At 46.1% G+C, this 72,089-nt stretch overlaps 2 protein-coding genes across 2 annotated transcripts; both read right to left on the bottom strand.

Moving 5' to 3' along the window:
• Positions 1–19,002: 19,002 nt before the first annotated feature.
• On the bottom strand, positions 19,003–23,820 carry SF3B4 (splicing factor 3b subunit 4). The gene is made up of 6 exons (XM_040412692.1): positions 23,728–23,820; positions 21,967–22,095; positions 20,768–21,304; positions 20,281–20,448; positions 20,043–20,177; positions 19,003–19,492 (listed from the first exon to the last, which is right to left on the bottom strand). The coding sequence occupies exons 1-6, from the start codon at positions 23,759–23,761 to the stop codon at positions 19,329–19,331; spliced, it is 1,167 nt and encodes a 388-aa protein (XP_040268626.1). The 5' UTR covers positions 23,762–23,820; the 3' UTR covers positions 19,003–19,328.
• A 3,755-nt stretch (positions 23,821–27,575) lies between these two features.
• On the bottom strand, positions 27,576–58,885 carry MTMR11 (myotubularin related protein 11). Its single transcript, XM_040412693.1, has 17 exons — positions 58,488–58,885; positions 53,222–53,282; positions 52,609–52,745; positions 52,305–52,377; positions 51,786–51,928; positions 50,762–50,837; positions 48,114–48,255; positions 46,712–46,799; positions 46,536–46,624; positions 43,894–44,018; positions 39,942–40,014; positions 39,434–39,504; positions 38,439–38,611; positions 38,187–38,357; positions 33,159–33,398; positions 31,903–32,172; positions 27,576–29,062 (listed from the first exon to the last, which is right to left on the bottom strand). Exons 1-17 carry the CDS (start codon positions 58,542–58,544, stop codon positions 28,922–28,924), a joined length of 2,130 nt encoding a protein of 709 aa, XP_040268627.1. The 5' UTR covers positions 58,545–58,885; the 3' UTR covers positions 27,576–28,921.
• Between the last annotated feature and the right edge of the window lie 13,204 nt (positions 58,886–72,089).

Raw genomic sequence — 72,089 nt, forward strand, 5'->3', positions numbered from 1 at the left:
AAGGTCATATCTGGTGAAAGGTATAATCTGAGAATGGATTGGCAGAGGTGATGGGTGGTTTTCAGGATGCAGTGATGACATCATCAATGGGAGGTGGAAACATTGGGCTTTTTCATAATGCAGAACCTTCTCCACATCTAGCTCCTTCTACCATCTCCAGTGGTCTTTTTTTGGACGTCAGCTTTCCAATGAATGGTCATTGGTGGTGATTTTCAGGCCTTAGTGTAGGAAGCGTCATTGACCATTGACTCTTGATTATCAAAGTTGCTTTCCCTGTAAAGACAGAATAAAGGATGTGAGATGAGGGTGGAAGTGAGAAGAAGCCGATCACCTACTATAGAGCCACAAGAATGTGGATATGGACACCAAGAAAACCCCAGAACTGTCAAATCCACATCGAAAAAGCCCATAGAAACCATGCGTTGTAATGACATGAATTACTCAGAATCATCACCAACGTCCTCATTTCTAGGAATCGTCCAGGAGGTAGAGTAAGAATTCAGGGCAGATGGAGGAAGAACTAAGATGGAGAAATCCATAGAGGTGTTCAGGATCACAGGAGCCCTGCAGCTTTAACTTCATTGGGGCGGCATATACTCCGCATTGGAGGTATGCTGCGTGGTGGCAACTGCATTGAATGAATTTAGATTCAAGATCCAGAGATTGGGACACATCATATTTGAGGAGACAGAAGAAAAACGTATGTTCTCGAGATGTATCAGGCAACGTTCTATCTGGTGTAGATAGGAACAGGGCCTGAATTAGGGTGGTTGACATGGGGAAGTAGTTTAGTGCATGGGTGCTGTGTGGTAGTTGACGGCCCACGCTGAGCAAACAAAAGGGAGATCTCTTGCAGGTCATCATCGGTTCTTTTCCTTTCTCACTGCAGGGCACAGGAATCTGCTTTGTTGTCTGTGAACTGGTGGGATCTTTGCTCACTTGAATCGGAGATGGTACTTTTCCAGCTTCCAGGTCACCCCAATGATTTGAGGAGAAAAGGGGGTGTTTCCGTATGTCCCTGTGTATTCCTAATCTGCGAGACTGATCTTTACATAGGAGTCTTGTTAACAAGTCCGCAGTGTCAGTGTCTATAAAGCCGTCATATGTTGCCTTATGGTCCAAAACCTGTTTTTCCACTTCTTCAAATGTATGGCCATGGAAAAGGCTTACTCCTACAACCATGATGTACATTATGACCCTAAAGCTAAACGAGTCTACTGAGGCACTGTATGGCTTTTCCAGGATCATTTATGATGCACCATAACCAGGAGTACTATTATAGTCTGTGGCTGTTGTATCCTCATAGACATCATCAAGGCAGAGGCCAAAATCTGTGATCTTAATGTGCCCTTTTCTGGTCAACAGCACGTTGTTGTGTTTGAAATTGTTGTTGGGTTTGAGACGTGCACCAGGATCCTGCTGCCATGGGTCATTTGGAGGACACGGCCCTCCATTAGTCCTGTTCTATAATCTGTGAGGAGTCTCTTTTGGATGTTCTTGACAGCCACGCGGTGTTTCATGATGGAATCTGTCGCTAGCATCACCTTCCCGTAACCTCTTTTTCCCAGGACATGGTGGAAAGTGAATTTATCCAGGGTTAAGGGAACTGTGGCTGTAGAAGAGTCCTCCACTGACTTACACGTTTCCTGGGCAGCTGTTTTGAGTCTTTTACTGGGTACGGCCTGTTCCTCATCCATGGTAACTCCAGAGCTGCACTCAGTCTCAGGTCTCTTTTTTTTCCTAGTCATGTTCTCTTTTCCTTTTGGATCATTCCTCTCTTTCTTGGATCTTTTCTTCAATGCAGCATGGCCCTCTGTGGTTTTGTTTTTAGGAGAGACGCTGCTTTCTCTTGATCTCTTCCTTGATCCTAGATGTTCGGTTCTTGTTCATTTTCTTGATCGCTCCTGAGCGCACCTTTCTCCAGCCTCTCTGGATGTCTCACTAGGAATTAGTCTCTTCTTGCTTTCCTCCTGTTGGGTATTACTTTGAGAAGCAAGAATTTTTTTCCTTTCTTCACAATGAGATCTTTGATGTTTCTCAGACGTCCAGCAAGTCTGCTCCAACGCCTTTGTAGCCCCATCTCCTGGCTGGCTGTTCCCGAGCTTCCGTTTTGATTTTCTTACCAGAGGAGACACTGCTTTCCCTTGATGTCTTAGTTGATCCTTGAGAGCTCTTAGTTATTTTTCTTGACCACTTCTTTCTCCATTCTCTCTGGATGTCTCATTAGAAACTTGTCCCTTCTTGCTTTCCTCCAGTTGGGTATAACCTTGTGGAGCAATAAGCAAGAATTTTATCTCTTTCTTCACATTCAGAACTTTGGTGTTTTCCAGACGTCCTGCAATTCTGCTCCAGTGACCTTGTAGTAGCCCCATTATGGTACTTAGCTCTTTCTCCAGTGGTGTGGTCTCCTTCACCCGATGGCTACATCTCTCTGCAGGATATTCCTTTCTTAAAAACTCTCCTCTTTGGGGTATCCATATCTCTACACACCCCTATCTTCCTTTGGTGGTGTATTTGATGTTTTTGCTTTCTGCTAGAACCCATGTTGAGCCCAATAGAGGGGTTCTAGAAAGTAGGAATTAGTGCTACTGATGTGAAGTAACCACTGGAGGATGTCCTATTGATCTCTGCAGGTATAGGAAGACAGATAGAAAGTGGAGAAAAGTAGACGAAACCCACAAGTCGGTGCTGCCAGCAGTATAGATGCAGAAACTGTGTTCTTAGGAAGTTCTTCTTTATTGTAATAATAAAATGTCAATGCGTTTCTGGGACGGAGCGTCCCCTTCCTCAGGACAGTTCATCAGTTTTTGTCTTTGTTTTCTTTATATCTATATATATGGGACAGGAAGACAGAGAGGTTAAAAATCAAGCACTCCGTAGTTCTTCCATAGTACTTCCGTGCCTCTGTTCCTTACCGCAACGTCTGGATTCCGCATCCATGTTGCGGCGCACAAACGGCTAGTGCCCATATATTAAGGACCAGCTGTTCGCGGACCACTATACGGGCACCGGCCAACAATGACCATGTGCATGAGGCCTTAGTTGGAGAGTTCCCCGACTCACATAATCCACTGTCTGATTTCCTGAGCTTCTTAGGTGGAGTGCTGAAATAGAAGGCATAAAAGAAAAAGAAAAAGGAAAAAATATATATGTAAAAGAAGAGGTTAAAAAAAGAGGATAGATAATGAGGGTTTACCCCCAAAATATATATGAAGTGACGGGTGCCAAGAGGGTGGATGGTAGACACTAAATGAGGTCATAAAAGACCATATGGACAATGAAATGATCCCAAGCATGAAAGAGTGTGATCTAGAACATTAGAAGGAAGGTGGTCTAGTGGTCAAGGTATAGCAAAGCTAACCCACGAGAACAAAATTAATAAGTGATTCGGCCTGAAGATGGATGCTAGAGGCTCAATAAACAGGGCACACCAGACAACCAAAGAGACCATCAAAAAATTATCCACTTTAAGGCGCCACTCCTATATCAGTATTACAATGTAGTTAAAGGGAACCTGTCATCAACTTTATGCTGACCTCACTGAGGGCAGCATAAAATAGTGACAAAATGCTTATCTCAGCGGTGTGTCACTCATGAGCTAAAAGTCAGTGGTTGCCGAGAACCAGCATCATAATCATTGCAGCCAAGGCCTTGAAAAGAGTCAAATCTACCTGAGAAGAGTCATGGTTATTCATAGTCTCCTGTACTCTCACCCATCTGCTGATGATTGGCAGTGCTCTCCTAGAGAGGAAGGGAGAAAACTAGATAGAAGACGGTCAGACACCAGCAGGTGGGCGGGAGAGCAAGAATTCATGAATAACCAGGACTCTTCTCAGGTGGCCATGACTCTTTTCCAGGCCCAGTCTGCAATGATTGTGATGTTGGTTCTCGGCAACCACTTACTTTTAACTTATAAATGACAGACCGCTGAAATCAACTCACCTGTCTCTACTTTATTCTGCCGTTAGTATGGGTAGCACAAAGTGGATGACAGGTTCCCTTTAAAGCCTCCTAGTATAGGTAGTGGAAATAGACACCATATCCACTGCAAGAGGAGAGGAATAATAGTATAGGAAACTATAGTGTAACCTGGCGGAAGAGTTCGGCAGTACAACAAAGTATATTAGATGTGGAGATAAAATGAAATTACGATAAAATTACAATAAAAGTAAACATGCTAAAATTGATGACGAACGTGATTAAACCACCAGATGTAATATATTAAAAAGCGAACAAGTATAAAAACAACTATAGCCAAAAATAAAATAAAGTATTAGAAAACTCACTTCACTAGGGAGGATGTCTGTCGGATGAAGCTCAAGACACCTTCAGACAGAGTCCCCCCGGCCGGGTTCACTTCTAAGATGGTGAGAAATGATGGCAGCCAGTCATCCAGCGTCTGATCAATGCTCTTTATTAAACCAACGGCACTCAATGCGTTTCGGGGGTGTAGAACAAAGCAGCCCGCTTCTTCAGGAAGTGATAAAAATATAATACATACACATATTCATATGATGACAGCTTATATACCCTAATACCAGGGCTTAATGTGTGTCCAAATTGCAGGAAAAAGAATCCCACCGGAAGTGACGTCATAAAACCACGTCAGGTCCGGTGGTATGCGCTCAAACATGGAACGCACACCAATATTAAAAGAAGGGATTCATTTAAACTACAAACACACCTTTAATTGCATAGTGGCCGCATCAATAAGTACAGGGAGTGCAGAATTATTAGGCAAGTTGTATTTTTGAGGATTCATTTTATTATAGAACAACAACCATGTTCTCAATGAACCCAAAAAACTCATTAATATCAAAGCTGAATATTTTTGGAAGTAGTTTTTAGTTTGTTTTTAGTTTTAGCTATTTTAGGGGGATATCTGTGTGTGCAGGTGACTATTACTGTGCATAATTATTAGGCAACTTAACAAAAAACAAATATATACCCATTTCAATTATTTATTTTTACCAGTGAAACCAATATAACATCTCAACATTCACAAATATACATTTCTGACATTCAAAAACAAAACAAAAACAAATCAGTGACCAATATAGCCACCTTTCTTTGCAAGGACACTCAAAAGCCTGCCATCCATGGATTCTGTCAGTGTTTTGATCTGTTCACCATCAACATTGCGTGCAGCAGCAACCACAGCCTCCCAGACACTGTTCAGAGAGGTGTACTGTTTTCCCTCCTTGTAAATCTCACATTTGATGATGGACCACAGGTTCTCAATGGGGTTCAGATCAGGTGAACAAGGAGGCCATGTCATTAGATTTTCTTCTTTTATACCCTTTCTTGCCAGCCACGCTGTGGAGTACTTGGACACGTGTGATGGAGCATTGTCCTGCATGAAAATCATGTTTATCTTGAAGGATGCAGACTTCTTCCTGTACCACTGCTTGAAGAAGGTGTCTTCCAGAAACTGGCAGTAGGACTGGGAGTTCAGCTTGACTCCATCCTCAACCCGAAAAGGCTCCACAAGCTCATCTTTGATGATACCAGCCCAAACCAGTACTCCACCTCCACCTTGCTGGCGTCTGAGTCGAACTGGAGCTCTCTGCCCTTTACCAATCCAGCCACAGGCCCATCCATCTGGCCCATCAAGACTCACTCTCATTTCATCAGTCCATAAAACCTTAGAAAAATCAGTCTTGAGATATTTCTTGGCCCAGTCTTGACGTTTCAGCTTGTGTGTCTTGTTCAGTGGTGGTCGTCTTTCAGGCTTTCTTACCTTGGCCATGTCTCTGAGTATTGCACACCTTGTGCTTTTGGGCACTCCAGTGATGTTGCAGCTCTGAAATATGGCCAAACTGGTGGCAAGTGGCATCTTGGCAGCTGCACGCTTGACTTTTCTCAGTTCATGGGCAGTTATTTTGCGCCTTGGTTTTTCCACACGCTTCTTGCGACCCTGTTGAGTATTTTGAATGAAACGCTTGATTGTTCGATGATCACGCTTCAGAAGCTTTGCAATTTTAAGAGTGCTGCATCCCTCTGCAAGATATCTCACTATTTTTGACTTTTCTGAGCCTGTCAAGTCCTTCTTTTGACCCATTTTGGCAAAGGAAAGGAAGTTGCCTAATAATTATGCACACCTAATATAGGGTGTTGATGTCATTAGACCACACCCCTTCTCATTACAGAGATGCACATCACCTAATATGCTTAATTGGTAGTAGGCTTTCGAGCCTATACAGCTTGGAGTAAGACAACATGCATAAAGTGGATGATGTGGTCAAAATACTCATTTGCCTAATAATTCTGCACGCAGTGTATTTGCCAGGGCCACAGACATCCGCCGTATGTGCGGGAGATGAAGAACCGGAAGTGACGTTAGCAGAAACGCCACTTCCGGTTAGTATGTGCTCCAAGGTGGAACGCATACAGGCGCAAGACTGGATCGGCCAGGGGTATGTAGGAATGGAACGCACATCACCAAGCGTGCGTTACACCTAGGAGCGCATCCATAAGGGCATATGAATGAATGATGTATATTCCACACAATATGATATTAAGGTGAAGATTGGATCATAAATAAAATAAAAAAAGGTGAAAAAGTTATATTAGTATAATTTATATAGACTAAAAAGGGAAAAAGTCCCTCCCAAGTACTTTTAAAAAACCTAATTGCACGATTTTATGTATCATATAAAACATATATATATATATATATATAAATATATACATAAAAAATATATATTTATATAATCCTAATAAAAGATATATATACATAAATATATAATGAATAAAATCAAGATGTAGGTTAAATGAATCAAGTTTGTATATTCCAATGGTAGGGTCCCATTGTGAAAATGACGTGAAACACTATGGGTCATTATTTTCCTAGCAATGTTTGAACGGTGTTCATTCATTCTGTCCCTTAAAGTCTGAGAATGGGGTCTTCTAATAGAACTGCCCAATTTTATGCTAAAATGTTTTTAATCTGAATATGTTGGGAATTAAACCTAGTAATCAGGCTCAACTGAGGGGTTTCTTTTTGTGTTTTTTTCATCTTCAGATTTCTTATTGGTATTATCACGTGGTTTTGGGAGACTAAGTATTCTTTGTGTAGATTATTCTAGGAGTCTTCTCGGATACCCTTTATCTTTAAATCTATTCTTCAGAATATTCAGTTGACTCTTCACTACCAGATCATTTAAGCAATTTCTCTGAATTCGCTTAATTTGACTGAAAGTAATATTCTGTTTCCATTTTCGATGATGACAACTACTATAATCTAGCATCTACACTTTTAATATGGATCTTGGTAGAAATCTTCTTATTGTGAACAGTGAGGTGTAGGTCTAGAAAGACTATCTCAACATGACTATACTCAAGGCTAAACAATAAATTACAATCGTTGGAGTTCAATGACTGAATAGGTTGATCTTGAGTTTATCTATCTCTCCCTGCCATATAAAAATTATATTGTCGATATATCTACGATAGAATTTAACCTTGGGGTGTACCGGTAGCCCAACTTTTTCTTCGAAGACACCCATACGTAGATTGGCATACGATGTGGCGAACTTGGTCCCCATCGCAGTACCATTAAAGACAAAATAGTTATGATGGAGTATGAAATCGATGGCTTCGAGAATGAACTCTTTCTGGGATTTTGGCACAAGTGGATCCTTACTAAGAGTATGTGATATGGCTGTGATCCCTAGATCATGTCAGATATTACTATATAAGGAGGACACATTAAGGGTCACCCAAACATAATCATATTCCCATATAAAAGGCTCAAGTAACTAAATAAGTTGTGAAGTATCTCTTAGATAGGTAGGAAGCGCTGGAACGTATCTCTGTAAAAAACTGTCCACATACGCTGACAGATTGGAGGTTAAACAACCTATCCCAGAGATGATCGGTCTACTGGGGGGATTAACAAGAGATTTATGAATTTTTGGCAAGAAGTAGAACCGGGTTAAGGATGGATGTAAAATTTTCAAAAAGGCTCTTTCTTTTTTGTCAATAATCCCTTGCCCGTATCCTGAATCACCTAGTTCAAAGAGTTTTTGTTTTGTTTTTTAAAGCCTTCGTTGGATCTTCTTTTATTATCTTATAGTAAACCTGATCAGATAATATTCTGAGGAACTCTGCTAGATAGTAGTCATAATCCATAATGACCACCCCTCCTCCCTTATCTGAACTCTTTACCACTATCTTTTTGTTTTCCATTGGGTTTTCCAGGGCCAAATGTACCACAAAATTGATATTATTTCTTTGGGGCTTATCAATATGGTTGTTTTTATTATTTTGAAAATAATTACAAAAGGTGTCTTTCAAATCATCCATGACCATATTGTAAAAACACTCAATATGTGGACCCCTACTTTCAAGGGGATAAAACGACGATTTCCCCTTGATCTGGGAGAGGATCGGATTGGGTTGAGATGGAGCTAATATATCCGTATAAATTGATTCAAATCTACAAAAAGTTCAAACAAATCAGGTTTGTTCATTGGACAAAAGGAGAGACCCTTACTAAGTAGAGCTAGTTCATTCGAATCCAACTTATAGTGGGATAGATTAAAAATCCCTCTAGCCTTTTTATCCACCATTGGTAGTTTTGAATCAGTTTTGTCTACTTTTTGGGTTTCCATTTTTTCTATACGGGTGTTCCTATATCTCTCCCCCCCCCCCCAGTCCTCTGAATCGGATGTTTGTCTTTTTCATGTGGAGGCTATTGGAGGATAGAAATTGGTTATTTTCATTGATTGTGTGTTTCGAAGCATATTTGGTGGGGGTTAGCTTGGTGGTGTAAGTAGAGGACTTAGAAGTTGGATAATGGACCAGGTCTTTTTTAGTCGGGGAGTGGAATTCTCGTTTCTCGCTGTTGGCGATATTTGTTCTAAAAAAGGACTTTCAGAAAGATTTGTGCGTAATGCTAGAACATGATCAGGACTATTACTAGATACAGAGTGAGTGGATATGTTAGTCACAGATTTCTTTGACTGACAGATCGAAATAGCTATGATGGGAGTTTGAGTAGGGTAACCTTTCTAAGGCTCATAAAGAGTCTCTACTTCTGTTGAAAATCTGTCGCATCCCAATTTATTGTTGGCTATAGGTGTTTTATAGATAGAATTATTGTAATCTTCAGATGAACTCACAATCTGTTCCAATGTTACTATCTGACCTGAGTTAATGATAGGGGTCTCATTTTTCCTCGGTTTATCACACCTAGGACTAGGTCTTATAGTAGTGGAAGTATTGGAGTTCTCCTTAGGTTCAAGTCCCACAGGGGGAGATGTTTGGAGTTTATTGATAGCAAGGTTTTGAGGATTCCTGACCTCGAAATGACAGTGTATTCCAGATGATGACTAATATTTGACGGATACATGTGGGTAGTCTTTACTCACCTAAAATGAGTTTTTTTCTTAGTAGTGGAAATTTGGGACGTATCAACAGTATTTAGATCAATACAGTCATGAAATTGATTACTGAAACTACTGTTGTACATTGTTCTACCTTTGGGGTATCTACTCACCACCTGAGCATCAGTGTAAGGGATCTTCATGTTGGATTTATATGAGGTAGATGGAAAATGTTTTGTCCCTAACGGATAGTTGTTGGATGCTTTGTTGGGATTATTTTGTATAGGGGTAGCTCTACTGTGTTTCCTTTCCCATATTCGTATAGTATTATTCTTATAGTCTAGTAGATCCCTCAACAGTTTGGAACATTTCGCCCTAACTTCATTATACTCAAAAACCCTAAGGGTCCTCTGTTTCGAAGATAGGGGTGGGCACACATTTTTATTTTTATTATAAAGATGTAAAAAAAACTCTCAAATCTTGAGATTATATCAGAGCAAATCGATCAGCGTTTAGATAGAAGTGCTCTCATATATTCCTTGGCACAATTATCACTTGTATTAAGCCAGTGCGTCATAAAGTCCAAATCATTACAAAATGTGGGTTTAAGAGAGGATCTCATCCCACGTGGGATAATATCCATTGTCTGATAAATGGAAAGAAAATACCAGTCAATCTCGTTATGTAGAAATTCCTTAATAGTGTCAATAATATTTTACATAAATTTTCTCCGGATTGATAGATGACCAAGTTCCATGATAAATTTGTCGAGCCTTGTGTCAATAAGAGGTGATTCACTTCTCGTTTAATTCTATTGGTAAGGTCAGGTAAATCCAACCAGAGTCTGCCTCTAATCCTCTGACCGATGGGGGAGCGGAATGGAGACTGATCGGAGGCAAACGGACGCATTCTGAGCGGATGCTTTTCCATTCAGAATGCATTAGGGCAAAACTGATCCGTTTTGGACCGCTTGTGAGAGCCCTGAACGGATCTCAGAAACGGAAAGCCAAAACGCCAGTGTGAAAGTAGTCTAAAGTGGAGATTGCCTTTGATAAAGCCTGAAGATGGCGATACTTTAAGCCTCCCTGGTGGCAAAGGAAAGAAACTGTCATTGACAGGATTCTTAGACGGAAACCTTTCAGCAAGGATTGAGCCCTTTTTAGAAATTCTCAGCCCGCTCTTAATTTCCTGTGGTTGGGGCCAGGATCCTTGAAAGAAGTGCTGATAGACGTGAGCTCCCGAACCCTGGAGACTTGCATCAGTTTGTACGGAGCCAGGTACCATGGACCTCCTAATGTTAGATTCTGTGGGGTAATCAACCAGTGGAGGGAATTCTCTACTCCCTGTGAAAGAGCGCATTTTGAATTTAGGGACTTTTGGTTTCTGTCCCAAGGAGACAAGATACATTGTTGGATGGTGTCCAGAGTCCAGGAAATTACTTGTATACAAGGTGTCATTTCGCCTGTGTCAGAGAGCAGCGTTGTTTTCTGAGAGACAGACAGGTTTGGATTTTCTCCTGGCTGCAGCCTGGAAGGAAAGTGGATTGATGAACTTAGTCCAGTAGGACCCCTAGAAAACTTGGAGTTGCTGGAGATCTGACTACAGAAGGACCACTGTCAGATTCCTTTATAGAATTTCTGGGAAGTCTGCAATGAGTAGGAAATATTTTATATAGACAATATGTTCCCGCCTTAGGAAGGCCGTGATCTCCGTCACCACTTTTGTAAATATCCTTGGAGCCGAAGCGAAGGCAACTAAACTGGTAACGGAAAATGGACTGATTGAAACTGTGCTTGCTTTTTTCAAGGGTTCTTGCATCAATTATACATACTGACCAGAATGGTTTTATACCTAATAAGGGTATGCACTATAATTTTCAATCCTCTGGGGGGGGGGGTGTCTCTCGCTCCATCATGTCGCTTGATGCCTCTAAGGCCTTCGATAGGGTGGAGTGGAGATTCCTCTGGAAAGTGCTGGGAAAAATAGGATTTGGAGTCAGGTTCATAAACATGATTAAGCTATTGTATAAATCCCCTAAGGCAAGTTTGAATATTAATGGGAGCTTGACGAATAGCTTTGTATTGAATAGAGGTCCCCGTCAAGGATGTCCTCTTTCCCCATTACTATTTGATATATATATCGAGCCTCTTGCAGCTAGAGTAAGGCAAGACTCCGTGATTGAAGGGTTTGGGACGATCACATTTGATGTTCTATTTTTTTTTATACATAATACTAATATTTCACTCCCAAGAATTATTCAGATAGTTAATTCTTTTGGTGAAGTTTCAGTTCTTGATATTAACTGTTCAAAAACTACTCTCATGCCCATAGACAGACTTCAGCCTACCAAGGAGGGGCCCCCGAATATCTTGAAGATTTCTGATTCCTTTGAATATTTGGGTATCACGATATCCCCTAAGATTGAAGATTATTTGAACCTTAATTTGATTCCATTGATAAGCAAAACGAGATCTAAACTAGCGACACGGCTTAGACTCCCTCTATCCAGAGCCGATATTATATCCTTAAAGTATAACTGTCATATTATTATTTTTGGAGTATTGGATTGTGGTGATTAACCACTTCCCATCTGGGCCCTTTGCCCCCTTCCTGACCAGGCCAAATTTTGCAAAACTGACATATCTCACTTTATGTGGTAATAACTTTGGAACACCTTTATTTATCCAAGTCATTCAGAGATTGTTTTCTCGTGACACATTGTACTTCATGATAGTCATAAATTTGAGTCAAAATATTTCACCTTTATTTATGAAAAAATCCCAAATTTACCCAAAAATTTGAAAAATTCGCAATTTTCTAAATTTCAATTTCTCTGCTTTCAAAACAGAAAGTGATACCTCATAAAATAGTTATTATTTAACATTTCCCATATGTCTACTTTATGTTGGCATCATTTTGGAAATGTCATTTTATTTTTTTAGGACGTTAGAAGGCTTAGAAGTTTAGAAGCAATTCTTCAAATTTGTAAGAAAATTGCCAAAACCCACTTTATAAGGACCAGTTCAGGTCTGAAGTCACTTTGTGGGGCCTACATAGTGGATACCCCCATAAATGACCCCATTGTAGAAACTACACCCCTCAAGGTATTCAAAACCGATTTTACAAACTTTGTTAACCCTTTAGGCGTTCCACAAGAATTAAAGGAAAATGGAGATCAAATTTTTAAATTTCACTTTTTTGGCAGATTTTCCATTTTAATCAATTTTTTTCTTTAACACATCGATGGTTAACAGCCAAACAAAACTCATTATTTATTAACCAGATTCTGCGGTTTACAGAAACACCCCACATGTGGTCGTAGACTGCTGTATGGGCACACGGCAGGGCGCAGAAGGAAAGGAACTCCACATGGTTTTTAGATGCCATGTCCCATTTGAAGCCCCCTGATGCACCCTTACAGTAGAAACTCCCAAGAAGTGACCCCATTTTGGAAACTAGGGGATAAGGTGCCAGTTTTATTAGTACTATTTTTGGGTACATATGATTTTTTGATCATTCATTATAACACTTTATGGGGCAAGGTGACCAAAAAATTGGTTGTTTTAGCACAGTTTCTATTTATTTATTTTTACAGCGTTCACCTGAGGGGTTCAGTCAAGTGACATTTTTATAGAGCAGATTGTTACGGATGTGGCGATACCTAATATGTATACTTTTTCTCATTTATTAAAGTTTTACACAATAATAGCATTTTTGAAACCAAAAAATTATGTTTTAATGTGTCCATGTTCTGAGAGCTATAGTTTTTTTATTTTTTGAGAGATTTTCTTATGTAGGGGCTCATTTTTTGCGGGATGAGGTGACGGTTTTATTGGTACTATTTTGTGGGACATACGCGTTTTTGATCACTTGGTGTTGCACCTTTTGTGATGCAAGGTGACAAAAATTGCTTGTTTTGACACAGTTTTTTTTATTTATTTTTTACGGTGTTCACCCGAGGGGTTAGGTCATGTGATATTTTTATAGAGCTGGTTTTTACGGACGCGGCAATACCTAATATGTATACTTTTTTTTATTTGTTTCACTTTAACACAATAATAGCATTTTTGAAACCAAAAAAATGATGTTTTAGTGTCTCCATGTTCTAAGAGCTATAGTTTTTTTATTTTTTGAGAAATTTTCTTATGTAGGGGCTCATTTTTTGCGGGATGAGGTGACGGTTTTATTGGTACCATTTTGTGGGACATACGCGTTTTTGATCACTTGGTGTTGCACCTTTTGTGATGCAAGGTGACAAAAATTGCTTGTTTTGACATTTTTTTTTTTTTTTTTACGGTGTTCACCCGAGGGGTTAGGTCATGTGATATTTTTATAGAGCTGTTTTTTACGGACGCGGCAATACTAAATATGTCTATTTTATTTTTTCTATTTTTATTTTATTTTTTTATTCCTTACTTGGGTTTTTTTTTTTTTTACATGTGAACCTTTTTTTTATTTTATTTTTTCAACACTTTATTTTATTTTTATTTTATTTTACACTTTTCGTCCCCCATAAGGTCATACAAGACCTCTGGGGGACATTTACTTCACTTTTTTTTTATTTTTTCACTGTTGATTTCTCCTGTAACTGGGGCTGACATAGTAGCCCCAGTTACAGTGGAAATGCACCCCTAGAGAGGCTGTACAGCAGCAATCCTGCGCTGTACAGCCTCACAGCAGGGCTGATCGAGGTCTCTGAGAGACCTCACACAGCCCCTGCACTCTCCGGTCCCGGCGGTCACATGACCGCCGGGCCGGAACAGGAAGCGCACAGCGCTTCCTGCTCTGCAGACACAGCGCTCGGTGAGCGCTGTGTCTGCAGCGATCGTGAAGGCAGGGACACCTGGGCACTGTCCCTGCCTCCTCTCTGGGTTGCCCTGCTGTCACTGACAGCGGGCAACCCGATCAGCAGCTGCACGATTAGCGTGCAGCTGCTATTTCTGACAGGACGTTTTAAAACGTGCTGTCAGAAATAGACGTCCACCCATAGGACGTTTATATCCTATGGGCGGACGTGAAGCGGTTAATATCACCTTGGTGGCCCTATTTCAACTTTTCACTGTGTATTCAATTACCCCTTAATTCCACAGTTTTGTTCCCTGTACTGCCTACTTTTACATGTGCTTAAAATAGGGTTGCCATGCAGGGTCCGTCTATCTGTTGAAGGACGGAGCGTGCAAGGTCACATTACTGACAGCCAGGGACTGTAAGTAAATGATTAAAGCCAGGTCCTCCCCAGCAGCTGATAACAGTGCCTGGGCTGTGTGCACTTCTCCCTGTCCCTGCGCTTGGCAGACGCTCCCTCACACAGCAGAGCTGGAGAATGCAGAGTTGGAGCAGCGCACAACAGGGACGGGAGATCTGCCATCTGCTCAGTGTATAAATGAAAGCAACATGTGGTAAGAGGACCCCTTTGTGCTGCAGGAGATTAACCCTTTAGGGGGGAGGGCTCTCGGGGGCTATTGCATGTGAGGAGCTCAATGCATTGTGGCTAGTGAGGGCAGGCGGGATTAGCCTCAGGGTGAGGGCAGTGGCGGCCATCTTAACTGTATAGTGAAATTGCAGTTTTATACAGACTGGTTGCTAAGGGCGGAATCTTATTAAATATGGGGTAAGTCAGTCTAATAGTAACTGATTCTGGAATATCATATTATACATAGATGAAAATTGAAATTAGAGTCTAAATGTGACAGTTATCCTTTAATTAAGATGGTGATCTTACCTCAGTTCCTATATATTCTGAGGAACTCCCCAATATGGATTGAGGATACATTTTTTAAATTAACGTAGAGAATCATCAATTATCTAATTTGGGGAAGAAAGCGTGTAAGCCACTAGAAATGGGAGGGTTGGACCTTCCATACTTTATATCTTCACAGTTATGGTTATACTGTCAATGGAAGAAAAGCCCATTATGTAGGACCCTGGTGATAGCATGTCTATTGGAATCCGGATAGCTATCTAATATACAGCAGGACTACAGAGAGGATGGGAAACTGTCTATATCAAATCCCGGTGTATTAATAAAAGCTGGATGGGAATAAAGGGTTCTTTAGGTTGTACGCCCCTTTGGCATAAATATTATTTACAGGTTTTAGATGGATTGGTAGGGGCCAAAATAATATTTTTTATGTTGCACAGGTAGTGACGGATGGGGAAATACTTTATTTTTTGGAGTTAGCACAAAGAGAGAATATAAGTAATTTATCTTGGTTTAGGTATTTTCCGTTACGATCTGCACAGTGTTAAAGAAAAATCTTTGTTAGAGGTAGACACTTCTACACCTTTAAATCAATTAATGGGGAATGTAGGTCACAAGGTTAAGATTGCCCAACTTTATACATTATTAGTTAAAACACTATTTAATGAGACATGCTCTCCTGGGGACCTGATTGTTTACCTTTACAAGTAGATGATTGGGAGAATATACTTAGTGTCTTACAACTTTAATCATGTTTTAGTAAAATGTAATATCAGAGTTTGTCGCACCAGTATGGCTTAATAAATGTGGTGTAAGGAATACATCCAATTGTCCACGCTGTGATGCACCAGGAGCGGATTTTATTCACGTGTTCTGGCTTTGTACAGAACTGAGGGCACTTTCACACTAGCGTTTTTCTTTTCCGGCGCTGAGTTCCGTCGTCGGGGCTCTATACCGGAAAAGAGCTGATCAGTTTTATCCTAATGCATTCTGAATGGAGAGTAATCCGTTCAGGATGTCTTCAGTTCAGTCATTTTGACTGAGCAGGCAAAAGAGAAAACCGTAGCATGCTACGGTTTTATCTCCGGCGGAAAAAAAACCTAAACACTTGCTTGAATCCATTAGTGCCGAATCTGGCATTCAAAATACCGGAATACCAGATCTGTCCTTCCAGTCTGCGCATGTACAGACCGAAAAAAAGGTGAAAAAAATAAATGCCGGATGCGGCTTTTCAATGCATTTTTTTTGACTGATCTGTCTTACTAATGCCATCAGTTGGCATACGTTTTGCCGGATCCGGCAGGCAGTTCCGGTGACGGAACTGCTTGCCGGATCACTCTGCCGCAAGTGTGAAAGTAGCCTAAAAGAATATTGGGCTGCAATTGATGACTTTATTACCCAAAAATTGAAAGTTGTAATTCCTTTTATGGTGAAATGCTGGATATTAGATGATCTTTCCAGGGTAAACTGTCATAAATACAAAAAGATCCTGTTGATAAAAGTAGTGTTTTTGGCAAGACTTTTGATTACACGGGTTTGGTTTTCGCAGGATATTCCAAATGTGTTTATATGGCTCAACTTGGTTAACAAGATTAAAAGATACGAATAGGTTCTTTAAAAACAAAGAAATATAGAGGAAAAATAGATCAGGATAGTCACGCCTTGCCCTGGGAATGTGCAGAGGTCTGTCAGACTGGCTGCACATGTCTGACTTCTTGGTTTGATTTGAGCTGGATCCACCTTCCCTCAGGTGTACTGGGTTTCATCGTTAGTGAGGCTATATATCCCTCCTTCCCCCAGTGGCCTGTGCGAGTTATAGTTCTTTTCTAGCTCTTGATTTGTGGTGGATCGTCTGCTCCAGCTCTGCTCAAGATAAGTCCTCTCCATTATTTCCCTTTGTGTGTTTTATCTAGGCCTCTAGGGAGACGCTTGCTTCCTCCTGGTTGGAAGAAGCAGGTCGCCTTTTCCCTGCTGCTTAGGGTTTGCCCAGGGCATGTGCATATCCACCCTAAGGGTATGCACATGGGCACAGCAGTCTAGGGAAAGCTTTCAGAGATCGCTAGGTGACCCTTTTCTCCCTAGTCGTTTGTTCTGTTGGTTTTTCCGTGTTTGGTTGTTTCATCGCTTACCCAACTGTCGTGACAGATATAGGGCGATTGGAAATTTTAAATATTTTTTGTCTTGACTTCCCCTCGTTCTTAGAGACGCACCGCAGTGGGAGGGTATTTTGGGGTTGGGTCAAAAAGTAATGACTTTGATTTGAATCTGTATGGAAAATATTGTCTGATTTTGAATAAAAAAAAAAAAAAACTGTGCTTGCTTGGCTATTTTCAAAACTCCTATAGAATTAAATAGAGAGCACGTCACTGCATGTGCTGTTTGTGTTCTTGTTCGCTTTGGGGGCCCCGTTCTAGAGAAAGGTGCGGGTCCCACACACTGTGGCATTCCTTAGTGATATGCCACCAATGTCTCAGATGATACAACCCCTTTTAGTAACCTTGATGTATCAGATTGTGACAATACGATCCAGTGTGCACACAGCTGCATATTTCTTTTGAGGCGTGTGATGGTCCAGATCGTTTCCATTTTTTTTCATTGTGTTCTTGCATGGCAAGACAGCTTGCTGTTATCTCACATCTATATAAGCCTGCCTCCCACGCCCTTTTCCCGACCCCAAGTTGCTATTCGGGTGAGGATGAAGCGCTGACCTTTTCCACAGTTTAGATAACTCCATTGGCCCGTTTTACCTTTCCCCTCGTCTGAGCTTGGCCTGAGAAATTAAAGAATTTGGGCTCTAGTAACCCTTTTTTTTTTTTCCTTGGCTGCGGCTTTTTCCGATATTTTGTCCAATTCTGACCTGAAGCAGTTTGTTTTTGGACACAATCTCCAGTCCAGGTCTTTAGAGAGGACTTCTTCTGCTGTTGCCTCTGCCAGGAATCCATGAGGGGAATAGACTCCAGTATTTCCTCCCCTGAGGTCTTTATCTGGAGACGTTTTTCTAGTTGATCAATCCAAGGAAATAATGATCTTACTCAATGTGGAGATCAAGGAAGCCCTTTAGGATTTTTTTTTTTAGGAGAGTGTCCAGTTTTATGTCCATTGGATGCTTTAGCTGTGAGGAATCCTCAAAAGGATGAGGTCTTTTTTTTTTTACTACCTTTCTGCCAACTTAAGGTTTCATCAAAGGGTGGCCAGAAATATCCTTGGTTTGTATCACATATCTCCAGTGCTGGTTTATTCATCATTTAGGTGCAAGGACTCCACACGTTGCCCCAGCTTTGTAACTAAATACAATGGCCATGGCAGAGAGGCTTGTTGGGTGTCCCATCATTATCTTCCAGGGTGCTGAGCTGCAATACCAGGCCCAACCTGTGAACGAGGGTGGTGATGTTTCAGGTTCCTGTCACAGATCAGCGGGTGTGAACCCACTGTGCCACTGACTGGCTATACTCCGGAGGGGCATGTCTAAGCAACTACCTGGTTTTCACTAGAGCCTCAGATGGTGAGGATAGACTTGAGCCGTTAGGGTAGTTGCCAGGAGCTACTCCAGAGCAATCCCCAAGTCAGTGGCAGCTGTCCAAGAGGTACCGGAAACACAGCGTAGTCAGGCAGGGTCAGACGAGAAGCAGAGTCCAGGAATGAAGCGTAAATCAGGAACTAGCAAAAACAAGGACCTTGACACTGAGGCACCTAAATACTTGCCGGAGAGCCTGGGTTGGTCAGTGAGGTCACATGACCCATCCCCTGCAGCCCAGGTAGAGAGTGATGCGTGCTGCCCCCATCGGTGTTGGTCCCATGTTCGTATGTGCCCGCATTGCTGAGAAAAATTATGTTTTAACATATGCAAATGAGCCTCTAGGAGCCACTTGCAGAGAGAGCAGAGCCTCTAGGTGTAACAGCAACACCCCCATTGCTCCTGGAGGATAATTTACATATATTAAAACATCCCTTTAAGAACGATCTTTTAATAACTAACCAAATCTCAGTATAAGACCGAGGTTCTGCTCATTTATTACAATCTACCATTTACAAAGAAGCGTTAACAAAATCAAATAAAAAAAAATTAAATTTCTCAACTTTATACAGGATTTGTCTGTAGTCACTTCTTTCAAGATGGACCGTAAGTAAATGAACGTAGGATTTACCCGTGTTCCCACAGGCGGAATGTGTTGGCATTGGAGATATGGTGGTGGCCAACAGCCCCTCGAGTCTGTCTACAGGAGGGGGCCGCAGCTTTACTGTCTGACTGCACTGATGTCCTGTCATGGTACAGTATGGCGGCAGTTCACATTCATTCTCTACTGCGGCATCGGCGGCCTCATGGGTGGACGCGGGGGAGCAGGCCGAGGTGGTGGAAGAGGACCTCGCTGATAACCGTAGGGTGGAGGCCTGGGTGGGCCGTTGTATCCATGTGGTGGCATTAGAGGAGGTGGTCGCATACCAGGAGGCATTCCTGGGTGTCCTAAGGCACAAGAAAGCAAATGAAAATAGATTAAGTCTCTGAGTACATTATATTTGGACATACAGGGGGAATAGATGTATGGATTTTAGTCATGGATTGGTCAGCAGAAAAATTATACGATTGGGTTTATGTTCAGTTCTGACGGAAACCAGCTGAAGCACTTGGTGTAGCAGTGTGCACCCTGGCATTGATGGGGTTTTTCCTCACTAAGAGGCAGGGGTAGCACTTCAGGGGCTATAAAACATCTAAGGGACACAGCTTTTGAACCTCTTCATGCCATGCGAGTGACGCAGGATCTGACCCTCCACCAATCGACACTTCTGCCCATGTCAGAAGGCTTTGGACTTGATTACTCCTACTAATCACTAGAGCAGTGACTGTGCACTTTGAGCACCCTCAGGCTAGTGATCGGTGGGGGTCCCAACAATCCTGTGGATCGCCGATACAGGTCAGTTGTAGGAATACCAGTCCCTGCTGATGAAAGCTGACTAGAGCATCTATTACTTATTTCGGATTCCCTCTGAGAGCCAATCGGTGCATTGAAACTTACCCATAGCTCCAAAAGGTGGACCTCTTGGTGGCATGCCCATGGGAGGAGGACCTGGATGGGCCATGCCATGGGGACGTGCTCCCATCTGGCTCGGTGAGGGTCCTAGAGCGTGATGTGGAACTTGCATCTGCAAACCTGAGAGAGCACGACATGTCATAAGAACAACCCGTAGGTCAAGATCAGTGGCCCTAAGTAATCACCCGCTCAAAAATAAGGAAGCATCCACACTACTGCTCACCGGGGTGCAGAGCTCCAGCCTGGAAAGGTAGCGGCACTTGCGGGTGACCAGCAGCTGCGGCAGCTTGACCAGCGCCTGTGACTGGAGACATTGGTGGAGGAGGCATGGACGGGGGGATTCCTGGGGGTAGCGCTCCAGGTGGAGGGCCCGGAGGAAACGCAGGCATACCTGAAATAAGGGAAAAATGTGTCAGAGGTTACAGAAGATGGTTCACAAATACTTGAGGTGCAAAGAAATGCTGTGCGCCAACACCCAGGCATAATAGCCGAGTGCACCTGATCAATCCCACTTTCCAGACAGGGCTATACGACACATCATAAGGAGATACAAGGGTATCGGCTCCTCACCTGGAGATGAGAGAACATGGACGTCCACCTTATGTCTATTCCTAGTATGCTAGACTTATAGAGGTCTGGATCCCAGCGATCTACTTCCAAGGAAAATTTACCAATGCACTAGAGATGCGCGCCCCTGGGTGACCACTTACCTGCAGCAACAGCGGACGTCAGCGAGGTGATGACAGCAGGGACTGAAGGGGGTGGAGGAGCATCTGCGAAAAGCTGGTGAGGCCTGTCCGCCTGTGACAGCGGGTTCTGTGCGGCCAGCAGCCTCTCCGCCGCCGAGCCGTGCCTCTCACCCTTGGAGTCCTTCTTAAAGGCATAGGAGACGGTGATCGGCCGGTTACATAAATATTGTCCGTTCATGGCCTCGATGGCGGCATCAGAGGCATCAAAGCTGGCAAAGTTGATGAAGGCATATCCTTTGGAGTTCCCGGTGTCTGGGTCCCTCATGATCTTGGGGGTTTGCAGGATGACCCCAAAAGCGCTGAAGGTGTCGTATAAAAGCTTCTCGTCAATCTCGGGGTCCAGGTTGCCGATGAATATGTTGGCCCCGACGTCCAGGTTCTTGTTGTGCGCCGAGGCTTTGTTGACGCGGATGGGCTTCCCGTACAGTTTGATCATGTTCATGATTTTGATGGCGTAGTCGGCGTCTTCTTCGCTAAGGAACTCCACAAAGCCATAGCCTGAGGAGGGGACATCAAATCAAACTCATGTCACAGAGAAACGCAACATTAAAGGGGTTCTCCGGGGCTTAAATACTGACAACCTTTCCTCAGGATAGGGAACCAGCACCCCTGCCGATCAGCCGTGGGCGAGTGCTGTGCCCTCTTCCTTGGCCTGTGACGGCACGTTCACATGGCCTTCTGTGCACTTCAGTGCCATACCAAGCACTGGCACTATGTAATGGATGGTGCTAATACGGTAGGCGGGCGTTACAGGTGTCACCCCCGATCAGATCTTGATGACCTATCATGAGGATCGCTTATCAATATTTAACTTCAGGAAAATCCCTTTAAGGAGGGGGGGGGGGGTAGTCACCAATAGGTCATAGGATATTACTAGGATCGGTGCAGGTGTAATCTCTGAGAACCTCACTAACCATTAAAGGGGTATTCCCATCTTGGACATTGGAAGCATAGCACTAGGATATACCCCAATGTCTGATCGGTGTGGGTCTCACCTATAACAGAGCCACCCCCCCCCCCACCCACCACCAAATGTGGGTGTAAATAAGAATGCTTCTCTTCACTGACAGGGAGGAGCTGGCTGTGAATGTAGGACTCATGGACACAGCCATAATACCATTATGGGCACAGTGCTGTCGAGCGGTGCAGTCGTCTCTCACCCTGGTGCTGCCCCGTCACCCGGTCCTTGGGCATGTGCGTGTTCACGACCGGTCCGGCTTGTAAGAAGAGCTCCCATAGCAGCGGCTCGCTCACCTTCTCATCCAGACCCCCGACGTATACCGTGGCGTCTGCAGACAAAATAGGCAACAGAAACATTGACTGCCTGCAGTGCTAACACAGCTGATGAGTTGCTACAATGCGTCTGTGTTGGGGTTTTCCAGGACAGTGTTAGATCAGTGGGGGCTGCCGATCAGCTGACTGAAAGGGGTGAATGGGCTGAGCTGCACTACCACATATATGGCGCTCTGCCTGCTGATCAGCGAGGAGATGGCGCTCTGCCTGCTGATCAGCGAGGAGACGGCGCTCTGCCTGCTGATCAGCGAGGAGACGGCGCTCTGCCTGCTGATCAGCGAGGAGACGGCGCTCTGCCTGCCGATCAGCGAGGAGACGGCGCTCTGCCTGCCGATCAGCGAGGAGACGGCGCTCTGCCTGCTGATCAGCGAGGAGACGGCGCTCTGCCTGCTGATCAGCGAGGAGACGGCGCTCTGCCTGCTGATCAGCGAGGAGACGGCGATCTGCCTGCCGATCAGTGAGGAGATGGCGATCTGCCTGCCGATCAGCGAGGAGATGGCGCTCTGCCTGCCGATCAGCGAGGAGATGGCGCTCTGCCTGCCGATCAGCTGACTGAAAGGGGTGAATGGGCTGAGCTGCACTACCACATATATGGCGCTCTGCCTGCTGATCAGCGAGGAGATGGCGCTCTGCCTGCTGATCAGCGAGGAGACGGCGCTCTGCCTGCTGATCAGCGAGGAGACGGCGCTCTGCCTGCTGATCAGCGAGGAGACGGCGCTCTGCCTGCTGATCAGCGAGGAGACGGCGCTCTGCCTGCCGATCAGCGAGGAGACGGCGCTCTGCCTGCCGATCAGCGAGGAGACGGCGCTCTGCCTGCTGATCAGCGAGGAGATGGCGCTCTGCCTGCTGATCAGTGAGGAGATGGCGATCTGCCTGCCGATCAGTGAGGAGATGGCGATCTGCCTGCCGATCAGCGAGGAGATGGCGCTCTGCCTGCCGATCAGCGAGGGGATGGCGCTCTTGTGGAGATAAGTGTCTATCGGCAGGGCTCCAATCATTTGAATGGAGCGGTGGTCACGTGATAGGCAGGTGCTTGTACTGTGTGGTCTCTGGCAGTCCTATAGGGGAGGAGACTCCTCAAAACCGGCTTACTTGCCCCTAGCAACCAATCAGATCGAGCCTTTAACTTTCCTAAAGATCTCTGAAAAATGAAAGGTGGAATCTGATTGGTCGCTATGGGCAACTGAGCCAGTTCTACATTACACCAGCTTTGAGAAATCTCCCCCAAAAAGTTGAATGGAGCTGTGTCTGGTGCTCCATTATAAGAGCGGACAGGGCCCCTGCCCCAGGATCAGTGGGGGCCCCAGCAGTCAGTGTCCCCGGCTTCCCTAGAGACCTGAATGGCACAGCTGCTTGTATATCCGGGGAGACTCTCTCCCTCATGACTGGATGGCCGCCACACAGCTTTCCCAGACACAGAAGGAACCGGGGACTGCTCTATCACGGGCCGCTCCTGGACTCCGTGATTCTACAGGCTCATTCCAGCTACTAACACCTTCAGAACTACAAGACCCAGCATGCGCTGACAGCCACTGCTCATGTACACGTAGGCAGAGGCATGCTGCTACTTGTAGTCCTGCAGCCGCCTACACTCTCACCGCCTCCGTGGATATCCCTTTCATTCTTACCCTGGTTCCGCTCAGAGATCGGACCTGCCGCCATCGCTAGGCCACACTCGCGCTCTCCTCCCTACTTCCGGCTCGTCACTTCCGTCGTGCCGCTCGTGTTTCTTTTTTTTTTTTTTTTTTGCGCGTTTAGGAAAGCTTTATTGACAATCCGAACATAACTGTGTGCGAGGTGAGTCAGGCGGGTTGTGTGTCTGAACTGCTGGGGTTTGTAGTGCCACCAGAGGTGAAATGTCACAGCTGAACGTTAGCACGGCCAGGGGTGGTGGGACTACAAGTCCAAGCGTGCTGTCAATGAAAAAATTGGCACAGTGAAAACCACAAATGTGATGTCATCATGTGCTCTGTATTATAATGATAGTGAATCCGGAACCCATGGAGCTTTGAGGGTGCTGGATTATGAGATATCCTGTATTATCAAATGCTGGATTATCAGATATCCTGTATTATCAGATGCTGGATTATCAGATATCCTGTATTATCAAATGCCGGATTATCATATATCCTGTATTATCAAATGCCGGATTATCAGATATTCTGTATTATCAAATGCCGGATTATCATATATCCTGTATTATCAGATGCTGGATTATCAGATATCCTGTATTATCAAATGCCGGATTATCAGATATTCTGTATTATCAGATGCCAGATTATCAGATATTCTGTATTATCAGATGCCGGATTATCAGATATTCTGTATTATCAGATGCTGGATTATCAGATATCCTGTATTATCAAATGCCGGATTATCATATATCCTGTATTATCAAATGCCGGATTATCAGATATTCTGTATTATCAGATGCCAGATTATCAGATATCCTGTATTATCAGATGCCGGATTATCAGATATTCTGTATTATCAAATGCCGGATTATCAGATATTCTGTATTATCAGATGCCGGATTATCAGATATCCTGTATTATCAGATGCCGGATTATCAGATATTCTGTATTATCAGATGCCGGATTATCAGATATTCTGTATTATCAGATGCCGGATTATCAGATATCCTGTATTATCAGATGCCGGATTATCAGATATCCTGTATTATCAGATGCCGGATTATCAGATATCCTGTATTATCAGATGCCGGATTAACAGATATTCTGAATTATCAGATGCCGGATTATCAGATATCCTGTATTATCAGATGCCGGATTATCAGATATTCTGTATTATCAGATGCCGCATTATCAGATATTCTGTATTATCAGATGCCGGATTATCAGATATCCTGTATTATCAGATGCCGGATTATCAGATATCTTGTATTATTAGATGCCGGATTATCAGATATCCTGTATTATCAGATGCCGGATTATCAGATATCCTGTATTATCAGATGCCAGATTAACAGATATTCTGAATTATCAGATGCCGGATTATCAGATATCCTGTATTATCAGATGCTGGATTATCAGATATTCTGTATTATCAGATGCCACATTATCAGATATTCTGAAGTATCAGATGCCGGATTATCAGATATTCTGTATTATCAGATGCCGGATTATCAGATATTCTGTATTATCAGATGCCGGATTATCAGATATTCTGTATTATCAGATGCCGGATTATCAGATATTCATGACAATGAGGTTCGGCTACTTCCACACTTGTGAGATCCGTTCAGGAGGCATCAGGACGTCTCAAGCTGCGATTTTGCGTCCGGTTATAAAAAACGGATGCAAAACAATGTAAGTCAATAGTGGCTGATCTGTTTTCTTAGAAGTCTAAAGAAACGGATCCGTCACCCATTGACTTTTAATGCATTTAGCGACGGATCCGTTTTTTTTTCCCTTTTGATTTCACACATCCGCATTCTAACGGAGACGGGTGCCTCCTGATGTGCAAAATCAAAACGGATCCGCTTCGCTCCAGTAGCGAGATCCTCTGCTGGATTTCAACACTGGAATTAGGCCTCATGCACACGACCGTCGTTTTGGTCCGCAAACTGCGGCTAGGATGCGGACTCATTCACTTCAATGGGGCGGCAAAAGATGCGGACTGGACAGCACTCCGTAGGCTGTCCGCATCCGTTGCTCCGTTCCGTGGCCCCGCAAAAAAAAATATAACCTGTCCTATTCCTGTCCGTTTGGCGGACAAGACTAGGCATTTCTACAATGGACCGCCCGTTCTGTTCGGCAAATTGCGGAGGGGCACATGGGCGGCTTCCGTTTTTTGCGGACCCCAAAAAAAACTGAACGTTCGTGTGCATGAGGCCTTAACAACGCAAGTGTGAACGTAGCCTTATATCTGCAGTTGTTTTGGCCACAGATCGGGCAGTGAAGTAAATCTGCATGCCACGGAACACGCGTGCAAACCGCAGCGACACGAGACATACCCCCCCCCCCCTCTGGGCACGGAAAAATCCATGGTGGATAAACTACTCCGCAGATTTCCCATTGACAATAATGGGAGGTGTATATTAACCCCTTAGTGACCAGCCTGTTTTGGCCCTTGATGACCAAGTGATTTTTTTCTTTTTATCGTCTCCTTTTACGAGCTACAATTTTTATTTTTAGTTTTCTGTCAATGTAGCCGTATGAGGACTTGTTTTTTGTGGGACAAGTTGTACTTTTTATTGGCGTCACTCCGGTCTTCACATGGTCCATCACCATGGTAAAAGATCATGTGACGGACCATGTGATGAGCGCAGTGACGTCACCACAGGTCCTGTTCCTGCACACAGCAAAAAAGAAGACAGAAGAGATGCCGGCTGCGCGATCAAGTGAATTAGGGTGAGTTATATTATTTTTTATTTTTTTTAACCCCTCCAGCGCTATTTTACTTTGCGTTCTGTATTCAGAATGCTATTATTTTCCCTTATAACCATGTTATAAGGGGAAATAATACAATCTACAGAACACCGATCCCAAGCCCGAACTTCTGTGAAGAAGTTCGGGTTTGGGTACCAAACATGCGCGATTTTTCTCACGCGCGTGCAAAACGCATTAAAATGTTTTGCACTCGCGCGGAAAAATCTGAAGCGTTTCTCTCCAGGATTGAGCCCCTATGACGAAACTCAATACCAGAAAATAGAAACGCTAGTGTGAAAAATAAAAATTATATTGCTCTGTTCTTGCATTGCAATACTGACAGTCACCAGCAGGCTGCGCCAGAGAGGTGCAGTCTGCTGAGACACGCTGGAGGCAAGCCTGGGGCCTTCACTAGGCCCCGGCTAGCATGCACAGACATCAACAACCTGTGATATCATTCGCTATTGCCCACGGCATGCAAAGGGTTAAACAGCCTGGATCGACACTGGTCTGGGCCTTTAGAGGAGGAGCACGGTTATCATGGGAGACCCGTGAGGCGCTTAGACTGGGCTTCTGTAAAAAGTTGTACTGGTAGTCAGTAAGGTGTCAATCCTAGTGAAAAACGTGGCGAAATCCAAGTAGAAAAATCTCCCATGCAATTTCTGTTATAAGACTTTTTCTGACGTTTTTCGGCTGTGTGAACATAGCCTTGAGGGGGATAGTCTGCTGACAACTATGCTCACCACTCGCTTGTTCAGGATTGCTGCCGTCCACGGGTTGTGTCTGGTACTGCAGCTCGGCTCCATTGAAGTCAACGTGTCTGGGCTGCAGTACCGCACACAACCTGTGGACAGGGGTGGCACTGTTTTTGGAAGAAAGCGGCCCCCATATGAGTTAGGCCCAAATTAAAGTGCCGAGGCTTTATAATGGTAGCCATGATAGATCTAGATGGCAACTGACAGACCCTATTGACTTATAGTCTAGTCTCCTAGCAAAATCAGGGGCCCGAAGTGATGAGCTGATCAGTCTGGGGGCCACATTTTTGGATCATCCATACTAGACAACACATGGCGCTCACTACACGCTCGTCTCTCAAGATGTTTTATTATAAATATCTTTTTAATACGCTTTTACATCACTACAAAAATATACACGTAATCGAGTAGCGCTATCTAATGTACCGCACGCGTCATACCGCCACAAGGCGGTCGGCATACTGGGAATGCTGCTTAGTACAGCACGCTATCGCCATATGTCTAATAGAGATTGCATCTCCTTCTGGGAAACCAAGATGGCCGCCGTCACAGCCCCTTCAGAATCGTCACCTGGGAGCAACTAATTAGCGTCGTCAAGCCCAGTGATGGCGGACATTTTGTTTTGGCAGAAACAGATGAGAAATGGCGTGAAATATCGAAATAGTGACCACATGGCAGTGGAAGACGACTCGGGGCCTTATATCTAGGTCAGCGGGTAAATTACTCAAGATATTTCTCACAGAGAAAGAAATTTTGAGAGTCAATGTAATACAGTGGGAGTCATATTACAAAAGACGATATCGGGCAGGAGTGTTCCCTAAAATATCTGCCTGACAGTTACATTATAGAGCGGCAGCCATGAGGGCGTCTTTACGTAGTGAAAATGTATACAGGGAGTAGAGCAGTCGCCCCTAGCAACCAATCAGAAGCCTTACAAGCTGGAATCCGATTGGTTGCTTGCACTAGTAGGCTCATCTTCAGCACCTCCATTTTGTGTAGGTAGCCATTTTGTCAGCTAGTGAGGATGATAAGGAATTTATACACTATATTACCACAGAATATTGTTCTGTCACAAAATGGCCGACTCCAGTGGTAATGGGCATGTAAATAGCACAGTGTCCAGTCCATGGCGACGACTGGAAGAGATTTTGTCACAAATTGGCCCTTAATGTCTGTACTGAGCTTTTTGTGGTAAATTGCTTTATGGGACGTGTCCTCTTTACACCAGGCCTCATTAACGTCAATGGATGTGTGAGCGATCCATGGACAGTACACGTACGCGAAAAAGACCTTGTAAGGGCTCCGCTACGTTTAAGAGGCGTGTCCGACGACAAGCTACTTGACTGATTCCAATGACAACCAGTAGAATTGTGAATGCAGCTCTGGAGTATAAGCTGTGAGTTTTTTTTAACCATCGTTTTTACTACTCCAGATCTAATAGCAGTGTTTTTGGACTCTTTTGGACAATTTTAGTAAATTTCGACCGTTCCTGTTAACAAAAGGCAGTATAAATATAAATTTGCAGTGTACAGGCTGTGCTCCCATAATCCACTTTAGGTCCCAGCCATGGAGGACCACCATTCAAGTAGTCTCCACATTGTTCCTCCATGTGTGTTGTCTCCGTCCTGCCACATTTCATGGTTTTGATGTCTCCTCAGAGGGACGTGTCCGCCCCGCTATCTGTACGATGAGGAGCCGCCTTTTACATCAGGCAGAACCGAGCCATGGTGTCTTTGGTCCTGTAGGTTCCTCAGCTTGTCTTCAAGAAATTTCAGTTCCTCGGCTAGACTGGTCACTGGGGGGCGCTGGTTGTTACCCTGCCCGGGAGGAGAGGGTGAATGTTGTTAAAATGTATTATACATTTATTATTTTAGTAAAGTTTTAGCATTTTCTCACGTTAAAGGGATTGTTGGATCTGGTCATATCTGTAGGATAAACCATAAATGACCATAAGTGCCGGTCCAACCTCTAGGACCTGCTGATATCTCAAGAACGAGGAGTCCCGCAGTGAAAGCCGCACATGCGTGGTGCCTTCTTCGTTCTTGAGAACGGGTCCCAGAGGTTGCATATTTTAGCATGTACAATGTGCAGCGCTAGGCTTAGTATATTATGAGAAGGCCTCTTTAGATGGGCGATCGGTGGGGTGCGGATAGTCAGACCCCCCCCACCCATCAGATATTGATGACCGATCCTGAGTATAGGCCATCAGTGTTGGACTCTTTTAAGGCCCCTTGCAGACGAGCAGATGTCACGCTGCCGCTCCCGGCCTGACCTCCCAGCACTGATGGGGTCACTCAGCATTATATTGATTTATGATGCTTTGTAACCCTTACAGTTCTGGAATGTATTAGATGACACTGACATAATGCTGCCAGTGTTATCCAATATATTCCAGAACTGTGAGGGTTACATAGCATCATAAATCAATATAATGCTATGCAACCCCGTCAGTGCTGGGAGGTCAGGCCGGGAGCTGCAGCGTGACAACCGCTCGTCTGCAAGGAGCCTAAAAGGGGTTGTCCAGCCCATAATATTAATGACCTATCCTCAGATGATGAGGTGGCGCTCCATGTGAGCTCCGCTTCCTCGTCATCTCCAGTGGAGCGGCGCAGTAATTTAATTCACCCACCTTTTCCACACCCCTTTCTAAAAAAAAGTGGCAAGGGCAGTGTAAAAAATGAGTTGAAAACACTCACAGTATAGTGAACAGACGCCACCTGCTGGCTGCATACATGAAGGCCGGCCTGTAAAAATTGTGCGCAGCACTCGCTAATGACCAAGATTAAAAATGGTGGGTCTGACTTCCTCCTGCGTGAGTCTTTGTATACTTTCGTGTTGACATGATTGTGTTCAGTGATATGGCGGTATTACTGTGCATTGTTTTCTGCCTGTTTTAGGTTTCCTACTCCTGTAGATCGGCTGATGAGATAGACCGATACCTGCGGCTCTCCATTTACAGAATGATGATATAAATGTGTTATTGACTATACAGCGGTGGTGGGGGGGGGGGGGGGAATACGGCTCTGACCCCATCCGATAGACAGAAATACTCGTATAGGGTAAAGCAGGCGCTTATATAGCGGTATGGTCATGCAGAGTCTGACTTTACCCTGTTTGCCAAAAATGTTGAGGGTGTGAGATTGGATTCAATCCACTGAAATACTGAATTTTGAATTTGGGTGGGGTTGTCCTTAAAGGGGTTGTCCAGTTTTTTTAATTATTTTTTTAATTTGCTGATGAATGGCTAAAATCAGGGGCCCTGGTGCAGGAGTTCAGCTTGGGCCCCCTTCCCTCAGTGCTTTGTGGCCCGGGGAGCACATAGCCTTCGTGCTGCATGAGGCAAAAATTGAAACGGCACCCCCCATGCCAAATTCTTGACCTAACCCCTTCCCTCCAGCCAGATGTGTAACTTGACCAGCATGGACTTTCTATAATACCAGTGTCTTCTTATGTGACACAAGGGTCTTTGGGCCCCCTCAGGTTCCTGGGCCTGGTAGCGGCTGCCACCTCTGCACCCCCTATAGCTACATCTCTGGCTAAAATGTAGTTTATAGTGCAGCCTAGACACCTCTTTTCAGTCCTCCAAACTGTCCCAAATCCAAAGGGACAGTCCTGAATTTCAGGTGATGTCCTAGGACAGGGGTGTCACCGCCACTTCTGTTAGAAGGTCTGACAGACGTCCTTTTCTACCTCTTGCATGATGTTCTTTGTTTTGGTTTCACTTGGTCATCTCATTTCCTTCTCCCAGGTGTCACCTATTTAGACTAATCCTCTTTCCTTTATATTCCCTCCCATACTGCCTCACTTTGCGGTTTATACTACTTCCTGGATTGAAGTGTTCACTGCTGGAGACTTCTGTTGCTGCTTGTTCAGATAAGTCCTTTCATGTATTATGTTTCCTTGCTGGCTTGATTCTAGGTGACCCTGACTCCCTCCGTATTAAGTGCAGGGAGCCGGTGGTCGTGTCCCCTCACTATTATAGGGTTTTCAGGTGTCACACAGTCTAGGTACGAGGGCATGCAATCGTCTACCTCTGAGACCCTTGTATGTGCTTAGCAGTCAGGGTGAGCTCTTAGGGTTTTATAGGGGTCACCTTTATGCTCCTTAGTTTGGGATCAAGCCAGTCGGATGTTTAATTATAAGTTCCAGCTTTCTGCAAACATCATCCGTGACAAGGGGTCAGCAACCTTCGGCACTCCAGCTATTCTGAAACTACAATTCTCCATTCATTTCTATGGGAGAAGAACAGAGTGAGTATGCATGCTGGGAGTTGTAGTTTGACAACAGCTGGAGTGCCGGAGGTTGCCTAGCCCTATCCTAGGAGGTCCGTGGTATGTCCTGCTGCACCACATATGCACATAACACCTTATGTTCCTCTTTCCTTTCTTGAGAAGTTGGGAGGTCTTCTCCGGACAGTCTGTCTATCCTCAATATCTATTCCATAGAAGAGGGAAACCTGACGGACAGCCGTAGCCTAGGTTTAGGGGGCTAACTGTGTGGTGCCCATCGTCACCTGCCTTCCAAACCTTGGAGACAGAAAAAATGCTCCTCAAGTTCTTTCAATTGAGCCATGTAGACAAGAAGTATGAATAAACCATGAAATGACTCAATTGTGGTTTTGGTACATCCTTTTAGGAGAAAAAAAAAAGATTTTTACCTTAACTTCTGTGGCGCAACCCAAGTAACAGCGTTTCCACAGCCTGACCCAGGGCCCCACGCACAGGGGAAGTAGAAGGTCCATACTGGACTGCTCCAAGGAGATGTTGCTCCTAAATTGCTTCTCTTCTTCCAGCAAGCTGTCCACAGACTGGGAACGTCGCGCTCCTCTCTTTGACACTGTGACACTTTTTCTTGGGAAGAATGGAGACTGTAATACCAGCACGCCTTTGGAAAGTAGATACATATTGCAGGTGTCGGAGACATTCAGCTAAAAGAAGAAGAGAAGACGAGTCAGTAATAAAGTAGAGGCAGAATTACATCTTCTCACCTATCCTCAGGAAAGGTCATCAATAAGTGATTGGTAGGGGTCTCAGTCATGGCACCCCCGCGATGGCCGGAAAAGCACGGTATCTTCTTCATTGTGTACCAAGCACAGCGCCATACGTCAGATAGTGGTGAAGGTGACGTCACAGGCCGGTGAAGAGGCAACAACACTTGGCCAAGCATTATGGCTGCTTCCAACAGCAGTAGTGATGCCATGACTCAGACCCCAACCGATCAGATACTGATGACCAATCCTTATGATAGTCCTGGAGAACCTCTTTAAGCCTAACTCCTCCATATCCCCCTTTCCGTGTTCATGGGGTCCAGGAAGATCAGCTATGAGGAGCTGTTTGTTCAGGTCATCACACTGGGAGAGGTTACTGGTGGTTACTTGGGATTTTCTTTCTTAGGGTTGACTTCTAGTGTTAGTTGTGGGGCATGGATTCTTGTATGCCTGCCCTTAAGGTTGTTAAAGGCTCCTGTGTACTCCCAAATATTTTCCTGATCTGAGTCGTCCCTTCACAGATGTTTGTGAGGAGCTTGAGTTAAGATTATATTTTTTGCATAACCTTGTGGAAATTACATGTTATATCCTGATTAATGTGTTATTGCAAAACAAAGCGCTTGTGCAAGCATTTTACATGAGCATAAACCACAATTAGGGTAATTCAGATCCTGCTTAAAGGGGTTCTCCACAATGAACAATCCCTACTTGATAGAGGAACTTCTTAATAGTACTCTAGTCTTTCTGTTGGGGTCTCCAGCAATCAGCTGTGATCTGTGGGAAAACCTGGCAGTAAGTGTTCAGTCTCCTTGCAGTGCCCCCACAGGAGAATTTAAGTATTACACAGTGTTCGTTCAGATCAATGGGTTGTTTCCAAGTCAAGTTTAGATCCCATTCATCACATTTCCTAATACCCCAGTGCTCACCTTGTCCGTGTTATGGTTGACTCCATTGCCATTTAATACCGCCTGTTCCCTGACGTGGTACATGGGATTGAGAAACTGCTGCCTACGGGAGTGACGGTAGAACAGACTCCATTCCCAAACTGTCGGTGGAGCTGACTTCATCTCTTCCACCGGCTTATAGTCTCCGTTTAGTAATACCTTCTCACGCACAATGTACCTCCAACCATTTACCGGGGTGTAAGTCTGACTAAATGAGTGCCGCTGAAATAAAATGGTGGATATAGGGTCATTACACATAAAACGTTCCTGCCTCTTCTCCTAGGCTGACTGCCAGACGAGCCTGCCCGTGTCACGTATCCTCACCTCTCTGGTTCCTGCTCTTCCCTCCACTCTTGGTTGCTGTCCAGGAGCAGAGGGAATTGAAGGAATGGGGAGAGGTGAGCATCATTAACATCTGGATTGAGGTCTGGAAGCAATGATAAGCGGGTCTTGGGTCTGTATACAGGGATGGTGCTGGTCTGGGGTCTTTATACAGCGATGTTGCTGGTCTGGGATCTGTATACAGGGATGGTGCTGGTCTGGGGTCTGTATACAGGGATGGTGCTGGTCTGGGGTCTGTATACAGGGAGGGTGCTGGTCTGGGGTCTGTATACAGGGATGGTGCTAGTCAGGGATCTGTATACAGGGATGGTGCTAGTCTGGGGTCTGTATACAGGGATAGTTCTGGTCTGGGGTCTTTATACAGCAATGTTGCTGGTCTGGGGTCTGTATACAGGGAGGGTGCTGGTTTGGGGGCTGTATACAGGGAGTGTGCTGGTCTGGGGTCTTTATACAGGGACGGTGCTGGTCTGGGGTCTGTATACAGGGATGGTGCTGGTCTGGGGTCTGTATACAGGGATGGTGCTGGTCTGGGGTCTGTATACAGGGATGGTGCTGGTCTGGGGTCTGTATACAGGGATGGTGCTGGTCTGGGGTCTGCATACAGGGATGGTGCTGGTCTGGGGTCTGCATACAGGGATGGTGCTGGTCTGGGGTCTGCATTCAGGGATGGTGCTGGTCTGGGGTCTGCATTCAGGGATGGTGCTGGTCTGGGGTCTGCATACAGGGATGGTGCTGGTCTGGGGTCTTTATGCAGGGATGGTTCTGGTCTGGGGTCTGCATACAGGGATGGTGCTGGTCTGGGGTCTTTATGCAGGGATGGTGCTGGTCTGGGGTCTGCATACAGGGATGGTGCTGGTCTGGTGTCTTTATGCAGGGATAGTGCTGGTCTGGGGTCTGCATACAGGGATGGTGTTGGTCTGGGGTCTGCATACAGGTTTGTGCAGGTCTGGGGTCTGCATACAGGGTTGGTGCTGGTCTGGGGTCTGCATACAGGGATGGTGCTGGTCTCGGGTCTGTATACAGGGATGGTGCTGGTCTGGGGTCTGCATACAGGGATGGTGCTGGTTTGAGGTCTGCATACAGGGATGGTGCTGGTTTGGGGTCTGCATACAGGGTTGGTGCTGGTCTGGGGTCTGTATACAGGAATGGTACTGGTCTGGGGTCTGTATACAGAGATGGTGCTGGTCTGGGGTCTGCATACAGGGATGGTGCTGGTCTGGGGTCTGTATACAGGGATGGTGCTGGTCTGGGGTCTGTATACAGGGAGGGTGCTGGTCTGGGGTCTGTATACAGGGATGGTGCTGGTCAGGGATCTTTATACAGGGATGGTGCTAGTCTGGGGTCTGTATACAGGGATAGTGTTGGTCTGGGGTCTGTATACAGGGATGGTTCTGGTCTGGGGTCTTTATACAGCAATGTTGCTGGTCTGGGGTCTGTATACAGGGATGGTGCTGGTCTGGGGTTTGTATACAGGGATGGTGCTGGTCTGGGGTTTGTATACAGGGATGGTGCTGGTCTGGGGTCTGCATACAGGGTTGGTGCTGGTCTGGGGTCTGTATACAGGAATGGTACTGGTCTGGGGTCTGTATACAGAGATGGTGCTGGTCTGGGGTTTGTATACAGGGATGGTGCTGGTCTGGGGTCTGCATACAGGGATGGTGCTGGTCTGGGGTCTGTATACAGGAATGGTACTGGTCTGGGGTCTGTATACAGAGATGGTGCTGGTCTGGGGTCTGCATACAGGGATGGTGCTGGTCTGGGGTCTGCATACAGGGACGGTGCTGGTTTGGGATCTGCATACAGGGATGGTGCTGGTCTGGGGTCTGTATACAGGGATGGTGCTGGTCTGGGGTCTGCATACAGGGATGGTGTTGGTCTGGGGTCTGTATACAGTGATGGTGCTGGTTTGGGATCTGCATACAGGGATGGTGCTGGTCTGGGGTCTTTATACAGGGATGGTGCTGGTCTCGGGTCTGTATACAGGGATGGTGCTGGTCTGGGGTCTGCATACAGGGTTGGTGCTGGTCTGGGGTCTGCATACAGGGATGGTGTTGGTCTGGGGTCTGTATACAGGGATGGTGCTGGTTTGGGATCTGCATACAGGGATGGTGCTGGTCTGGGGTCTGTATACAGGGATGGTGCTGGTCTTGGGTCTGTATACAGGGATGGTGCTTGTCTGGGGTCTGTATACAGGGATGGTGCTGGTCTGGGGTCTGCATACAGGGATGGTGCTGGTCTGGGGTCTGCATAACAGGGATGGTGCTGGTCTGGGGTCTGCATTCAGGGATGGTGCTTGTCTGGGGTCTGCATACAGTGATGGTGCTGGTCTGGGGTCTTTATGCAAGGATGGTGCTGGTCTGGGGTCTGCATACAGGGATGGTGCTGGTCTGGTGTCTTTATGCAGGGATGGTGTTGGTCTGGGGTCTGTATACAGGGATGGTGCTGGTCTGGGGTCTGCATACAGGGATGGTGTTGGTCTGGGGTCTGCATACAGGGATAGTGCTGGTCTGGGGTCTGCATACAGGGTTGGTGCTGGTCTGGGGTCTGCATACAGGGATGGTGCTGGTCTGGTGTCTTTATGCAGGGATGGTGTTGGTCTGGGGTCTGTATACAGGGATGGTGCTGGTCTGGGGTCTGCATACAGGGATGGTGTTGGTCTGGGGTCTGCATACAGGGATAGTGCTGGTCTGGGGTGTGCATACAGGGTTGGTGCTGGTCTGGGGTCTGCATACAGGGATGGTGCTGGTCTCGGGTCTGTATACAGGGATGGTGCTGGTCTGGGGTCTGCATACAGGGATGGTGCTGCTTTGGGGTCTGCATACAGGGATGGTGCTGGTTTGGGGTCTGCATACAGGGTTGGTGCTGGTCTGGGGTCTGTATACAGGGATGGTACTGGTCTGGGGTCTGTATACAGGGATGGTGCTGGTCTGGGGTCTGCATACAGGGATGGTGCTGGTCTGGGGTCTGCATACAGGGATGGTGTTGGTCTGGGGTCTGCATACAGGGATAGTGCTGGTCTGGGGTCTGCATACAGGGTTGGTGCTGGTCTGGGGTCTGCATACAGGGATGGTGCTGGTCTGGGGTCTGTATACAGGGATGGTGCTGGTCTGGGGTCTGCATACAGGGATGGTGCTGCTTTGGGGTCTGCATACAGGGATGGTGCTGGTTTGGGGTCTGCATACAGGGTTGGTGCTGGTCTGGGGTCTGTATACAGGGATGGTACTGGTCTGGGGTCTGTATACAGGGATGGTGCTGGTCTGGGGACTGCATACAGGGATGGTGCTGGTCTGGGGTCTGCATACAGGGATGGTACTGGTCTGGGGTCTGTATACAGGGATGGTGCTGGTCTGGGGTCTGCATACAGGGATGGTGCTGGTCTGGGGTCTGCATACAGGGATGGTGCTGGTCTGGGGTCTGCATACAGGGATGGTGCTGGTTTGGGGTCTGCATACAGGGTTGGTGCTGGTCTGGGGTCTGTATACAGGGATGGTACTGGTCTGGGGTCTGTATACAGGGATGGTGCTGGTCTGGGGTCTGCATACAGGGATGGTGCTGGTCTGGGGTCTGCATACAGGGATGGTGCTGGTCTGGGGTCTGTATACAGGGATGGTGCTGGTCTGGGGTCTGTATACAGGGATGGTGCTGGTCTGGGGTCTGTATACAGGGATGGTGCTGGTCTGGGGTCTTTATACAGGGTTGGTGCTGGTCTGGGGTCTGTATACAGGTATACAGGGATGGTGCTGGTTTGGGATCTGCATACAGGGATGGTGCTGGTCTGGGGTCTGTATACAGGGATGGTACTGGTCTGGGGTCTGTATACAGGGATGGTGCTGGTCTGGGGTCTGTATACAGGGATGGTGCTGGTCTGGGGTCTGTATACAGGGATGGTGCTGGTCTGGGGTCTGCATACAGGGATGGTGCTGGTCTGGGGTCTGTATACAGGGATGGTGCTGGTCTGGGGTCTGTATACAGGGATGGTGCTGGTCTGGGGTCTGCATACAGGGATGGTGCTGGTCTGGGGTCTGCATACAGGGATGGTGCTGGTCTGGGGTCTGTATACAGGGATGGTGCTGGTTTGGGGTCTTTATACAGGGATGGTGCTGGTCTGGGGTCTGCATACAGGGATGGTGCTGGTCTGGGGTCTGTATACAGGGATGGTGCTGGTCTGGGGTCTGCATACAGGGATGGTGCTGGTCTGGGGTCTGCATACAGGGATAGTGTTGGTCTGGGGTCTGTATACAGGGATGGTACTGGTCTGGGGTCTGTATACAGGGATGGTGCTGGTCTGGGGTCTGCATACAGGGATGGTGCTGGTCTGGGGTCTGCATACAGGGATGGTGCTGGTCTGGGGTCTGTATACAGGGATGGTGCTGGTCTGGGGTCTGCATACAGGGATGGTGCTGGTCTGGGGTCTGCATACAGTGATGGTGTTGGTCTGCTGCCTGTATAATGGACTGGGTTCTATACATTGGGCTATGGTCTGTATCTTCATTTAGGGGTCTGAGGTTTGGTCTGTATTAATTTTGGGCTGTTAGAAGGGGGTACTACATGTGATTTAAGTGCAGAAGTTTGTGTAATAGGCGGAGCACATGGGGAACTAAATTGTGCGGGCACAGGGTATATAACCTATGGAGACCTGGCGGCCTTTGGCCTGTGTGCGGACATTACCTGGCTCCCCCTGATGCGGTCCCAGTGGCAGTTGTGGGTGAAGGTGCTGCAGAACAGGTTGTAGGTGCTGTCATGTAATGCCAGGAGGTAAGACTCGGTGAACTGGAAGGCGGTGGGGAACTGCTGCAGACACTGCCAGACACAGTCCAGGAAGAGCAGAAACACCGGGGACTGCACGAGAGAGGACACGTCTTATCAGTCTCTGACTACTGGTGTAGAGCGCAGGATAGGCCTATGGTAAGGGTCACTCACTTCTTCCTTGTCTGACTGTCTGAAGTGATTGATCCTTTGCATGAAGGGATGTCCAGCCGATACCCATTCCTTCTGGATCAAGCTCTGGAAGCCGGGCAACGTCCTGGAGTAAGGGTCCGATAACACCTGCACCAGCGATGTCAGGAGGCAGTTCACGTCCCTGTCCTCGGGCTCTGGGGTGTGAGAGAGGATAGGCACACATGACAATGGTCAATCTCCATAATGCCCAGAGACCTCTGAATGGAGCGGTGGTCATTATTCAGGATCATAATCCCTGACAAGCAGAGCAGAGAGGAGGATGAGGCGGCTCTTTAGCTCAGTGTTGTGAAGTAACTTGTCCAGCTGTGTGATTAGGACAGGTTTTGTGTGTATTAATAGGACAGCGGCCATTTTATTTCACCTAATGATCGTTGTCTCTGCTCCTGGAAATAAGGTTCATGCCACTTGGCTTACATGTCTCTACAGTGTTAGGTCTCATGCAAACAACCGTATTTTGTTTCCGTGTCCGATCCGTTTTTTTTTGCGGATAGGATGCGGACCCATTCATTTCAATGGGTCCGCAAAAAAACGCGGACAGCACACCGTGTGCTGTCCGCATCAGTATGTCCGTTCCGTTGCTCTGCAAAAAAAATAGTGCATGTCCTATTTTTTTCTAGTTTGCGGACAAGGATAGGCATTATTACAATGGATCTGCAAAAAAAACTGATGCCATACGGGACGTCATCCGTTTTTTTTGCGGACCGCAAAACACATACGGTCGTGTGCATGTAGCCTTATACTGGTGTTAATCACGGCAAACAGAACGAGTCCCACTAGACCGCAGATTTGGTGAAGGGTCAGGCACATATTGGGGTGTATTTGAGCACTGTTTGGTACCCCATTAGGGTAACCTCAAGAAAACCATTCCATTCACCCTAAGCCCGTCTCCGTCGCAGACAGAGGACATGATATGCTTGGATGTGTAGGACAGTAGGCCCGTCTGCCTGGTCATTTACCTTGTAGAACAATAGATCTGTTCCTCTCGCTTAACAATATGGAAACGTCACTGGCTTTCTTCAGACACGACCTGGAACAGAGATGAGAGGGCTTGGATACATGTCATATAATAGGGGTTCCCAGGGGTTTATTATTGATGGCCTGTCCTCAGATAGGTCACCAATATCTGATCACTGGGGTTCTGACTCTTGGCACGCCCACTGGCACTCTTCTAGGCCCATGACGTGCCTGCGTGCAGCTCAGTGCCATTCAAGTGTGTGTGCCTGGGCTGCAATACCAAGCACAGCCACTATACAGTGTATGGCGCTGTGCTTGGTGAGCTGTGATGTTTCTACTTCCTGGTCCCTCTTGACACAGGAAATGTGCCCGCTCAGCCAATCAGTGGCTAAGGAGGATCACCACTCAGACCAGTGATTGGTTGACGTTCACATTTCCTTTGTCTAGATGAATCAACCACTTTTAGAAGGTGCCAACTCTGAGTTTGCTAGCCCCTTTTCAGGTGATTACCTTACATGGTCCAGCCAGCGGGTGCCTTCTAGATTTGACAGCCATTTCTCATTAGGCACTGGTGTAGAGGTATCTAGAAGAAAAACAGACACACTGCTGAGGTTTCACAGGCATGTTGGTACTTAGTTTAAAATATATTCAGTTTCCCACCTCTAGCCTCATGCAGTTTTTGCTTTATTTCAAAATCCATGCGTAGTATGCACTGGGTGCATATACCCTAAAGGTGGGACTTGTACTAGAAGAGAGACTGACTCAATAGAAAGCACTCAGACCCCACAAGTCTAAAATTTTGATATGTCCTAATAACATATGAAAAGTTTTGTGAAAGTATAATGCCACTATGTACACCTTTGGGGCAATTTTTTTTAAGGATTGAATTTGATTCATTTTGGGCTAAAAACATTTTCTCAATTGGTCTTTATTAAAAATATTGAGCCGTTCTGTCATAAAGGGTTTAAGGGGTTGTCCGGGTTCATGCTCCGATGCTCTCCCTTGCCCAGGACAAGAGCTGCTAGGCGGAGGCTTCGGCCTAGCATTGTTGCCTGTGACGTCACCGACACTAATGGGTGGGCTTTAGAGCTTCCCTAGTAGTGTTGAGCGAACTTCTGTTTTAAGTTCGGCGTCTAAAGTTCGGCTTCCGGTTAGCGAAGAATCCCGATATGGATTCCGAATTCCGTTGTGGTCCGTGGTAGCGGAATCAATAATGGCCAATTATTGATTCCGCTACCACGGACCACAACGGAATTCGGAATCCATATCGGGATTCTCCGCTAACCGGAAGCCGAACTTTAGACGCCGAACTTAAAACAGAAGTTCGCTCAACACTATTCCCTAGCCGTTTTAGCAGCGCTAGAGCCCGGCCATTAGTGCTGGTGACGTCACCAGCAACAATGCTAGGCGGAAGCCTCCGCCTAGCTTTACCCATGGAGAGCCCAGTACGTCACCAGATCTCCAGAAAAAGCCTTTACCCTCCGCGATTCAGCTCATATCAGAGGGGCTGCCTGGGTGAAAACGGGGATATGTCCGGGTTAAGCTGTGAACCTGGACAACCCCTTTAACTATTTTTCTAGCTGTGTGAATGGTACTTTTACGTTCACTTTGTTCTGGCCATCTAATAACCCTAATATGTAAATTACTAAAAAGTCATAAACGCTTATTGAAACCACATTCTTACCAGTAAGATAAGAAGAATTGAGCTGTAATGAGTGTTTATAAGGTCAGAGATAAGGAGCCCGTCAGCTCCCTGCCTGATGGAACAGAGTGAAAATTCAGAACCAGCTACTAGAAAAACTTAAAGCTGTGCAGGGAAAACGGCTCAATATTTTTTATAAAGACCAACTGAAAAAATGATTTTTAGCTCAAAATGAGTACAATGCAGTAATAAAAAAAAATGCCCCCAAAAGTGTACAAAGTCTTTCAATCCATATGCAAATGAGCAGTCAAGTGCATAAAGAGTGGGCCCATGCCACTGTGTGTACCCTTGCCTCTTCTGCTTCCTCTGACACCCCTTCTCACTTAATTGACAGGGCCATTCAAGACTGTGCAGGAACCCAACCCGGTCATTCAAGTAGAGGGAAGGAGGATCAAGGGTGCACAGAGTGACTTGTGCCCTCCCTATGTGCACTTAACTGCTAATTTACATATGGATTAAAAGTACTTTTTCTCCAGAACGAAGCGACGGATCGGTAAGTGAAAGATAGCATTAAATTCAGCAAAGCTAACCCTACAAGACACGGTGTCTGGTATAACAGTGACTCTCCTGGCGACACACTCCCTTTAAGTGAAGGGTTGAATAAACTTGACAACCAGGCAATGCCCTCAGAGTGGTTGTCATTTCCGGCCTCCCTCACAGGGTATTCAGAGAGTGCTGCTCAGCAGGGATCACAGGAGAACAATGCTTACTGTTTAGAGGGAAAATTTTGAGGCTTGATGGGAACGACATTGGAATTTTTTTTTATAATGATAGTGAGCGAAACTGCTCTCGTTCATACACATGCACCATTTCCAGAAATACGCCTCTATTATTAATGTCGAGCTGTTTCACCCACGGCCACAATATAGATCCAGCAGCCCCTTAATGGAGGCAGGAGGGGACGCTCATCCTATGGGATTGTAACTCTTCCTTTGGACTTCCTCTGGATCAATTAAATTGCAATAACTCACTCATGATTGATCAATGCAGACACGTTAATTGACACAGATCTTCTCTTACAGTCTCCTAGGAAGAGCACTCAATTCATGACGCAGATCTTCTCTTACAGTCTCCTAGGAAGAGCACTCAATTCATAAAAAGTGTTTCAAGGACCTGGGATGAGATTATGGACCATCTTCGTTCCAAACCGGAACAGTTTCAGCCAAACATTTTTCCGGTTTCTTCATATATCAGGATAGACCATTGGTATCAGATTGGGGGTTGTCTGACTTTTAGGCCCCCCCATCGCTCAGCAGACCATCGACCTGAACTAGTAGCGGTGGTGCAGGATGTTGCAACTTTGAGTCCTCTGTACCATCGCTGCTAAATAGGTAGACGGACTGATGTCATCAACAAATCGGCCATGAATGCCATGACCTCTTCAAACCAGATGATGGGTGGGGATGCCAAAAGACTAACAATCAACAATCTGATATTGGTCTTTTCTTGCAGAAACCAGGAAGACACCTCTGGCCGTGGCTTATCTTCCATGAGAACAAAGTGTCGGGCATGTTGAATCTGTTGAGACGAGACATATTAGATGGTTGGCAAGTCTCACAGAAACTGGTTGGTTCAGCCATCGTTTATTTAATATGTATGAGTTGGGCACCTAAATGTTTAGGGGGTCATCCCAACGCTCCTCCAACAGCTGATGTCGCGAAAGAAGGATTGGGAATTTGAATTTCAGCTCCCAATCTTTTTATTCTCATGGGAGATAAGCCACTGACAGAAGTGTCTGGAGCTGCTTATTCTCCTTTCCCTATTGAATACAAGCATGGGTCGGCTGAAACGAGTTGTAGTTGGCCAAACGCTGGTTCTAAGGTGCGTGGCCACTTGTGGGCCATGAAGAAGAAGATGATAAGTTCAGATGATCAGAAGACCTTAACAGTTTTGCCCAAGCTCTGATCGAGCTTTGAGAAAAAGAGCACTAAGGCTAGGTCTACATGACGACATTTGTCGCGTGACGTTTTGTCGCACCAATGTCACGCAACAATTTTTATAATGGTAGTCTATGGTGTCGCACTGCGAAACCCATTCAAGATGGATTTTTCTGTGCATAATGTCGCGCGACACATGTTGCAGTGTAGTTATGCCCTATGTATCGCACGACTTATTGTCGTCGTGTAGACCTAGCCTAACAGTCCAGCTCAAGCAGAGCTCGGTCAGCAGGGTGAGGGGGAAGATCTGCTTTAACCCCTCATATCTTGGGCTTAGTAACAGTTAGAGTCTTGTTTGAAAGCTGATATCCTAAGCTTTAAAACAAGATCAGAATGGCAGCATTGTCTCCTTTTCATCGGGAAATATAGTTGTAGATGTAGAAGAGATAATGCTTCCATTTTGGTCTTTTAAAGCTTAGACCGCTTTCTCTATTACTGGAACACCTTCTCAAAGATGGTATTCTTGAAGGCAACTTCAAGTTTGCTGCCTTCATACTGCATGTGACAGAACCAAATCATTGTGAAATGTGCTTGTGTAGAGGGATGGTTGCATACCTTCTACATGTCTCCTACTTTTGGAAATAAAAAAGAGGAACATGTGTCAAGGTATGCATAGCTTAAGATATATTTAGGCACCACAGACTATAGCAATGCAACAGGGTGGAGGACTTCTACGATGGGTGCACCACTAAACAGGTGACAGCTAAACCATGGTTAAGGGGGGCTAAGGTCTGCAAATAGCAAAGCCTCACATAGGACTGATGTAGGAGTCCCGCCATGTTGACCATGACTACATTAGTCCACATTGAGTAGATGCACCTACCACTACAACACAAGGCACGCAGCTTGAGGAAGGAGACCTGGATGTCGGCTACAGAAGGCAGGTCCTCGCTCGTGTCAATGATCACACACTGAGAATGGTTGCCGAATAACAAGGACCTTATCGACCTGGAAAATGGAATCAATAATTAGTAACCAGTCAGGGGATTAACTCTTGTACAAAGCACCAAATTCTGTTACAGAAAACCCTGATGTATTCAGACTGACGACCTGCACTATTGTGGCTTCACATCTGAAAGGACACCGAGGGAACAGAGACAATGAGATGTAACCAAATACAAGGGAGAAGCCTATTCTGGAAGAAATCTCAGGACAGGGGGTCATGTAACTGGAGAATGACAGTGCACAGGGGTGGATCACCTTACAGGGGTGGCAGGGAGTGGAAATGCTTCCTCCTCCTTTACTCTAGTGGAAGTTATAAAGTAATTAGCTTTGCTTTATGACCATATAAAGAGGAAAGGCCAAAAGTGTGATGTCTTAAAGGGACGCCGCCCTGTCTATTGGATCATACTTGTTCAGAACGACGTGGTGTGGGTGAAGGGCTCTGTAGATTAAACATAATGATGAACAGAATGTGTAGAAGAGGTACAAGTAATCATATGGGGAACGAGTACTTAAAGGGTATGTTCACCTTTTGAACACTGTTTAGTTTACAGAAAAAAAATGAGTCACTTGAGGTACGTATTCTTTACTGATCCCTAGTTGCATCCTGTATTATACTCCAGAGCTGCACTCACTATTCTGCTGGTGCAGTTACTGTGTACATACATTACATTACTTATCCTGTACTGATCCTGAGTTACATCCTGTATTATACTCCAGAGCTGCACTCACTATTCTGCTGGTGCAGTCACTGTGTACATACATTACTTATCCTGTACTGATCCTGAGTTACATCCTGTATTATACTCCAGAGCTGCACTCACTATTCTGCTGGTGCAGTCACTGTGTACATACATTACATTACTTATCCTGTACTAATCCTGAGTTACATCCTGTATTATACTCCAGAGCTGCACTCACTATTCTGCTGGTGCAGTCACTGTGTACATACATTACTTATCCTGTACTGATCCTGAGTTACATCCTGTATTATACTCCAGAGCTGCACTCACTATTCTGCTGGTGGAGTCACTGTGTACATACATTACTTATTCTGTACTGATCCTGAGTTACATCCTGTATTATACTCCAGATCTGTACTCACTATTCTGCTGGTGCAGTCACTGTGTACATACATTACTTATCCTGTACTGATCCTGAGTTACATCCTGTATTATACACCAGAGCTGCACTCACTATTCTGCTGGTGGAGTCACTGTGTACATACATTACTTATCCTGTACTAATCCTGAGTTACATCCTGTATTATACTCCAGAGCAGCACTCACTATTCTGCTGGTGCAGTCACTGTGTACATACATTACTTATCCTGTACTGATCCTGAGTTACATCCTGTATTATATTCCAGAGCTGCACTCACTATTCTGCTGGTGCAGTCACTGTGTACATACATTACTTATCCTGTACTGATCCTGAGTTACATCCTGTATTATACTGCAGAGCTGCACTCACTATTCTGCTGGTGCAGTCACTGTGTACATACATTACTTATCCTGTACTGATCCTGAGTTACATCCTGTATTATACTCCAGAGCTGCACTCACTATTCTGCTGGTGCAGTCACTGTGTACATACATTACTTATCCTGTACTGATCCTGAGTTACATCCTGTATTATACTCCAGAGCTGCACTCACTATTCTGCTGGTGCAGTCACTGTGTACATACATTACTTATCCTGTACTGATCCTGAGTTACATCCTGTATTATACTCCAGAGCTGCGCTCACTATTCTGCTGGTGCAGTCACTGTGCACATACATTACTTATCCTGTACTGATCCTGAGTTACATCCTGTATTATACTCCAGAGCTGCACTCACTATTCTGCTGGTGCAGTCACTGTGTACATACATTACTTATCCTGTACTCATCCTGAGTTACATCCTGTATTATCCTCCAGAGCTGCACTCGCTATTCTGCTGGTGCAGTCACTGTGCACATACATTACTTATCCTGTACTCATCCTGAGTTACATCCTGTATTATCCTCCAGAGCTGCACTCGCTATTCTGCTGGTGCAGTCACTGTGTACATACATTACTTATCCTGTACTGATCCTGAGTTACATCCTGTATTATACTCCAGAGCTGCACTCACTATTCTGCTGGTGCAGTCACTGTGTACATACATTACTTATCCTGTACTCATCCTGAGTTACATCCTGTATTATCCTCCAGAGCTGCACTCGCTATTCTGCTGGTGCAGTCACTGTGTACATACATTACTTATCCTGTACTGATCCTGAGTTACATCCTGTATTATACTCCAGAGCTGCACTCACTATTCTGCTGGTATAGTCTGTATATATATGAAATTACATGTGATGGTCTGTATAAGGCTATTATTATAAAGCATTTTTTCTTTTTTTTTCTTCAGAAAATGGTGGATAACCCCCTGGACACCATCAGGATCCTGCAGCTGAACGTGTAACCGGTCCCTAATGATAGAGGTAAGCTAATGACAATGTCTGCCCTCATGTCACACAGGCAGACGGGTCTATTACCTCACGTCCTCTTTATCAGGGTCCGTGTTGTTCTGAAGTCCAGCCGATCTCAGTAGGTCACTTCCTTCGGGGTGATGCCACGTCCACCTCTAAGACACGGGCAGAAGATGACACCGTCATAGTGCTGTACGATACATAAATTATTACTACTATTACTACACCATGACTATACTCACAGGAACGCGTCTCTGCTGGAAGTGCGCAAATGTCTTTTTCAAGTCATTGTCGAGCAGCTTACAGGGAACCACAAAATACTTGGAGAGGCTGAAAACGTATGAAGAAAGGGCACATTATAAACCAGGTCTGAAGATGATAGTCCGGTGCTGGATCGGAGGAGGTCTTCTAGACCTAGTCTAGAAATGGGACTTTATATTGAGGACCTCTATCAGATCACAGAGGTCTGACTCACGGCAGAAGCCACGGTGCATGGGAACCAGGCCCTGTTCACTTGTATGGGGCTGAGCCGCAGTAACCAGGCATGACCACTACATGGCGTATGGAGCTCTGCAATCATCTGATCATAGGGGGTGCTGGGAATCGGACCCCTGCCGATCCCATACTGAATGCAGCCCTAAACTATCCCTCCAGACAATTTTAATGGAGAAAGGGGAATTAAAGGTGTCTAGCAGCGGCTTATCTCCGGCGGAAATGTTAAAAGTCAACATGGCCGACCCTTTTATCCTATGACATCTTCAAATTGGGGCCTTGTCGGTAGATGGTGCTAGTCAACCCTATGGAATGGGCCGTGTACCTACACTACATCTCCGCAGACGTAGGTCGTCTGTGTAACCGATCCTACATAGGTTGGCTGCTGGCCGGAGCGTACTTGTCTACATTGGGACCCAACTGGGAATTCTAGGTGTGCGTACCATAGATGTAGACACAGCGGGGGCTTCATCCATTGGAGAAGAAGGCGCTAAATTGGAGGCACGTGTCTCTTAATAAACTTGGCGCCTCTTTGCCCCCCCCAAGACCCTCCCAATTTCTTGCCACTTTTGAAAAGAGGCGTGAAAAGTTGCAAATTGTAGCATAACCATGGCATTACAGGCTGTATACATAGCAACCAGACTGTCCGCTGAAAGCTTCATCGGTGCTGTCCATCTGATCGCGCAGGAGTCAAATTGTGCTAAAAAATTACATTTCGGTGGAAAGAATCTCTAAACTGGAGTGTGGACATGAGCCGCTATGTAGCAACCCCGTAGCCTGCCTCTGGTTTTATAATTATGGGTTTGGCTTCTGTTAAGTACATTGAGGAGACCATAGGAATAACTCGTGCTGGAAAATACTGAAAAAACGGCCATCTGAGATGACGTGTCCCAGAGTGAACCAGCGCTGGTCAAAAGTGTTCCTGACCAAGTGCCGTCAGATGACGCTGAGGTGACACCACGTCCTGGGACAGTAAAGTATCGCCTGTGATTATATCATCCACTTCATAGATTCATGTTAGGAACGGCTGTGCTGGTGTGGAGTGTGCCCATGTACAGGCTCCGCTATCACACTGCCTTATTAGAGTGTTCTTCTCTCCTGTGCAAAGATCAGAAGATATTTAAATCTTCTATTATTTCCTAATGATGTTACCTGGTGCAGGTGTCACAGCGTTCATTGAGGGGCGTTACTCTCCAGGCAGTAGCCCCCAGTCTTTCAATTTCATTCTGCCAATCCTCAGCTGACTCGAACATACGTGTAGGATAGTCCATCGGTGTCGTACTCTCCCGCTTATCTGTCAAAAACAATAGGCCCCGTCAGTAATGCTTAAAATATACATACATTACTTATCCTGTACTGATCCTGAGTTACATCCTGTATTATACTCCAGAGCTGCACTCACTATTCTGCTGGTGCAGTCACTGTGTACATACATTACTTATCCTGTACTGATCCTGAGTTACATCCTGTATTATACTCCAGAGCTGCACTCACTATTCTGCTGGTGGAGTCACTGTGTACATACATTACTTATCCTGTACTGATCCTGAGTTACATCCTGTATTATACTCCAGAGCTGCACTCACTATTCTGCTGGTGCAGTCACTGTGTACATACATTACTTATCCTGTACTGATCCTGAGTTACATCCTGTATTATATTCCAGAGCTGCACTCACTATTCTGCTGGTGGAGTCACTGTGTACATACATTACTTATCCTGTACTGATCCTGAGTTACATCCTGTATTATACTCCAGAGCTGCACTCACTATTCTGCTGGTGCAGTCACTGTGTACATACATTACTTATCCTGTACTGATCCTGAGTTACATCCTGTATTATACTCCAGAGCTGCACTCACTATTCTGCTGGTGCAGTCACTGTGTACATACATTACTTATCCTGTACTGATCCTGAGTTACATCCTGTATTATATTCCAGAGCTGCACTCACTATTCTGCTGGTGGAGTCACTGTGTACATACATTACTTATCCTGTACTGATCCTGAGTTACATCCTGTATTATACTCCAGAGCTGTACTCACTATTCTGCTGGTGCAGTCACTGTGTACATACATTACTTATCCTGTACTGATCCTGAGTTACATCCTGTATTATACTCCAGAGCTGCACTCACTATTCTGCTGGTGGAGTCACTGTGTACATACATTACTTATCCTGTACTGATCCTGAGTTACATCCTGTATTATACTCCAGAGCTGCACTCACTATTCTGCTGGTGCAGTCACTGTGTACACACATTACTTATCCTGTACTGATCCTGAGTTACATCCTGTATTATACTCCAGAGCTGCACTCACTATTCTGCTGGTGCAGTCACTGTGTATATACATTACTTATCCTGTACTGATCCTCAGTTATATCCTGTATTATACTCCAGAGCTGCACTCACTATTCTGCTGGTGCAGTCACTGTGTACATACATTACTTATCCTGTACTGATCCTGAGTTACATCCTGTATTATACTCCAGAGCTGCACTCACTATTCTGCTGGTGGAGTCACTGTGTACATACATTACTTATCCTGTACTGATCCCATTACATCCTGTATTATACTCCAGAGCTGCACTCACTATTCTGCTGCTGCAGTCACTGTGTACATACATTACTTATCCTGAGTTACATCCTGTATTATACTCCAGAGCTGCACTCACTATTCTGCTGGTGCAGTCACTGTGTACATACATTACTTATCCTGTACTGATCCTGAGTTACATCCTGTATTATACTCCAGAGCTGCACTCACTATTCTGCTGGTGCAGTCACTGTGTAGATTACATTACTTATCCTGTACTGATCCTGCGTTACATCCTGTATTATACTCCAGAGCTGCACTCACTATTCTGCTGCTGCAGTCACTGTGTACATACATGACTTATCCTGTACTGATCCTGCGTTACATCCTGTATTATACTCCAGAGCTGCACTCACTATTCTGCTGGTGCAGTCACTGTGTACATACATTACTTATCCTGTACTGATCCTGAGTTGCATCCTGTATTATACTCCAGAGCTGCACTCACTATTCTGCTGGTGCAGTCACTGTGTACATACAATACTTATCCTGTACTGATCCTGAGTTACATCCTGTATTATACTCCAGAGCTGCACTCACTATTCTGCTGGTGAAGTCACTGTGTACATACATTACTTATCCTGTACTGATCCTGAGTTACATCCTGTATTATACTCCAGAGCTGCACTCACTATTCTGCTGGTGCAGTCACTGTGTACATACATTACTTATCCTGTACTGATCCTGAGTTACATCCTGTATTATACTCCAGAGCTGCACTCACTATTCTGCTGGTGCAGTCACTGTGTACATACATTACTTATCCTGTACTGATCCTGAGTTACATCCTGTATTATACTCCAGAGCTGCACTCACTATTCTGCTGGTGCAGTCACTGTGTACATACATTACTTATCCTGTACTGATCCTGAGTTACATCCTGTATTATACTCCAGAGCTGCACTCACTATTCTGCTGGTGCAGTCACTGTGTACATACATTACTTATCCTGTACTGATCCTGAGTTATATCCTGTATTATACTCCAGAGCTGCACTCACTATTCTGTTGGTGCAGTCACTGTGTACATACATTACTTATCCTGTACTGATCCTCAGTTATATCCTGTATTATACTCCAGAGCTGCACTCACTATTCTGCTGGTGCAGTCACTGTGTACATACATTACTTATCCTGTACTGATCCTGAGTTACATCCTGTATTATACTCCAGAGCTGTACTCACTGTCCAGCTGCTTCTCACCTAGACTTCTTAGCATGGCCTCCTGCTGCACCACTGAGCTGATAACCTGCTGGTTCTTCACCATTGTATTTGTCATCTAACGGAATAAGAAAAAAAGACAGGTGATTACATGAGACGGCATGGTCTGTAGCTAGGTACTGTACCCTCATCCTGGGACTTTTCAAAGGGAAAGTCAGATTCCTCTTCTAACGTTATGTACTATATTAACGATAATAAATATAATTTAAAGCCGGTCAGAGCCCAGATATGATATGTAAGACAGTCCGCCTACGGGATGTTTACCTGCTATTTTCCTCAGCTCTTGCCACTTGACTACTTTTTATCTCCACTCCTTCAGGATAGAGCAGGGATTTGTGACTACTGCTTAGCTGCAGTGTGTACAGGCAGCCTGAGGTGGTCTGAGACACACCCCCATCTCCTGATTGGTTCTGACTGCTGCTCTATGCCATGCCCCCCTCTTCTGATTGGCTGCTGTGTATAAACACAAGTCTACTTGCCTGCTCCTGGGATGTCTTCACTGGACTTCCTATCCCTGCCTCTTAGCTTCCACTGAGATAGGGTCACATGCACTGTTGCAGCCAATGACTGGCCTCAGCAGTGACAGACAGCATGTGACCCTGCAGTGACGTTCTGCTTGGGACATCACAGTTGAGACCAGTCATTAGCTGCAGTGACCCCGTCCATGTGGAAGTTGACAGGTGCGGGCCACAAGTCCAATGAAGACATCACGGTAGCCATGGAACCGGAGCAGGTAAGTATAGATCTTGTAATGGGTACCTGTGGGTGAAGTAAAAATATCCTGAACTTCCCCTTTAAGAACATATTTGTGATGTTACTGCAGCCAGACTGTGGGAAAAGCTGTTCTCTAATTAGACGGGAAGTAAAAAAAAGAAGTAATCACAATGCGGGCAGCCTCAATTTCCCCTAAAAAACCATTTTATCTGAAATCAGAACCGACAAGACACGCAATAGGGGAGGGAGTCGTGCCCCTTTAATATGTGCACAATGGCCGCCCCCCACTCACACTGAAGGCTTCTGTCTTCAAGCCATTGTCACTGAAATGGAAGTGCATCAGCCGGAACCCTCTACAGTAGATCAGCAATTCCTCCGGGACAAACTTCAGGCTCAGCGAGGGGGTGACAACCTTCACTTTACTCTGATTGGCCACTGGAAGGTAAAGATGGTGGACATGAGAGAACGGACAGGACTCTTTGCAGAGACTGAACTACAACCCCCCAGAACGGCTGAGCAAGTGTGCATGCTGGGAGTTGGCGTGCCGTAGGTTGCTGGCCCCTAGAAGCTGCCTCTAAAACCATGCAAGTGTCAAGGATACGGTCTATAGCAATGGTGGAAAAGGCATAGCCAGGATATTGAATGTTTTGAGTCCCGGCATCCGATAATCTAGTATTTGGGCCCGTTGATCCAGAATCTGGCACCCGCCCGCCCGCCTACTGCACACCTAGTGTAAATCTGAACAATTCGTGCACCGAGGCGTGAGGAATCATTTATCGGATTCCTGCCCGAGGAATGTGACGGCTCTTACCTGCCAAAATCCTGTCAGCGCAGGGTAGGGCGATGTCATTGTCACTGTCAAATATCACCTCCTCGGAGGAATCCTGCCGCAGAGCAAGGACTTTTTATTAACTCTTTCAGGTTAAAAGACAAAGTAAAGTCACAAATTACACATACGGAATTACCGTAGCCTCCAGGGTTCTAATGACGACGCGCCCGCTGAAAAACCAGCACTCACTGGTGACCTAGCTAATCATTTACACTATATGGGGATGAACAATCGTCAGTACGATCATTCATCCCCATACAATTTGCTCATTCACAGAGTTTCTTACCTGAGGGCTGTTGAAACAATCCGGCCTGAAGGCGATGCGGTGGCTGGTGCAATACAGGGTTCCAAAAACATCATGGTGGTCGTCTTTAAAATGTAAGCGTCTCCTGACCCTCAAGGATTGTTCAAGAACTTGTTCGCCTGTAAGTAGGAAATATATTGATGTCTTCAAGGGATCATGAGCGCTCACCATACACATGCATGCTCACTTGGGCCAAGAGTGCATGTGTTCGGACTTATCATCCCGAATAAGGGTTCTCAGCCTCTGGTTACCATTGTGAAACTTCTTATTTACTGACAGCAAGCAGAGATCTTGAATACTGTGAGGAACCGAAAGTCGAATAACTTTTCGGCTTGGTAACACAGAACTGGATAAACCCTTCGGGGCGCACATTTGACTTGCAAAGCAAAAGCCTGTCTGTGAGACGAGACCATTAGAGAAGCGCTCCCCAGAGAGAGACGGGGCCTGGGTTATAAAAAAAAAAAAAAAGGGCGACCGCGACCACAATGTGTAAAATTAGAGAAGAGCGCTTCAGTGGACGCACATGCTTGGCGCATTTGTGGGCCGGCTGCGGTAGTCGGGGGACAGCATCCTCGCTGCGCTCACCACTCCTCACCTGGCAGGCACTTCAGCCCAGCGCTGCGGGGGTTTATCTTGGGAGACTTTGAGCTTCTGACCTGCGGGGGTTAAGAACGAGATGTATTAGAGGTTTTAACCCATTTATATTGTGGCGTCTCAAGCCGTTCATTAAACTTTTGCAGGACAGTGACCTTTAAAGGGGTGATGACGACATAAAAGAGGGCCCAGACCTGAAGCCCTTGATTCTGGCAGATTCAGACCCAACTTATCTTCCTAGTGGTCTGAGGTACGTTTTCCAGTAAAGGCCCAAATCCCCTGCGGAGTTAAAGTGGTTTTCTGACTGTCCTCGGGATAGGTGATTGGTGGGGGTCCGACACCCAGAACCCATGCCAATCAGCAGTTTGAGGAGGCTGCCGTTCTCCGGTGAGTGCCGTGACCCTCTCGTAGCTTACCCTAGTCCAGTGACATCACATTCATCGGTCACATGACCTAGGAGCAGCTCAGTCCCCTTCCAGTGAATTGGGCTGAGCTGTGATACCAAGCGTTGTGCTTGGTAAGCTATAAGGAGGCTGTTTCTCAGCAGAGATCAACAGCCTCCTCAAGCGGCTGATCGGAAGGAAGGGGTACCGTGTTGGATCCCCACCTATCAGATACTGATGACTTATCTTGGGAATAGGTCATCAGTATAAAACAATCAGGAGACCCCTTTAAAAATGCTACTGTAATGGCCAACAGCCACCACTAGGGGGAGCTTACTGCATACTGATTTGAGCAGTATGAAGAGAGCTGATAAGCTCCCCCTAGTGGTGACTTCAGGCAGCCAAAAAGTCATTATTTTAAAGTTAGTCTGTCACCTCCAGTAAGCATACCGCCATGCAGGGAAGATGCCCGGAAACATAACCATACCTCACCCGTAAAAATCCGGACCTCTAATCCTCTGACAGAATCCTTTTGAATGGGTTTTCTGGGAATGAAATATCAGTGACCAGTCCTGAGGATTGGTGGGGGTCCAACTCCTGGCATCAGCTGTTTGAAGGGGCCGCAGATGAGAGCTGAGACGCGCTGTACAGCGCCGTACATTGCGCAGTGGCTTTGCCTGGTATTGCAGCTCAGTCTCATTCATTTGTATGGGACCATGTGATTGACATCAGAGGCCGAGGTCTGTACACCCGATTGGTGGGGGGCGCCAGGAGTCCCCTTTCAAGGAGTTGACTGATTTCATATGCGGTGCTGGATCATTTAATAAATTAAGCAAAGTAGTACCCAAAACAGAGCTAAACCCTCGAAACCCGCCGGCTGATACTGTGATCTAGTCCTCTTCTCCTGGACGCGGTGTACGAGTTTCTCCAGAACTGCCCGCTATGACTCATTAGAGCCTTTATATTCTGGAACCGAGACGTGTTTTCTGTTCTGTAAAAGCTGTTGCCGTGTTCTGCTGGAATGTGAAAACTCCCATTGTGGGATCTGCGCTCCCAGGACGGAAATGCTGCCAGTGGTTCCAGTCCTAACACCTGCTCCAAACAGCACAGTATATGCTGTGTTCTCCTGCTTAAAGGGGTGATCACAGTTTTTACAAATAAAGTTGATTGAAAGCGAGCACCATTCAGTCCCCGCGAGCACATCTCTGCCGCTTATCACTTATTTGGTAGCTAAGAGCTGCTGATCAGTATCCTCATACACATGCATGCTCGGCTCGGCTGCATGTGTTATCGAGGGGTAGGTGCACCACTGCCAGACGACCACCCTGCAATCCAGCATTGGTGGCCGTGCTTGCACACTATAGAAAAAAAAGCACCAGCCTGTGTTCCCGGCCACCAGAGATGCCGGTGCGCTTTTTCCTATAGTGTGCAAGCGCGGCCACCGCTGAAGGATGGCAGGGCGGTCGTAACCCCTGGATATGAGCAGCGTATAACGCGATGGAAAAATGAATCCAGCCAGCACAGGAAGCAATATGGACAACCACAATACATTAGCAAGTGTCTTGTATTAACTTGGTTTACGTGATAAAGGCTGTTTCACACAAGGGAGTCCGTTGCGGGAATCGCGCTCCGCGCGCGAGCGCGATCCTCCGTTCTGGACTTGCAGGAGCGCACGGCATTATCATGACTATCTTGGGTCCAAGATATGGAGCGGTGCAGAGCGGAAGCACGGGAGAACTGTGGACCGCTTCCGTGTTCTTATTTTTTTTGCAGACCGAACGTTGCGGATCGTCGACCCATCCACAAACGGCGGGCACACCGACTGCTTTGCCGACCGCTATTTGCGGACCACAGCACGGGGCGCACAGGGTTGTGTGCATCAGCCCTTAAGGTTAGCAATATCTAAAGGAACTTGATGGTTTCAGCGTGTGACCTTTGTACCCCTGATTACCCTTCTAAAAGACACATGACACCGCCACATGACACCGCCACATTACACCGACACACCCCAACCAGTTTCTACAACAACAATGACATTCAAGAAGCGCTCCGCACGTCTTATCTCTAAGAAATAATTTGCACGCGGGCGGCCATTGCTTTGGTGGCAGCAGAATATCTGTCTCGCAGTGGATTTGAATGGACACTGTGTAATACTTAATACCTCCTGTGGCGGCGCTGCAGGGAAATTCACCAGATTACCTCCACAGATCACAGCTGATCGCCGGAGGTCCCAATAGGAGGATCAGCTTATTGTCAAACAAGTAGGGATTGTCCAAAGCGGAATTATTATTATTATTATTTTTTTAAATATTTCTACCTGGCTCGTTAACCATTTAGACACCAATATTTGGACCAGAATCTGTGTGTGTAAAGCCAGCCCGTAGGGTTTAGAAAAGTAACTCCAATAAAATCTATTTATGGTGCCTCTGTCTACGAGGGCTTTGTTTGGGCGCCGCTTTATGTTCTCAGACGGCCTGGCTACGGAATAGACGCAGCAAGCACCATCATGTCCGCTCACAAAGCCCACATCCTCCTCCGCAGAGTCACTTCCCCCATGGCAATGCTCTCTCTCAAAAGAATTTTGCTTTTACTAGGCCAGGAGGACTTCTGCTGAGCTTTCCTACAAGGCAGCGCCCGTTACAGCGGCCGCCATACTTGTGCTGTATGTGAGCCTCGCCATTCTTACCCAGCTGGACTGAGCAGGGTATGGTGAGAGGGATTCAGTGCCCACATGCCACCCAGTCCATAGAAGTGACTGCAAATCTGGTAAACCGGCGAGAGGATTTTGGAGGCTATGAAGGAGGCTGTCCATAACCAGTGCCTCACATTCCTCAAATTAGAGAAATCCAAGGGGGTCCTTCCTTCACTCCCATTAAGGCAACTTGTCCCCATTCCCACCACGCTGCATGACATAAAGGGCAAGATGCCAGTTGGCACTGACGTGTCCGCTGGGCGTAGACAGACCTTCCAAGTGTCCTGCAGCATTATACATAAGCCAGCCCCTGCTCCTTTCATTGACGTGGAGGATGCTTTAAACCTACACACTTCGGTGGAGAAGCGGCGCATGTACTGTTGATCTGCGCATTCGCCAGTCCCTATCCCGCTTTGGGAGGCACTCGCTTCCTCATTGATGGGGACCGGCACATGCACTGAACGGCCTGTTGATAGGGTCTGAGGCATCATTACATTGATTGGGACCAGCGCATGCGCAGTGTGTTTTCCCTTTTGTGGGCGAGAAAACATTGTCGCCCCACTTCTGGTCACCCCCTTTCTCATTGATAGGGCCCAGTGGATGAACTGACAGCCTGTGGATAGGGTCTGAAGCATCATCACATTGATGGGGACGCATGAGATCAACGGCCTGTGGATAGTGACTGACGGAGCATTACATTGATGGGGACCAGCGCATGCACAGTGTGTCTTTTCCTTTAGTGGGTGAGGAATCATTGTCATTCTGTGCATGCGCCGATCCCTATCCTGCTTCTAGAGTCACCCGCTTTCTCATTGAGGGGGCTCATGCACAGAACGGCCTGTGGATAGGGGATGAAGCACCATCCATGTCCATCAACGGAACAGGCTGGTATATCATCTGTTTCTTCAACCTAGTGTCCTTTTGGCATCTGCCAGGCTTCTATTTTGATATACCCCTTTTTTACTATATAGTAAAGTTTAGTCAACTGCCTTTTTAGGCAAAAGTATCTTGCAAACAATGCCAAAAGCGGTATACTTTATTTTTGTACCATGGGTGTCTTACGTCACTGTCACAACTTTCCATACATCAGCCACGCTCCTGATGTAGACGTCAGACATGATGTGAACAGAGCCTGATTTGGGCACAGTAAGGCGTGTACACTGCATAGTACTGTGTATTTGTTGTACTTTTTTCTTCCCGAGCTGTTCTTCCTGTCTTGCAGACACTGGTCTGACGCGGCCACTGACCTACTTTCTATTACAGATGTGCCCGCCTGCATGGCATCATACCTTTACCAGCCGGGTAGTTGGGTGATGTCATACATGGAAGGTGGGTAGTTGAGTCCTAAGAAGTAATGGCATATAGGAGAGGCAGGCACTGCAGGTAAGTAGCTCTGACATAAGCTGTGGCCCAGTTCCCAGACGTACTACAGAGTAGAGCCACCAGGACTGCGGGTATGGATGTGTCATCTGCCACCATGACGCTCTTCTACATGGACCACAGGTATAATCTACTTCATCTCATAATCCCACAGACTGGCCGTGAGGCTTCTCCTGCTTAACCCTGTAATTACCTAACTTTTCAGTCTCCTCAGTGATAGCCCAAGCCTCCGGTAGTGGCAGGGTTAATCCGCAGTCGTCCTCCATAGGGGATCACACATGGGACTCCTGCTAGAATGAGGGATTACACATAGACCTAGTCACTTGCCCAGATCACCTCGTCTAGCACTCCTCCGCTCCATCTGTGCAGGCGGCCATTGCTCCATGGACAGCACCCACAGATCATAACGATCACAGTCCATTCTGACCTGCGAGAAGCTGAAGCGTTCCCATATGATTTCCCATAAAATAGCACTAGAGGAAATCAGGCTGCCGGAGCTGAGACACAGGGGCTTTGTGTAATAATGCCAGGGCATGGCATGTGACTCTGACCACACAATAAGCCTCACAAGAACAGAAGAGGCCATTGCCAATGTAAACACAAGAACCTGGTGAAAACCCAGGGGGCACAAAGACCTAAAAGCTAATCTGATGTTCCCCCATTGCTTCCTATGGAGTCTTGTGAGGAGATACAATGTTTATAAGTTTGTTACAATGTTTCCACTTTTGGTAAACACTCAGTCTTGGCATGCAGGGCTCACTCAGTCTTGGCATGCAGGGCTCACACAGTCTTGGCATGCAGGCTTCACTTACCATGGTCTCTCTGGGGTCCTGCTTGAGGGTGAAGGTGTTCTTGGGTCTGGGTAGCATGGCGTAGTATTGCAGGATGTGTTCAGAAGACAGCTACAAGTAGAGCACAGAGTAGACAGGCAGAGTCAGCTCCTGTGTGCTGCTCCCATGGCGACAGTATAAAGAGGACTTTGTTCTAGAGCGGAGTGCTACAGAATAGGTTGGGGCAGGGGGAGGTTAGAGGACCCCCCTGCCCATGTAGGCAGTGATGGAGGACAGGGCACTGCTGCTGTGACTGAGGCTGGCAGGACTGTGATCCCCAGCCTTGTATTTAGCAGGGATTCCCCCCAGCAGTGTGGGGGTGTTGGACCTCCGCCTCTCCTCCTCCTGCTGCTGCTGCTGCTGCAGTGTCTGATCTCCATAGCGAAACTGACACTGTAGCCACATGTATTCTCAGCCTCTTAAAGGGACAGAGCCGTGTGTCGTGCTCCTCCATGTGCAGTGTTAGGACGCCTTGCACTTTAAATTTCTGTTAGGAATTAAGTATTCTGTAAAAAAAACTTTATGCTGTTTTATTATTTAGTAATAATTATTGTTAATATATATTTTTATTTTACTAATTAAAGTCAAATAATTACCCCACTCTATTCATGATGTGCAGCAGTTTAGTTGCCCCACTTTGTCACTGAGGTCCAACAGCATATCTGCCTCACTCTGCTTCTTATGTCTGCTGGCTTAGTTTAGTTGCCCCACTTTATTGATTATATCCAGCGGCTTAGTTGCTCCACTGTGTCCATGATGTCCAGCAGCTTACTTGCCCCACTCTGTTCCTTTTGTCTACTAGCTTAGTTGCCCCACTCTATCCATTATGTTCAGCAGCTTATTTGCTCCAATATCCATGATGTCCAGTCACTCAGTTGCTCCACTCTGTTCCTGATGTCCAGTGGCTTAATTGCCCCACTCTGTCCATTATGTCCAGCGGTTTAGTTGCCTCACTCTGTTTCTGATGTCCGGTGGCTTAGTTGCCTTACTTTGTTCTTGATGTCCAGAAACTTAGCTGCTCCACTCTGTTCATGATGGTCAGTGACTTAACTGCTCCATTCTTTTCCTGATGTTTAGAGGCTTAGTTGCCCCGCTTTGTCTGTGATGTCCAGCAGCTTAGTTTCCCCACTCTATCCATTATGTCCAGCAGCTTAGTTGCCTCGCTGTATTCCTGATGTCCAGCAGCTTAGTTGCCTCTCTCTGTTCCTGATGTCCAGCAGCTTAGTTGCCTCAGCTCTATTACTGATGTCCAGCAGCTTAGTTGTCTCACTCTGTTCCTGATATCCAGCAGCTTAGTTACCTCATTCTATTCCTGATGTCCAACAGCTTAGTTACCTCACTATTTCTGATATCCAGCAGCTTAGTTACCTCACTGTTTTCCTGATGTCTAGCAGCTTAGTTACCTCACTCTATTCCTGTTGGCTAGCAGCTTAGTTGCCTCACTCTGTTCCTGATGTCCAGCAGCTTAGTTGCCTCACTCTATTATTGATGTCCAGCAGCTTAGTTGCCTCACTCTATTCCTGATTTCCAGCAGCTTAGTTGCCTCACTCTATTCCTGATTTCCAGCAGCTTAGTTGCCTCACTCTATTCCTGTTTTTTAGCAGCTTAGTTGCCTCACTCTATTCCTGATGTCCAGAAGCTTAGTTGCCTCACTCTATCACTGATGTCCAACAGCTTAGTTGCCTCACTCTATTCCTGATGTACAGCAGCTTAGTTGCCTTACTCTATTCCTAATGTCCAGCAGCTTAGTTGCCTTACTCTATTCCTAATGTCCAGCAGCTTAGTTGCCTCACTCTATTTCTGATGTCCAGCAGCTTAGTTGCCTCACTCTATCCCTGATGTCCAGCAGCTTAATTGCCTCACTCTATTCCTTATGTCCAGCAGCTTAGTTGCCGCAGTACCCAAGCACTCAGCAGTTTCCACTTCGAAAACAGCCTCCAGTTTGATAAAAATATGGCATTTACACCTCCTCCTTGACTATCATTAGTAGGAACTGTCCCGCAAAAACTAGAGTGTCTAGTGCCAGATTGCCTGATATTTTGGACTTTCTTTTGTTCTATTACACCATTCTGAGCAATTTCTACAAAAATGTAAGTGGGCGGCCAACTCTTTTAAATGGTAACCTGGTTATTTCTTATGATTTATGAGAACATTTCACAGTTTCGTACAGAAGTAAGCAGCAGACAAGCAGAGTCTCTATAGCTTCGGGTGACGGATTTATAATTTTTTACTCTACTGCTATATTTAGATCTCTGTATGGATTTTACCCGCACTTGGACAGTGAATTTGAAATCTTAACATGTCATCTTTCATTCTCTGTAAAGCAGGCTTAAACCATAACTCGATTAAGCTCTGTGTTTAGTAGACGGAAATAATTCCTAATTTGCAGATGCGTTCTCGTGAGTTAATAGGAAATCTTGGGCCTGGAATGTGGAGTTTGCCCGGTGTCATTAGGCTGGTGCTTCTTACAGGGACTTTACTCTTTTTGTGGTCACACACAAGAACATTAAATTCTTGACCATTTCCAGTGACGAAAGGAATCTCATGTAAGTTAGTGAGGGTCTGGTCCTATGAATTCTGGCTCATGTCCTTATTGTGGGACTACATTTGCTTCCACATCAGATTTGGAGCCTTATAATGTACGCAATTTTTTTTTCCAACTGTGAGACCTGTGCACTGGAATGTCTCATGAGGCATGAAGAATGGGTCACTTATTAAACACTTTTTTTTTTACTGGTTTCACATGGTAGCTGCTTTGAGTATTTACTGGTTTGATGGCCCGTTTTCTCCATGGTGGTCACTCATTGAGTTCCTGGAGTTAGGGTTTTGGAGCTTGAATCTCTGTTGTCCAGTAGATTATCGTTAGAGTCTGTCCACAGCACCTTTTAGAGTCCACTCTCTGGTTGTCAGTGGTTTTGCTGCCACCATTGTAGGAGCATGACCCTTATGGCCGGTGATTGGGTCACCTACCTTCATCCTTGTGACAAATGAGATGTGTTGCATCAGATGAAGTTCCCCGTACTGATCTTTTTGGCCAGAACTGGAGGAAGCACTGTGTGTGGGCTCCCGATGATCACCAGGGGTAAAGCTGATTCCACCCCTGCCAATAGTAGACAGCTGTGCTTCGGAGTCAGCTCTCTATTCTTCATCTTGTCCCTGGTCGCTCATGAGGTCCAACATGGTCATGCACTCATTTCACATCTTGCGTGAAAAGTGAAGGGATTGCTGAAAACTTTCAACAATTATACTATGTTCACAAGAGTTTCACTGACCTACCATAATTGACGGCTCATAACAAAGAGCACAGAAGACTTTTCTCCTGAGAGGACATCTACCTGGTGGTGACATGCCGAGAATAGGCAATGCTCTGGAATCTGACACTCCTAGACCTCCTGTATCCCATCCTATTATGGAGCCTCGCACCACACACATCAATTATTTAGGATTAGTGACAGCCCCATAGTGTCATCGTATATTATGTGTATTGAAGTCCTCTTCTAGAATGTTGGCTCTCAGATGAGATGTAATATCATAGTGAAGTGCAGTTCCAGTCTCTGGGAATTGAAGAGCACTCGTCAGCAGGTTTAACCCTAATAAATCAGGTATACTTCCTTGTAGGGTTGATCTTGTGAAAATCTGTTGCGGCATTCCTGAGAAAAATGTATTTAATCCTTTAGGCCAGTGACGCTCAACCTGCGGCCCTCCAGCTGTTGTAAAACTTGAACTCCCACCATGCCCTGCTGTAGGCAGTTCGATCATGCTGGGAGTTGTAGTTTTGTAACATCTGGAGGGCCGCAGGTTGGGTATCCCTGCTTTATGCATGTTAGAGCTTTGGTGCACTGAGGGGCGAGGTCACGCCCTTCGGTGCACTGAAGCCCTTATTTGCATAAAGAGTTAAAAAAAACGATTTATTTTCAGGAAAGCCACAAACGATTTTCACAAGACAGGAATCCTATTGATTAGCCGAATAAACCCTACTAGACAGTATCAATTGTGTTGATCCTGCTGGCATGTCCTGTCATGGCCTTAACTATCTGGCTGGTGGGGATCTAGGTGTGTCCTGGGTGTAGCCTCTTGGCTCTTTATATCCTGGTGTTGTGAGTCTGAGGTCAGTTGCCCTTCAGCCTTTGTGTTAGCTGGAGTGTTGCTCCTTTCCTGGATATACCATCTGTCCAGTGGGAGGGCCTCCTAGCTAGAAACCGATGTCACCATGATGTCTCCCCTTTGTTCCCTCTGTCCTTTTCCTCACTTTTTGTATTGTTTGGTGTGGTTGGGGTTTTGGGTGTGTGTTTATGTCTAGTTCGGTGTTCCATGTCTGGTTTGTTTGGTGTTGAATTCCAGCATGGTTGCTAGACATTTCTACTGTCTATCTATTGGTGCCTCCGGAACGGGGTGTCAGGGTTCCCCAGAGGGGGAACCACTAGTCCGTGTGCAGCTCTGCCTGGGGCCACCATGCTTCCTGTCTGCATGGAGGTCCGGTGGTTGTTGTGGCCGCGGCAGGTAAGTGCATGTTGTGTCTGGGCTCTTACCTGCCGATCCAGTGGCTGTTCATTGGCTGTCCCTTTCCTTGTAGCTAGGTCAGTGGAGACTCCTGTTCATCCGCGTCTGGGATGAACAGGTCGTCTCCTGCTCCTAACCTCATTGCAGGGATCTTCAGGGCGACTCAGGGTCCGAGGTTCCTGGGTATGAGCCGTCCTACCTTCTGGGTCCGCGTCTGGGATGAACAGGTCGTCTCCTGCTCCTAACCTCATTGCAGGGATCTTCAGGGCGACTCAGGGTCCGAGGTTCCTGGGTATGAGCCGTCCTACCTTCTGGGTCCGCGTCTGGGATGAACAGGTCGTCTCCTGCTCCTAACCTCATTGCAGGGATCTTCAGGGCGACTCAGGGTCCGAGGTTCCTGGGTATGAGCCGTCCTACCTTCTGGGTCCGCGTCTGGGATGAACAGGTCGTCTCCTGCTCCTAACCTCATTGCAGGGATCTTCAGGGCGACTCAGGGTCCGAGGTTCCTGGGTATGAGCCGTCCTACCTTCTGGGTCCGCTCATACGGTTAGGAGTCAGGGCCAGGATTAGGGCGGCATTAGAAGGTGACCTGCTCCCTTTTCCTGGTGTCCAGGCCTAGCTACTTCCCCGTTTTCCTACGCTATACGGCGGGGAGTTTCCCCCACCCCCCACCGTGACATGTCCTCATCTATAACCTGGGCTGACCTGTTACATGTGTGCTTGGCGCACATGTAACAGGTCAGCCAGTGTCATGAGCCATTTCTAAATAATTTTATCACCCAGACCACCCCTTTAACATTTTCATCTGCCTATTGAGCTCAGTGATTGGCCGCAGTGGTCACGGGGCTTCAGCACTTCCCGTCCGCTAGGGACCTGATTGGCCAGGATGGGAGTCGCCACACTGGAGTGGCTTGACTGTAAACCGATAAGTCCCCCATGCTTTATACTGCCCCATTCAGCTGCTTCTTGCACAGTCTAGTTCTTGCCTTCCGCTAGACTGTCACATTCCGCAGTCAGAAAATAATCTCCTAGCTATTTTTAATCCAAACTGATGTCAGGGCCTCTTGGGAATGCTGGGGTTAATAGGTTATGGCAATAACGAGCCGTCAATGAGCTGCTCCGCGTTTTCCAATTTCTACCAGGGAGGACTGGGAGCGCACGCACAGGCTGCAGTTCCGTTCTGGCCGCGATACTATTGAGGAGGGGCCCAGAAGTCATCTGGAAAAAATCAGCACACATGCCTCTCTCGCCTGAAGCCATCCGATTCCTCCACACCATGAAATTGCCGGATACAAATTTAGCCTGGAAACACGTGCCAGAGCCTCCCCGTCTCGCCTGCACCCGCCGTCGTAGTGCCGCCCTGCCGCCAGGCTCATAACCCTGTGTCACAGCCGTTCTTCTGGCCACCATCTTGTTTTGGTAGCATTGAACATTGGGCAGTGTGGGTGAAGGGAGAAGGACTCCTCTGTGAGGATCGGAATGCAGGTTGTATCTTAGCCAGGACTTCAGAAGAGAAGGAGTTAAAGGGGTTATCCTACGATTCATGTAAAAAAATTAAAATCAGAAAGTCTCCGTGTTTTGTGGATCCGTGTTCGCAGACCACGAGGCCTTATACTTATCCGAACCGTTGGGCATCGCCTCTGTGGTTGAGCAAATTGGGTTTCGGATTGCTGTATCCAAAACCGATGCAGTGGCCGTGCAGGGATGCTGAGGGACGCAGGTGCCGCTGTCCGGGTAAGTATCCTCTATAGGAGGGGCCCGGGCATTGTGGGGGCAGTTGTACTATTGGATAACCCATTTAATGAGGCCGAGTACAGCTTCGTATTTTGATACAGTAATTTATGCAAGATGAAAAAAGTCTTGCGATATTTGCAAAAAACTTCGGAAAGACCTCCGCGGAGGACATACATTTTACAGAGCCCATATTATTAAGGCAATTTTTAAAGGAATCGGATTCGGAAACTGCAATCCAAACCCGATTTGCTCAACCCTAATCGGCTTCCTCCATGGACAATCACTCCACATTGGCAGAGGCAGGTCCTCCATCAGCACACATGCTGAGAATAGGGCGCCATTACTGAATATAGACAGCACTGACCTGGTGATACGCTTACCGTAGTAAATTAAGGCGGCGCATGAGTTAAAGTAGGTATAAAGTGGCACACTCTTTATAGAGGAGCTGTCACCTCTCCTGACATCTCCGTTTTAGTATCTATTGTATTCGCCATGTAATAAAAATTCTGGAGTAGCTATTCTTGCAACTCTTTGTTGTGTCATTCCTCTATTATTCCTACTATCAGTCTACAATAAATGTCCGTCTGGGAGTTACCAGTTGGGGGTGTGTCCCTGCAGCGTTTGACACTGGCAGCACTGATTGGATAATGTCAGAATGTGCAGGGACGCCCACCCACTGGTAACACCCATCAGGACCTCCATTTCAAATTGATGGCAGTTCATTCCTAAACTGGGAATCATAAAGGGATGGCACATCATTGTCTCCTAATTATTGCAAAATATATGTATGACACGGAGGAGCCAAATATGACTTGTTCTTTTTTCCACTCCAAAAATAGCTTCAATATTTTGTGTTGGAGTGATGTTATTTTGGACCGCACAATGACTCCATTGAGTTCTACCATCCCGGATGATCTCTGCACTAAAAATGCTATTGACCCCGGTTCTAGTGATTGGTGGGGCTCTAATGTGTTCATAAACTGGTGTATCTGTCTGCTGAGGCAGTGTATCCAAGCCTATTGTGTCTAGTACTGTCTGCTGAGGCAGTGTATCCAAGCCTATTGTGTCTAGTACTGTCTGCTGAGGCAGTGTATCCAAGCCTATTGTGTCTAGTACTGTCTGCTGAGGCAGTGTATCCAAGCCTATTGTGTCTAGTACTGTCTGCTGAGGCAGTGTATCTAAGCCTATTGTGTCTAGTACTGTCTGCTGAGGCAGTGTATCCAAGCCTATTGTGTCTAGTACTGTCTGCTGAGGCAGTGTATCCAAGCCTATTGTGTCTAGTACTGTCTGCTGAGGCAGTGTATCCAAGCCTATTGTGTCTAGTACTGTCTGCTGAGGCAGTGTATCCAAGCCTATTGTGTCTAGTACTGTCTGCTGAGGCAGTGTATCTAAGCCTATTGTGTCTAGTACTGTCTGCTGAGGCAGTGTATCCAAGCCTATTGTGTCTAGTACTGTCTGCTGAGGCAGTGTATCCAAGCCTATTGTGTCTAGTACTGTCTGCTGAGGCAGTGTATCCAAGCCTATTGTGTCTAGTACTGTCTGCTGAGGCAGTGTATCCAAGCCTATTGTGTCTAGTACTGTCTGCTGAGGCAGTGTATCCAAGCCTATTGTGTCTAGTACTGTCTGCTGAGGCAGTGTATCTAAGCCTATTGTGTCTAGTACTGTCTGCTGAGGCAGTGTATCCAAGCCTATTGTGTCTAGTACTGTCTGCTGAGGCAGTGTATCCAAGCCTATTGTGTCTAGTACTGTCTGCTGAGGCAGTGTATCCAAGCCTATTGTGTCTAGTACTGTCTGCTGAGGCAGTGTATCCAAGCCTATTGTGTCTAGTACTGTCTGCTGAGGCAGTGTATTCAAGCCTATTGTGTCTAGTACTGTCTGCTGAGGCAGTGTATCCAAGCCTATTGTGTCTAGTACTGTCTGCTGAGGCAGTGTATCCAAGCCTATTGTGTTGAGTGCTGTCTGCTGAGGCAGTGTATCCAAGCCTATTGTGTCTAGTACTGTCTGCTGAGGCAGTGTATCTAAGCCTATTGTGTTTAGTACTGTCTGCTGAGGCAGTGTATCCAAGCCTATTGTGTCTAGTACTGTCTGCTGAGGCAGTGTATCCAAGCCTATTGTGTTTAGTACTGTCTGCTGAGGCAGTGTATCTAAGCCTATTGTGTCTAGTACTGTCTGCTGAGGCAGTTTATCTAAGCCTATTGTGTCTAGTACTGTCTGCTGAGGCACTGTATCCAAGCCTATTGTGTCTAGTACTGTCTGCTGAGGCAGTGTATCCAAGCCTATTGTGTTTAGTACTGTCTGCTGAGGCAGTGTATCCAAGCCTATTGTGTTTAGTACTGTCTGCTGAGGCAGTGTATCCAAGCCTATTGTGTCTAGTACCTGTCTGCTGAGGCAGTGTATCCAAGCCTATTGTGTTTAGTACTGTCTGCTGAGGCAGTGTATCCAAGCCTATTGTGTTTAGTACTGTCTGCTGAGGCAGTGTATCCAAGCCTATTGTGTTTAGTACTGTCTGCTGAGGCAGTGTATCTAAGCCTATTGTGTCTAGTACTGTCTGCTGAGGCAGTGTATCTAAGCCTATTGTGTCTAGTACTGTCTGATGAGGCAGTGTATCCAAGCCTATTGTGTCTAGTACTGTCTGCTGAGGCAGTGTATCCAAGCCTATTGTGTCTAGTACTGTCTGCTGAGGCAGTGTATCCAAGCCTATTGTGTCTAGTACTGTCTGCTGAGGCAGTGTATCCAAGCCTATTGTGTCTAGTACTGTCTGCTGAGGCAGTGTATCCAAGCCTATTGTGTCTAGTACTGTCTGCTGAGGCACTGTATCCAAGCCTATTGTGTCTAGTACTGTCTGCTGAGGCACTGTATCCAAGCCTATTGTGTTTAGTACTGTCTGCTGAGGCAGTGTATCCAAGCCTATTGTGTCTAGTACTGTCTGCTGAGGCACTGTATCCAAGCCTATTGTGTTTAGTACTGTCTGCTGAGGCAGTGTATCCAAGCCTATTGTGTCTAGTACTGTCTGCTGAGGCAGTGTATCTAAGCCTATTGTGTCTAGTACTGTCTGCTGAGGCAGTGTATCCAAGCCTATTGTGTTTAGTACTGTCTGCTGAGGCAGTGTATCTAAGCCTATTGTGTCTAGTACTGTCTGCTGAGGCAGTTTATCTAAGCCTATTGTGTCTAGTACTGTCTGCTGAGGCAGTTTATCTAAGCCTATTGTGTCTAGTACTGTCTGCTGAGGCACTGTATCCAAGCCTATTGTGTCTAGTACTGTCTGCTGAGGCAGTGTATCCAAGCCTATTGTGTTTAGTACTGTCTGCTGAGGCAGTGTATCTAAGCCTATTGTGTTTAGTACCGTCTGCTGAGGCAGTGTATCTAAGCCTATTGTGTCTAGTACTGTCTGCTGAGGCAGTGTATCCAAGCCTATTGTGTTTAGTACTGTCTGCTGAGGCAGTGTATCCAAGCCTATTGTGTTTAGTACTGTCTGCTGAGGCAGTGTATCCAAGCCTATTGTGTTTAGTACTGTCTGCTGAGGCAGTGTATCTAAGCCTATTGTGTCTAGTACTGTCTGCTGAGGCAGTGTATCTAAGCCTATTGTGTCTAGTACTGTCTGCTGAGGCAGTGTATCCAAGCCTATTGTGTTTAGTACTGTCTGCTGAGGCAGTGTATCCAAGCCTATTGTGTCTAGTACTGTCTGCTGAGGCAGTGTATCCAAGCCTATTGTGTCGAGTACTGTCTGCTGAGGCAGTGTATCCAAGCCTATTGTGTTTAGTACTGTCTGCCAAGCTGAAAGTGCTGCAAACAAAGTAAATTAACCCTTTGGAATGTGCTGGATTTCTGCATTGACTGCTAATAAAATGTGGTCTGATAGTTCTCTAAGTCCCAACTATTACCAACACCATGTACCAGCTCATAACCTACAGACAAGTTCTACCGCTCATTTATTTTATTGAACACAATGAACAAGCATCCACAGTGTCCAGAGAAAGTCAGTGAACTCTTGAATGTAATAACCTGTGTAGATCCTCCTTTAGCAGCAGTCATCTCCACCTAATGTTTCCTGTAGCTGCAAATATGATTTGCACAATGTTGAGGAGGAATTATGCACCATTGCTCCCTGCAGTTGTCCTTCAGTTCTTCAGTTTTTCTGAGATGGCTTTCCTGCACAGCTCTCATTAGGTCAGGTCACAGCAACTCCATAGGGTTACAGAACTCTAGCTTGGTCATTCCACCACACCATTTTTCTATTTCAGGTGTTTTTCACTTGATTTACTTTGGGTTGTTGTCATGTTGCGTCATCCAATGTCTCTTCAGCTTGAGGCTGTGGACCTCTGCCCATACATTCTCCTGGAAGATGTTTTCATACACCTAATTCAATTGGCTTCCAATAATTGCAAGGCATCCAAGCTCTGAGGAAGCGAAGCAGACCAAACCATGATGTCCCCCTCCACTAGCCCAAAACTATGTTCTTCTACTACTAGCCCTTAACCATGATGCCCCCTCTACCAGCCCAAACATGATATTCCTTCCACCAGCCTAAACCATGACACCCAGTCCACAAGCCCCAAACCATGATGCCCCTGCCACCAGCCCAAACCTCGATGTTCCTTCCACTAACCCCAAACCATGATGTCCCCCTCCACTAGCCCAAAACCATGATGTTCTTCTACTACCAGCCCTTAACCATGATGCCCCCTCTACCAGCCCAAAGATGATATTCCTTCCACCAGCCTAAACCATGATGCCCCTGCCACCAGCCCAAACCTCGATGTTCCTTCCACTAACCCCAAACCATGATGTCCCCCTCCACTAGCCCAAAACCACAATGTTCTTCTACTACCAGCCCTTAACCATGATGCCCCCTCTACCAGCCCAAAGATGATATTCCTTCCACCAGCCTAAACCATGATGCCCCTGCCACCAGCCCAAACATCAGCATCTTTGTGGTTGCTTTGCTGCCTCCGGGCCTTGTGATCATAGAGACCCCATTGACTATTACTATTATGGTGGCCATCATTTAGCCTGTCTGTGCTACCTTATTTCTCATTCTTGACAGAATCTTTAATGGGGGCTCTTGACAGAACCTCCAACGCACATATGAACCTATCCTTAGATAAAGAAACGCTATATTCTGTTGCGTTAAGTTGTGGATGCTCTGGTGCTGTCCGTGGAGAACAGGAACTGCTGACACCAACGCAGAGAGGACTATAACATCTGCTCTCTGAAGCCCGACCTCAGATGAAGCTCCACCGGTGGAGCCTTATGACTAGACCATGTTCTCCTCATTCTGCTCACGCTCTTCCACGTGGCTGCTTTCTCCTGTGAGTCACACATGAACCGCTGCTCTGTATCATGGGAAGCGAACGGTTAATGTGGTGATGAAACGGGATCCCCCACATGACTATAACAGGAGAATTATGCAATATCACATCTGCCCGAGTTTATTATGTTTGTGTCTACGGCTCAAATTCTTCTCCACAGGATCCGGGATTAATTAACCCACAATGCAGTGCTTTTAGTCCATGTTTCTTAGGCAATCCACAGGAAAAATTGCTGGACCTTTGGACCTCTAGATTAATTCTTAACCTTGGTTTGTTTCCATCCCCAGGGAAGCATGCTTAATGTGTACATTATGCTATAATTTATGTAATCTTATTCAGGGAAAGTAGCATCTTCCACACCTTCCAGCTGCCTGTGGTTTCCCTGTAGACACATCATCGTTGTGGATTTGAATTGCTAGGATTTGGAGGTATTTGGACCAGCCCTTCTGCAGTTTCATTATAAATATGCTCAGCTGTGTATAGTCATAGTATTCTGCAAAGTTGGTAGGAGGCAACTGGATGAAGGTTATATCTCTATAGGCTTGGCTTCATCAGTGCCATTTCTGGTTGGGAAATGTAGTTCTTCGAGGTTCTTCAAGTGCATGTTGAGGACGATAGCTTATATATTCACCAGCCCACTCGGAAAGATCTCACTGTAAACATTGGTGTGTATGGGCTGCTATCAGTAGTTCTATTTACTTGTGTACTGTGCTTCATTCTTTTAGAGCAGGGATCCCCAAACGCCGGCCCTCCAGCTGTTGTAAAACTACAACTCCCACCATGCCCTGCTGTAGGCTGTCCGGGCATGCTGGGAGCTGTAGTTTGGCAACAGCTGGAGAGCCACAGGTTGAGCATGCCTGGTCTAGAGGGTCCTAGTGTATCTAACGTTCTCCTGATGGGTGCTGATCTATCACCACATGACTCCCATCCAGCAAACAGTCACTTGGGACAATGGCTTTCTAACACTTGTTGTTTTCAATAACTAAACTTACATAATTATTAATAATAATTTTCCAAATCACTTTCCTCCAGTTTCATCGCCCTACGAGCTCTACAGAATTAGAAGAAACCCCCTCCCAGTGAGCTACTAACGTGGTGGGAGCTACAAATGAGGAACAATAGGTAATGTGTGGGGTACATGGTAGTTGGGACAGTTTTGGCATCCTGAGATAGTGTAAACCAGTGGTGGCGAACCTATGGCACGGGTGCCAGAGGTGGCCCGCACCCTGGAAATAGTCTATGGTGTACCAATATGCCTTAGACTTTTCCTGCGTAGGGCGCACGATGAGCAGCGCACTGAATGTAGGCAGAGCATTATAGCTAAATGATAAATGATACATGGAAGATATACTATACTGGACTGTAGTATTTTGCCGTGCTGGCACTTTGTGATTAATAAGTGGGTTTTGGGTTGCAGATTGGGCACTCGGTCTCTAAAAGGTTCACCATCACTGGTGGAAACTATATAGTCAGGTGTTATAAGATGGTTCTGGGAGCCAATGTAAGGGTTGGTTAGGAGCTACGGGGGTCTTTGGCTTAGAACCAAAGAGAAGATTTGGTCCGAAAGATAGGGGACTGGTAGTGGTAAAGCGGGTGGGGGGTTGGGGCAGATGTGTAAAATGGAGGGGCATAGTTGTATAAAATAAGGAGGAAGCAGTAGGACTTTTGGTTCTACCTGAGCTGAGATTGGCAAGTTTGATTGCAATGTTTTAACTATGAAATGGTAAGGAGCAAATCGTGGCACCTAGGACTATGGTACCTACAGCACGTCTTAGGGCTGTCAGTGGGGAGGTCATGGCTATGCGAGTGGTCCTCAGTGGTGAAGGATGTGGTGGCCAGTCAGGCACAGGTGTGGTCCTGCTGAAATGTGGGAATATTTTTGTAGCCATCCCGTAAGCATGCCCATCAGACCATTGAGGTGAAGTGTTGTGATAGGCGTCAGGCTCCCCGATGTATCGCTCAACAATTGCATTGATTAATAAAACCACAGCATACGCCTCAACAGTTCTGTCAAAGAAATGGTAATGTGTTCAATGGGGGT

Source organism: Bufo bufo, chromosome 11, assembly GCF_905171765.1.
Source record: "Bufo bufo chromosome 11, aBufBuf1.1, whole genome shotgun sequence".
Taxonomy (NCBI): Eukaryota; Metazoa; Chordata; class Amphibia; order Anura; family Bufonidae; genus Bufo; species Bufo bufo.

Coding starts and splice junctions, on each gene's coding strand:
- SF3B4 (XM_040412692.1), bottom strand. CDS start 23,761: ATGGCGGCAGGTCCGATCTCTGAGCGGAACCAGG. Junction 20,178..20,280: donor GGCTGGAGCTCTGCACCCCG/GTGAGCAGTAGT, acceptor GTGCTCTCTCAG/GTTTGCAGATGCAAGTTCCA. Junction 19,493..20,042: donor TCCACCTTTTGGAGCTATGG/GTAAGTTTCAAT, acceptor CTTGTGCCTTAG/GACACCCAGGAATGCCTCCT.
- MTMR11 (XM_040412693.1), bottom strand. CDS start 58,544: ATGCTACCCAGACCCAAGAACACCTTCACCCTCAAGCAGGACCCCAGA. Junction 50,838..51,785: donor TGAAGACAGAAGCCTTCAGT/GTGAGTGGGGGG, acceptor TTATTCCGTTAG/ATGACAAATACAATGGTGAA. Junction 40,015..43,893: donor GCGTGCCTTGTGTTGTAGTG/GTAGGTGCATCT, acceptor TTTTTCTTCTAG/ATACCTCTACACCAGTGCCT.